Raw genomic sequence first — 69,869 nt, 5'->3', positions numbered from 1 at the left:
CAGGAGTCCCGTAGCCGGCCTAGGTGAACAGCAGGAGTCCAATATCCATATGAATGCAAATCTTAACATAATCATATCATCTCAATGGCTAGCTGGCGTCACCTTTAGACTAAAAATGCCATGCATCATATACTTGGCTCTTAGCATCTCCCCCCTTCTGTTTAAGTAACAAGCAATCTGGCTAGGGACCGTGCCTGTTAGGTTTGTCCAATTCAACATATGGTTCTTACCCGTCATCGGAAAACTGACTTTTAGGCGTCAGCCTCCTGTCTTAGGTTGATACCACTGCAATTAGATCATACCCGTCACTGACTACCGGTCCAGCATATAGCCATACTTGTGGATAGGCCTATGTACCAGTGGGGGGGTGAGGTTCTTTGCCTCACCTCTGTTGGCCCCCAAATTTGGCCCTTGGTGTCGGTGGGGGGGTGAGGTTCTTTACCTCACCTCTGTTGGCCCCCAAAATTAGACCATCACTAGTAGAAGGGAGGAGGATACAGAAATGTCATGACACCAAGTCAATTAACGGCTCCTAGGAAAAATTACATCACTGGTGACACATCAGCAAAGATACGCTAGCACTACCATAATTCGCTGCATCAACAAATAGATCACAAAGCATACAAGTGATACATAGTCCAGGCAAATTTTGTAAGCAGTTCAAAGCAGAGGAATCTATCAATATGTCCATATCCTCCCAAAATAAAGCATACAAGTGATACATAGTCCAGGCAAGTTCTGTAAGCAGTTCAAAGCAGAGGAATCTATCAATATGTCCATATCCTTCCAAAATAAATCGACTCATTGATTGAGCATTACTTGTTGAGTTATAAATCATTGATGTATCAGTTTACACGGTTTGTTGTGATAACTCTCGAAGAAGTTGTAGTTTGGTTTTATCTTTGTCTTCACCGGCACTGGGATGAAAATAGGAATTTTGACAATGATGCTAAAAAAAAAATATGTAACATTTCAACAGGTACTAAGAGAACAATATTTAGAACAATTTACATTATCCTGAACAGAATTATTAAATATAATGAAAAGGAAAGGTGAAAGTAAACAAACAGATCTGTTAACCTTCTATTTGTTCATATATTAAAACAATCCTCAACAGCTGTTTACCCAAATTAAATTAAACTATTAAAATCACGTGAATAATAATAAACAAAAATATTTTGGATCCATGTGCATGAGCGCCCCTCATATGTGATACATGGACATACGCACATACAGACATACAACACAAAACAGAAGTGTGCACACGTAACATATAACACATAAGACAATAGTAAAGGCCTTGTAGCTTTACCTAGGTGAAATCTCCATTGCAATGTTCAAAAACTCCACAGTCAAAATATAAAACTGATCAGAAAAAACATTAACCTAGGTCTGTATGAGCTCAAAAATAAAATAGAACTTTATGATGTGGGAAAAAGCAATAATAAAATAGATATTGAAAAAAACATCCTGGTTAATCACTGTCACAGATGTAAGAATAGCCAAGCTGGAGATCTGGATATCAGCTGTTATGGATTTGAGTGGAATCATCTTTCTTTTGGTCTGTAGGAGCTGTTTTAGTTAGTCTTTCTGGAATCCAAATCGGCTGCTGTTCTTCCTGTGGAAAAACACAAATAGAGCCCCGACTCCAGACTATCACTGGGTCAGGACCTTTCCATTGTCCTGTTAGAATATCTTTCCAAAGTACCTTAGGCTTATGTACATTTTTTGGATACAAATGTCTTTCCGCAGCACTAAGCCCTGATGAATCCAAATTTAAAAAGTTTAGAGTAAAAAGGGTTATTTTAAGTTTATCTTTGGGGGATATATACCCCTTTCCAATTCCCTCCTTTTGTTTCAATAAGTACATTTTAATAGTTTGATGAGCTCTTTCAACTATGCCTTGTCCTTGTGGATTGTATGGAATTCCTGTTATGTGAGTAATGCCAAATGATGAGCAAAATTGTTTAAAAGAGGTGGACGTATAACCAGGACCATTATCGGTTTTTAACTGTTTTGGAACGCCCACAGTGGCAAAATTTTGTAAGCAATGAGCTATAATATCTTTAGTTTTTTCTCCAGCATGAAGGGAGCCCATCAGAAATCCGGAAGAAGTATCAACTGTAACATGTAAATATTTTAATTTTCCAAATTCTGGCAAGTGTGTGACGTCCATCTGCCAAATATGGTTAGGTATCAGTCCTCTAGGATTGACTCCAAGATTAATTTGTGGTAAAAATGTCACACAATTTTGACATTGTTTTATTATATGTCGGGCTTGTTCTTTAGTTATTTTAAAACGCTTTTGTAAAGTATTAGCATTGACATGGAACCTTTTATGAAAATTTATAGCTTCTTCTATTGTGGAGAAAATATGTATGTCATGTGTAGTTTTATCTGCTAACTCATTGCCCAAACTAAGGGCTCCAGGCAATCCTGTATGTGCCCTGATATGTCCTATAAAGAATGGATCTTTTCTGTCCCAGATTAGACTTTGCATAGTAGAAAACAAAGAGAAAACAGTAGAAGAAGGGGAAATCCTACCAGCATCTTCAAGGGATACTATAGCATTAACTACATACTGACTATCAGAAAATAAATTAAATACAGAATTTTTAAACATCATAAAAGCTTGTAATACTGCATTAAGCTCTACCTTTTGAGCTGATTGTTTGGGTACTAAAAATGTAAAAGTTTGATCAGGGGTAACTACTGCTGCTGTACCATTATTTGACCCATCAGTGAATATATTTGGAGCATTCATGATAGGGGTTTTTTTTGTCATCTTTGGAAAAACTACAGGATGTTTAGACCAAAAAGACAACAAAGGATTAGACGGTAAGTGATTATCAAATGAAACATTAGATTTACACATGATTATTGCCCAAGTATTTAACTCATTAGCTAACTCATCAATTTGATCTATAGTATATGGAGTAATAATTTTATTGGGAGAAATCCCAAATACTCCCTTGGCTGCTTTTATTCCTTTGAGTATTAATTGTCCTACAGCCTCAGGATACCTAGTAAGAATAGTATTAGGAGAATAAGATAAATGTATCCACAATAATGGACCTTCTTGCCAGAATACTCCTGTAGGTATATTTTTTGTTGGCAGTACAATAAATAATAAAGGCAAACTTATATCAATTCTATCCAAATGCATATTTTCCATATATGTTTCAATGATTTTTAATGCCTTTCTTGCTTCAGGCGTCAACATGCGGGGTGAATTTGGATCTGATGGACCTTTTAGAATATCAAATAAAGGTCCTAACTCTCCTGTTGGTATGCCTAGATAAGGCCTTATCCAATTTATGTCTCCTAATAACTTTTGAAAGTCGTTAAGTGATTTGAGTTGATCTACTCGTATTTGAATTTTGGGTGGATGGACCATGGTTGAGGATAATAAAACCCCTAAATAATTAATTGGAAGATTTAATTGTACTTTATCTATTGCTATCTCTAGATTATAATTTTTTAATAAATTTGTAAGTGTGGCATAACATTCTAGCAATGTGTTTTTATCTTTATGTGCCAATAACATATCATCCATATAGTGAAATATTTGTAGTTCAGGATTTTGATTTCTAAGTGGCTGGATTGCTTTGTTAACATAAATTTGACACATAGTTGGACTATTAGCCATCCCTTGAGGGAGTACTTTCCATTCATATCTCTGATCAGGACCTTCATGATTTAGTGCAGGGATAGTAAATGCAAAATGTGGACTATCCTCGGGATGAATTGGAATTGAAAAAAAACAATCTTTAATATCTATAGCTAAAACATACCAGGTTTTTGGTAAAGCAGACAATTGGGGAATCCCTGATTGAGCAGGTCCCATAATAACCATCTCATTATTAATGGCTCTTAAATCTTGTAATAATCTCCATTTACCAGATTTCTTTTTAATGACAAAAATGGGAGTATTATGGGGAGATACGGAAGGTTGTATATGTCCCTCCGCTAATTGTTGTTTGACCAGGTCATGGGCTATTTGTATCTTTTCTTTAGTCAGGGGCCACTGAGGAACCCACACTGGTCTTTCTGATTTCCAAGTAATTTTGATTGTCTCAGTGGCCCTTTCTGAAAACCCAATCCATGTCTATTTGTTTTTTGATCTATTTGAATTGGTGCTGTCATACCTTGTTCTTGTTCTCTTAATCTTTCTTCTTTCCTAAAGCCTTGTCTAGCCCTAGTAGTGGGCGCATTAGGATTGATGTTATTTGTTAATGTCAAACCTAATTGATCTAGGACATTTCGTCCCCATAAATTTATAGGAAGATGATCCAATACATAGGGCTGTATAGTTCCTTCACATCCTTCAGGATCCTTCCAATCTAATACCATTGCACTTCTATGGGGATTAGTTGCCACTCCTAGGCTTCGAAGCGTTTGAGTGGCTTGTTGTAATGGCCAGTGTTTTGGCCATTCTTGACGAGATATTATGCTAAGGTCTGCACCTGTATCAAGTAGCCCATTAAAGTCATGTCCTTGAATATTTAGTTTTAGCATTGGGCGAGAATCTAGATTTAAAGACAGCATAGCCCAATCTACACCTGTGGAGCCTAATCCCCTGGAACCTCTTTCTACAGTACGACTGGAAAATTTATCATGTAGGCTGGGTATTATTAATAACTGTGCTATTCTATCTCCTGGTGAAATTACTGATATACCTCTTGGAGAACTAGCTATAATTTTTATTTCACCTTCATAATCGGGATCAATTACCCCAGGACTTATCATAAGTCCTTTTAGTGTTGAAGAACTGCGTCCCAATAATAAGCCTACTGTTCCTTGGGGAAGAGGTCCTTTTACTCCTGTGGGAATGATTTGAACTCCCATCTCTGGAGTTAGTACTGCTCTGGCAGAGGCGCAGATGTCCAACCCTGCGCTCCCTCTAGTTTGTCTGATGAGGGATTTAATGGATAATGCGTCCTGGGCACTACCTTGATGGTGTTGCTGGGTTCCTCCACTGCCCCGTATATTTGTGGTTTTGGGCCCCGGAGCATTGGGCCCTCCAGTCCGTTTTTTGGCAATGGAGCCTGATGTCTTTCTCCACGATATCGTGGGTAAACACTTGGTCCTTGTCTGTTTTTTGATAACGGAATACCTTCTATGGTGGTTTGAGAACGGCATTCATTAGCCCAATGTTTCCCTCTACGGCATCGTGGGCAAATACCCGGTATTCTATTCCTTTGATACCTAGCCTTGTTAAACCCTCCTCCTATGGGGCAACTCCTTTTAAAATGTCCTGTTTGATCACAATTATAGCATGTTTTTGGCCTGGCATCTAAAGCCTGTTGTACTGCTGCTAAGACTTGCCCTTGTTCATTAATGTCTCTACATAATTTAATATATGTGTTTAAATCTTCATGTTTCCATGGTCTGATGACCTCTCTGCAGCAACGATTTGCTTGGTCATAAGCCAGTTGTTTTATAAATGGCATTGCCTGTTCTGTATCTCCAAATACTCTAGATGCTGTCTGAATAAGCCTATCTACAAATTCAGCGTAAGGTTCATTAGCTCCTTGTATTACCTTAGATAATTGTCCTTGTAAATCTCCATGCCCCTGTAAAGTTTTCCATGCCCTAACTGCGTCTGCAGCAATTTGTGCGTATACGCCAGGATCATATTCAATTTGTTGCCGTTGACCCTCATAAGGTCCTTTTCCTAATAACATCTCTAGATTTCTTTGAGGGTAACCGGCTGTTGCATTTCGCCTAGCTGTCTCCATGCAAAATTCCTCATTGGCAACCTTCCATAACAAATATTGTCCTCCATTTAGCACAGATCGACACATGTTAGCCCAATCTGCTGGCGTCATGTCTAAGTTGGTAATGGATTCGACCATGCTCACAGTGAAGGGTGCTTGCGGCCCGTAGGTTGTTACAGCCTCCTTTAATTGCTTCACTGTTTTGAAATCTAAAGCACGGTGAATTCGTTGCCCTCCTGCCTGCTCAAGTACAGGGCATGCTAATCTTTGGGGTCCTGCCTCAGGATTCTGTCCATCAACTACGGGAGTTGAGGGCCGCTCAGCTGTAGATGGAGCTGTTGGTTGAATTACGCCCTCTGGTGACAGAACGGGGTTAGTAGCAGCCTCCTGTTGTAATTCCCCGCCTGATGGTTGTTTTTCCTCTAAGCTTTCTTTCTTCAAATCTTCCTCTGTCTGACTAGCTTGAGAGACCTTCTCTTTCGCTTGACCTAACATGTTTTCTACCATAGTCTGGACCTCTAACAATTTACTTAACAGTCTTTCGGTTTGTTTTTTACTAGTTTCTAATCTACTATAAAGGTAATGCAACCCAATAAGATAGCATAAAACAAAACCGAAACAGAATGAAACAAAAACTGAACAAAGAATAGTTGTATCAATTTTCTCTTTCTCAGGGCCGAATAACTTCAAACCTTGAGCCAACCAATTTTCCCAGTTTGCCTGAGAAAATTCTAGGGATAGGCAGCTTGAAACAAAAACAAGATAAATCAAAACGAGAACACATTGTTTTTTGAAATGGTCACCCATTTTGTTGCCTTCCCTCAGGGGCGAGCAATTTTACTCACCTCCAAGCTTCAGGCGTTCCCCGTGCGGGCCGCCAGTTGCCGCAGTCTGGCTGGGCACAAAATCACGAGCCACTCAAGCAGGAACAAAGTTTATTTTTTGAAACTGCCGCCAATGTCCGGTACGCGCCCGGGAAGATTTTTTCCACCCACGCGGCCTCCTCCCGGACCCGCAGAGAGAGCTCCTCCCCCGGAACTCCCTCCTACTGTACTTCCCCAACCAATGGGAACTCTCCAGGAGTCCCGTAGCCGGCCTAGGTGAACAGCAGGAGTCCAATATCCATATGTATGCAAATCTTAACATAATCATATCATCTCAATGGCTAGCTGGCGTCACCTTTAGACTAAAAATGCCATGCATCATATACTTGGCTCTTAGCAGAAAATGGTTATCACGTACCTTTCCAGGGCTAGAAGAACAAACAGACTAAAGGAGAAGGGTATGGGGCAGTGAAGACAGGAGCCCTGTGAACTCAGGGTTGGGAGAATATGGGGCATGGGGAGCGTGTACCAGGGAGCCCATCCAGGCAAACACCCCACAACTGGAATTCAAGAAAACATTTGACCTGAGTGACCAGAACATGGTGATGTCAACCCCTGTCATGCTAAAATTGTGCCTAGAGAGAGAGCCGCGAGAGAAGAGGTCGGGAGAGAGGATCAATGGTCAGATCAACACCCACCTGGAGAACAGAACAGAACCCCCCCTTGGCAGAAATTCAAAAGAACGAAATAATACAGAGAAGAGCAGAAATTAATAAACTAAAATGACATGTTCTATAAAAAGATGAATGACGTCAACAGCCCTAAAAAAATCTGATCAAAGAAGAAAGGCTCCTGCATGGCCACATGCAGGAGCTGGAGGGGCTCTAGTGGCCCGCAGCTCAAGAGGGCCAAGAGGGCAGGCTGGGAGTGCCCAGAGGCAGTCCTGCGAGACGGGACCAAGAACTCCTAGGGAAGGAGGAGCTGAACAACTTCATGGTTACATAACTGGGAACTGAAACATAATTTGAAACTGTCCCATAAAAAAAGGCATCTCTGTGCAGATGGCTGATGGCTTCATCAGAGAATTCTACCAAACATGCAGGAAGAATCAAGGGAGTTTTGCAGGAACTGTTCCAGAGAACAGGAAAAGACACACGGTCCCTTACCCACAAGCAAGCACCACCTGTACTTACAGTCAATGAGGATGGTGAGAGAAAGACAATTACAGGGCAATGAAAGCAAAGCCAAGACCCTGCCCTAGAACCCTCCACCCAGCCCAGCAGTGTTAGGAAAGATGAAAGGTCACAATTGTGTGCATCTATTGCAGGAGCATCAAACATCTATCTGGGGCTCCAGCATGTCAGCAGAACAAAGGGAGATGTCACAATCATCTTAATGGGTGCAGAAAGCACATTTGACAAAATCCAACGACTGTTTGTGGTTTTAAAAAGAACTCTTGGCAAAGAGCAGTGGAAGGAAGCTTACTCTGCTAAAGGGAGATTAAAAAAAAAAAAACTCAGCAAAATTACATTTAGTGTGAACTAGAACATCAGGAACCAGACCACTGCCATTCAGTTATAGTATATGAGGTCCCGGCAGGAGTATCAAGGAGGAGGAAGGAACGTGACAAGGACCAGCCTCCAAGAAGGCGAACCTCCTTACATAGGAAATCAGCACGATCCAGAGGCTGGAACTGACAGGCATGCTTAGCACGTCACTGGATATAAGGTCATCATACAAAAGCCCATGTCACTTCCACAGGCCAGCACTGAGCAGAAAACAAACTATGTACAAAGATGTCATTACAATAATACCACAAATTCAAATATCCATGACAACTATAATAGAAAATGCACAAGGTCCCTTCACAGACAACTGCAAGGCATTATCCAGGGGATAGAGGGAGGCTCGGAACAGTGGAGAGATGCTCGTGGTCATGATCAGAGCCTTACAAAGACCTGTGGAAGAGCAGAGCTGTTGTCATCCAATCAGATTCCTAGGTACACAGCAAACTGGTTTAGAATGTGTCGTGACCTAAAGGACCAAGAGTAGCCAAGACACTGCCGAAGGGAATGCAGGGCATTGGGGCCAGCGTGCATGTGGAGAGCTCTGCAGCCCTCAAGAAGGTGGTGCTGCTGTAGCCTGTGTGCTGGGGGTGTGGCCTCCTGGCCAGTCAGCTGGAGGTGGACTGTCCCTTCTCCACTGGGCTCTATCCAGTTTCCCAGAGCTGTTTCTCACCAAGGGTGCCGGGTGGGGAGCCCAGTGTCAGAAGTCACAGGTGTCAGAAGTTCCCTTGGGCAGTTTCCCTGCCCCACATGTTGCAAGGGGCAGTTGAGCTGGTGACGCCTGTCCCCTCTGTGCTGATCTCACCTCCACACCCAGGCACACACAGACCTCCTGTGGGGAAGGCAACAGGGACATGGGCCAGGAGCTCAGCAAGGTGGCACACGGGGCGTGTGCTGGTAATATGAACTTCACGGGCGCCCTCACAGTTGTGTGACTTCTGTCAGGTGGATGGGACCCCCCCCCAAGTGGAGGGACTGCAGCAGCTGCTGCCAGAAGCTGGTGCTCAGGCGTCAGGGGCTGGCAAGGCAACAGCCAGCTTCCCCTCAACAGCAACTGCAGGAAGCGCCTGTCACCTGGGAGGGTGGGCTCCACCTGTGCTCCAGCTGCCCCAGCCCTCCTGCAAGGAGGGCCAGCACGAGACAGCTCACGTGCCCAGAGTTCAGCAGCCACACACCGAGGCCTCCTTGCGGGTCTGCTCCCTCCACACACAAATGGCCTTATCACTTACCTCCACCCTGTAAGGGGAGCATGCATGAGCTTTAGGTCACTGCAAGCAAAAAAAGAAAAAAAAAAAAAAAAGGTTAAAAATGGTTCGTTTTTTAAATATTTTTTTAATATTTATTTTTTGGTGTAGATGGACACAACACAATGCATTTTATTTTTATGTCGTGCTGAGGATTGAACCACCGTCCTACCCATGCTAGGTGAGCGCTCTACCACTGAGCCACAATCCCAGCCCCTGTTTTTTAAATATTTAGCTTACTAAAACTTACATGTGTTTGTCACACCTTCTGATAAAGGGTCAATAGAAACTTTTAAGTAATAAAAACATGTCACTAGAGGACACGGTTCTGGGCAAAACGAGATGCCTAGGATGAGCTAAGGGACAGATGTTCAGAGAAGATTTCTAACCTAGAAAAAAAGTGTTTATGGATTTTGTGGATGATAGATGGTGGGTAAAAAACCACTTTGGTATTTAGCTTCTTGGGTACGTTGACAGAAGTGACTAACAGTTTTATTTTAGAGCATCAATATTTATACCCCACAAGAAATTACCTTCTTTGCAATTATTTATATTTTTTATTTTTTAAAAAATTTAGATGTTGACTTCAAAATATACAAGTGATTTGACAGCTTGTCAAGCCCCTCCTGGGAGAGCTAGAGCCAAGACTTCAAAGTCCCCGCCTACCTGCCTTGTCAAGCTGAGCCAACTGCATGCCGCAGCACAGGAGTGAGCCATCATCTGGTGGAGAGAGGGGCAGAAGAACAGGACAAATCCCAACAGCAGCTGAATGTGACAAGCGCCTGGTGCAACATGGAGCCAGATTTCAGAACAAGTGTCCAAGGCTGGGTCCCTGAGTGCCTTGAGGAGGAGGGCGTTCAGGGCAGGCAGGCCCTGGGCAGGGTGGGCAGGGACCCAACAGGCAAATGTCAATGCAGAAGGGAGGGTCTTGCAGGAGGAGTGATGGAGGGGGACAGAGGAGGGAACATTCAGGGAAAAGTAAAAATTGAGAAGCTAGCTGTTGGAAGACAGGAGTGCCACCAAAGCCAGGGCCAGATGGTGCAGCCTGGCTGCTCTGAAGAAGTCCGACGTCCCTGGAGAGACCGCCAGAGGAAGGTGTGCCCTCTAGGCATGTGGTAGGCACACACGCAGGAAGGCCACTCCCACAATGTGTTCATGGAGGACCCATCAGAGGCCACTTGGTGGTTAGAGCAGCCACAGGGCTGACTCATCAGCTCTGGGAAGATGTGGCCCAACCCAGACCTGCTCTGGTCTAAGCACCCAACATGAAGCGAGTACTCTGACGCGTGAGGTACCAGAACACAGGGCGGTACGTGTTGGGGCCAGCGTTGCTGTGAACGCATGGCACGTGCTCAGTGAGCCAACCGGACACCGGCTGCATGAGAGTGAAGGCAAGACAGCCTGAGGGCAGACGCAGCCTGAGGACTACTGATCCTAACTCCTAAACACCCCAGGGGGGCAGTGACAAAGTTTGATTCAGGGGCACCTGAAGTCCTGACAAAACCCACCTCCACCAGCACCAGGCTGTGGTCTTCTCCTTGTGGCCATGCACCCCCAGATCTCCCTGAGGGACACAGGGGGCAGGGGAGATAGAGGCGCCCCACCCACACCCAGACTTTGACAAATGAGCATGCACCTCCAAACCCAGGTTCCAAAGACGGATGCCACCCCAGCCTGGGGCTGGAACAGGTCTGCTGGCTGTGTCTCCCCTCCTCCTGAGGCTAGGGCTAGGGCTAGGGCTGTTGCAGACCCTATGCGGTGCCCAGAGAAAGAGCAGGGCCAGCTGGCCAAGGCCGCTCAACTATGAGATGTCTTTTCTCCAACTGTGGTTTCCTGTGCTCCCCAACCCACCCTGACTACTGATCCTAACTCCTAAACAACCCAGGGGGGCAGTGACAAAGTTTGATTCAGCTGACTTGGTTGGCCCTGGAGCCAGGTCTTGTTTTGTTTTTTGAGATGAGGTCTCACTATGTGGCCCAAACCGACCTCCAATTCTTGGATTTAAGTGATCCTCCTGTCTCCACCTCCAGAGTAGCTGTAAGTACAGGTGCACCCCAGCATGCCATGCTTAGAATCAGGTTTTGAACAGTGGGGCTGCACCCAACTACTTCCAGCCATTTTTCCAGGGTCCTGGGTGACCCTTACACCTGCCAGCAAGGAGGAGCCTGTGGGAACCTGCCCCAAGGACAGAATGTGTCCCTGTCCACACTGCACTCTTAGGCTCTACAGGACCTGTCACAAGGAGTACTATTAAGAACCTCCTAGCCAAGCTCTGGAGTTAGGGCCAGCTGCAGGGGGAGCCCAGCCAGTGTCCTCTCTCCTGAGAGACCTGACCCACAGTCCTGCTCTCTAAGGCATGGGGAGACCCCACCAAGATGACCAGAGTACTGTGCACCCTTTTGTGGAAAGGTGGGAGGCAGGAGTCCTAGCCCTGGGTAAAGCTTGGGGAGTGGGGAGAGGGGCAGGCGGGGAACTGGGTCTCTGCTATGCTGAGGGGCAAACATCCTGGCTGTCGGCCCCACCACAGCAAGACTCATCCTGGTGCTCAGGGAAGCCCAGCGCCCTGTCCTCCAGCCACCTGCGCGGCCACTGAGGAGACTGCTGCAACCTAGCTGGTCCCTAGGGGAGACTGCACAGGAATCAGGCAAAGGTCACCGTCTGTGGTGTTCTCCTGGTGGGCTAGGCCCCTACACCCTGGGCGTGCAGGGGTGGGCACAGACCCGGCCGGCCGCTGCGGATCCAAAGTGGCTCCGCCCCTAACAGTCACAGCGGCGGGCGCGGGCGGCGCGCCGTTCACCCTGGACTCCGACGTCTCTTCGGAGGACGCCTGGGCCCCGCGGAGCCCCCGGGCCGGCGAAGTGACACGGCCCTCGGCACCGCCCCGGCCCCGCCCCAGGCGTCCCCCGCGCCGCCGCCGGGCGACACTGCGGCAGGCGGCGGGCGCGTTGCCATGGCGGCCAGGCGCGCGTAGTCGGTGGTGCCCAGCGCGGCCCAGCGGGCGCAGAGGCGGCGGCCAGCCTCAGAGGGGACCTCCCGGGAGGGGACCCCAGGGGAGCCAGCTGCGGGGCAGGGACCCGCGGGGACGCAAGGGCCAGCGAGGGGCGCCGACGTGGCCGAAGCACCAGCCCGCCGCGCAGGCCGGGCGAGCACGTAGGATGCAGGCCATGGACCCCGCCGCCAGCTTCTATGAGGAGGAAGGCAAGGACCTGGACTTCTACGACTTTGAGCCGCTCCCCACTCTGCCGGAGGACGAGGTGAGCCCTGGACACTGGGGGACCCCACCTGCCCTGGCGCAGAGGTCAGTGGAGGAACGGGGAGGGCCGGGCGGCGTCCGCCCCCGCAGACCCCGCGGGGCAGGTGGTGGCCGCTGGGAGTCCCTGTTCTCATATCTCCCAGCGCTGCTGGCATGCCTCATGGGACAGCAGTGGAAGCTGTCACTGCAGAAGTTGGTGCCCAGCTTGGGGTGGGCTTCTTATAACTGTTGGGTAGACAGTGGGGCACCGTCAGCACCGGTCAGTATAGGGCACTGTGTACCTTTGCAGTCGGCCAGCTTCACGAGCGTGGGTGGAGGGTCATTGCAGGGTGAGAGCGTCCGTCCCTAGGACTGAGCTGTGCTTCCTGCCCTGGACTTGGGAACCTGAGGCAGGCCCACCCTCCCACCGGGCACTCTGCCTGTGGTCTCCACCCCTAAGGGACAGAGAGGTGGGCCCACCTGGCCCCACAGGCTATGTTGGAGTCCCATGCACAAACTCCATGTTTTGAACAAGTATGAAAGCAGCCCCCAGAGGGTGCAGCCACCCCCCCGGGGACGCCCTCTCCTTGCAGAACATGGGGTCTTTGGGAGAGCTTCCAACCTGGACTACTGGCTCTCTGTTGAGGAATACAGCATTCTGCAGCCACTGGGGACAGTGAGATGCTGAAGACCTGCTCCAGCCCTTGTGGGCAAACTGGCCCACTGATGAGTGGAACTTGGTCAGAACGTTCCCGGAGCAGAGGCCCCACGGCTGCAGTCCCCAGAGCCTGTCCCCTCTGCCAGCCCCACACTTCCCCAGGGAGTGAGCTCCAGAGGAAGAAGGAATCCATTGCTGCTGCCTGGCCACCCAGAGGCCACTTGGACAGTGCAGGGGGTTGGCACTGCCCCCACCCTCGATGTGGCCTGGATTTGGTGCAATTAAAGGCCGCAGAGAGGAGAAGCCAGGAAATAAATAAACCTTTATATATCTCCCTGTCTTTGATGGAAAAGAAAGGGTGTCCTCAGCCACAGCCTTCAGAAACTCCCCCAGAGGACACGCTTCAGTGTACCCCTCAGAAGATTCGCCCTCTAGTCGCCATTGGAAGCAGATCTGAGAATGTGGTTCTGCACACAGCACCTTTGTGCACCAGCTGCTGAGCTTGGAGGGTCTGCTCTGTGCCCGGCACTGCAGGCAGCAGCAGGCACCAAACAGGGCAATGCCAGGTCTGAACACAAGCCTTGCACCTCAAGCGTGGTCTGCCCTCCCCTCCCACTGTGCCCTGCTGCCTTCTGTCACAGGAGTGTACCAGCACCCCCTAGACTGCATCAGCTTCCATGTGCACGGTGCGTGGGAGGGTCTCCTCTGTGACACTGCCATTTTAGTGGTGTCCAGTGGGAAGTTCAGGTGGGTCTCTCAGCAGGGGAGGGTGCTGCCTTCTCTCCTATTAGTAGGAGTGGGGTGCCCAGGGCCCAGTCTTGAATCGACGGATGTCCCGTGTCTGAGAGCAGGCCTGGGGTCCAGATGTCATGCCTCCTGCACTGCCTGGCTTGGTTCGCGTGGGAGAAATGTGCTTTGCACCTGTCAGCCTTCGGCACCTGTCCTACAGGGTGAGGAAGAGAGCAGCTGCCATGTCACCTGGAGGCCATCGCTGCAGGAGCCTCCAAAGAGCACAGCTCCCAGGGCAGTGCCAATGAGGACACAACAGACCACATGGGACCAATGAGGTCAAGAAGTGAACCTTATAGACAGCAGGCCCAGGATGGCCCTTCCCCATCATGACCCAGAGAAAGTCCAAATGGCTGGCAAAGTCGAGAGAAAGTTCACTACAGTCAGCGGGATGCAGAATGTGCCCATCCTGAATACTTTTCCATAGCCACCAGATGGCGATGACCAAGGTGGACAATGGTGTGTGTGGGCAGGACCTACTTGCTGGCTATGCCCCCTTACTGCTGTGGGAGCAGGAGTAGGAGCAGCCTGTTGGAAAACAGCGAGACCAGCACCCCGCAGCGCTCAGTGAGTGGACAGCAAGGCCTGGCTAGGTTCTGGAAGTTGTTGCCACCCTGGATCCCAGGACACCTGCAGGCATACTGCAGAGGACCTTCCACCCACAGCGCAGACCTTCTGCCCAAGCACTGCACAAAGCCAGCCTCTGGGAGGAGCCATCCCTCCTGGACTCCCATGGATTCCAGCTGCTCTGGACAGGGGATGTGGGATCAGAGGCAGAACAGCAACATCAGATCTGGGCAGGACTGTGGCTGCAGGACAAGCAGACACATGCCAGGTGGCTTAGGCCCAGGTCAGGGTGCAGACCAGGGCGGGCTAGGAGATGATGATGGCACCTTTAGGTGCCAAGCAGGGCATTTCCTATCCCATGCCTCCCCTGAGGGGACAGAGTGTCTCACCCTTGTCAAACCCAGAAAGTATCTTCTAGAACTTCCTGGGGTGGGGCTAGGCTCAGGACCCAAGGTGGCTGGGGCCACAGCCAGGAGCATCTCCCAGTGTGCCTTCCTGGACTCCATATGACCTGCACCCAAACCCATGGACCCAGAGCAGGAGGCAGCCTGAGACCCAGGGAGAGCTGCCTGGAGGGACAGCCTTGGACAGGGGAGGAAGGACTCCTGGGAGGGCAGGCCAGGGCTGCGGATCCGGTGGGGGTCAGGCCGCCCAGGGGCCTGCCACGTGCCCCTTGCTCTCAGCAGTGAATTTGGTTCGGAGTTAGAAGTCCCACTGGAACGTACCACACCTCAAAAGTCAATTGGTCATCAGAAGTGTATTTGAAACAGGCACAGTGACTTCTGGGTCCCCTGCAATCCAGGCTCAAAGTCTGAGCAGTGGGGGGAGGTCCCCTCAATGCGCAGAAGCCCTGAGCTGGACCCTCTGCACTACCAGAGAAGTGCCCCACCCTCTGGACTGGAGATGAGCTGAAGTACCACCTCTGCCCTGGAGAACAGCCCCTGGGGGTGGGGTGGGAGGTCCCATCCAGCTGTCCTCCAGTCACCCTCCCCCCAGGCATGGAGGTTGGGTTTGGGCCCACAAAACTGCAGGATGATGACTGTTCTTTCCTGCCTAGCAGGGAACAAAATCTGGGTGACCTCCCTCAACCTACCCACAACCCCCTGGGCAGCTCCTTATTGAGGAAGGGTGAGCAGGACCCTCTCACCACCCAAGGAGCTGGGCCTGCACCCAGCAGATGAAGTGCTAGGTTAGATGGCAGGAGCCAGAGGGGCTGCAGTAGGCACCATGATGCCCCCAGCTGTGTGCACCCTTGTGTGTGTGCCGGACAGGGGGTCTATACAGGTGACCTCTTCAGGAGCCCAGGCCAACTGGACGCATCCGAGCATGTCCCCCTCCTTGGAAGTGTCTACTGTGGCCCACTGAGCCTCATGGAACCCACTCTAGGGCCCTGCAGCTGGGCTAAGCATATTTCACTTGGAGCCTGGACCTGCCTGGCAACCAGGCTGAGAGCTGCCCCTTCTAGAGGTGAGTGCAGGCATGTGGCTGGCTCTGTTCATGAGTGGCCGTGGGCTCTGCTGGATGAAGGCTGAGTGGCAGTGAGCGCTGCCCATCTCCCTCCCGGTCTCTCATCCTATCCCCTGGCCCCTTAGCCAAGACTCATCTTAAGTTCCTACATCCTCCCCTGGTTCAGCCACTGCAGGCCTCAGAGGGCGGGTGGCTCCAGGGCCCAGCATCCAGGCCTGGGGTCCCTCTGCGCAGGATAAGGGGAGCCCGCAGGGCCTGGGGTACCATGAGAGCTCCAGGGCGCAGATGACCTTGTGCTGGAAGAGGCCTGAGCCCCACCGGAAGCAGTGGCTCTGCACCCCATGGATTCACTCAAGTCATGCAGGGAACCCCCAGGGCTTCTGCTTTCCCACACTTGGACCCTCGCAGCATGGACAGGTTCTGGGAGATGCAGCTGCCCAGCACTGGCAAGGCTCCTGACTCTCAGGAGCATCTTTCCCCGGGGCCTGAGAAGGAGGTGGTATTGCGGGCCACAAGACAGCCCTGCCTGAAGAGGCTCTCTTCTCTTGGCGGCACAGTCTGTGAGCTGGCGGGCTTGCTGGCCAGTGTGAGCAGGAGGCAGCAGGTGTCGGCAGCCTTGCCGTGGGACTGGGCCTGGCGCAGACTCATGTCGTGGGCGGGCTTTGTCCCTCAAAGTGGCACAGAACCACGGGGCCTGCATGGGCAGCGCCTCACTTAGTGTGTGCTTGTGTGTGTATGTATACGTGTGTGCTTGTGTGCACGTGTGTGCTTGTGCGTGTGCATTTGTGTGCTTGTGTTTGTGATGTGTGTGCATATGTGTGTACATGTGTGCTGTGTGTGTGCTTGTGCGTGTGCACTGCACTGTATACTTGTGTGAGGTGCATTGTGCTTGTGTGTGTCATGTGTGCACATGTGTGCTTGTGTGTGTGCACTGCACTGGGCACTTGTGTGAGGCGCACTGTGAGGTATGTGGGTGTAGGTCCCATGGCAGGGCTGGGTCCTGAGGAGCCCTGGGTGGCTCTGGGAGACCCACATCGGACCTGGATCAGCCAGTGTGTTGGTCATCTTCCTGTCACTGTGATGAAACACTTGCTAAAAACAACTCGCAGGAGGAAAGGTCTTTTGGGATCCATGGGTCCAGAGGTTCAGCCCATGGCTGACGGGCTCCATGCCTCCGGGCCTGAGGTGAGGCGGAGCGTCGTGGTGGAAGGGCATGGAGGAGGAAGGCTGCTCGGCTCATGGCAGTCAGGAAGGACCTGACATCGTCCAAGGCCATGCCCCAGCGACCCACTTCCTCCAGCCAACCCTGCCTGCTAAGGCTTCCAGCACCTCCCAATAGTCCATTCAGATTGCGAATCCACCAAGGGGTTCACCCACTGATGAAGTCAGGGCCTTCAAGGGTCACCACCTCTGAACTCGGTGGCATGGGGACTAAGCCTTCAACACAGGGGCCTTTGGGGACATTCTAGATTCAAACCAGAACAGCCAGGAGCAAGCAGTCAGCATCTCCACACAGAATGAGTTGGAAGGTCTGGGGAAGGGCCACTACAAGCCCCTCCCTGGACTCCAGAGGGAAATGGACGGGCAGACATGCAGAGACGCACGGCAGGGCAGACCCAGGCCCCACCGTGGAGCCCTTGGTCCCCTCACCCCTGGTTATGGGGATCCTGTGCCGGCCACCTGGACACAGGCACACCTTTTAGGACCTGAGCTCCTGGCCACAATCGAAGAACAGCCTGTGTCCTGGTGGAGCTGCGGCCAAGGCTGAAGCTCTGCCTCCTCCCCCATCTGCGTCTCTCCGAGAGTGCCCACACCTTTGCTGGACCAGCGCCGCAGCCCGGCTCCCTCAGAACCTCCCACCACCTCCTGTAGGTGGGGCAGTGCACCAACACGAACACAGGGGGTGGCCGGTGAGGAGCACTGACCAGGACAGAGCCTTGGAGTCCAGGTGTCTGGTGGGTGGGTGTGAGTCAGTGTGGGTGGTGTGGCTGGCATAGTATTTATTGTGTGACTGTATGACTGAGGGTGGGGACGTGTATGTGCAGCTGTGTATATGTAAGCATGTGTGATGTGTGTGGACGTATGTGGGCATATATTACTGCATGAGTGGATGAGTGTGTTTCTGTGCATGTGTGTGCATGCATGTGCCTAGGTGGTAGGTGGGGACATGTGGGCTCATGTGTGCAAGAGTGCGTGTGGCAGCTGTGTGCCTGTGTGAATGTGGTGTTGGTACTGGCCACTGTGTCCAGGGAGCCTACGCAGGATCTGCAGTGGCTCAGCGTGGGGAGGCTGAGCAGGGTCCTCTGTGTGAACTGCCCACAGCTAGTGTCTGGACACATGTTCCCGTCATGCAGGTGTGGCTGAATGTCACGTGACCATATCGCAGGCTGGCTACCTCGTCCACTGGGCGGCTCCCTGGGCACTGGAACATGGCCTGTAGGCATCGACCCGTGGCTCAGCCTGTGCACAGTTCGGTGTGCTGGCCAAGCTGTGAGCCTGCCAAGCCAGGCTGTCCCTGAGCAGGTGGCCGGCTGGGCACAAGCTCACAGGCTCTAACCAGCCTCCCGGGAGCACAGCCTCGTTCCAGCGCGGCATAAGCAGACACCTGCTTCAGGCCACATGCTGGGGTTCGCCAAATGATCACAGTTTCGACTGCCAGAGAACAGTGGGATGAGTCTTTTTAAAAAAAGACCAGGCCAAGAGGGGAGTGTGGTTCAGTGGTGAGGGCTTGGGTGGGACAAGGAAGCACAAGCCCCTAGGTTCCAGCACCACAAATAAACAGGTAGATTTTAAGAGGCTAGAGTGGGGTTGGGGGCTGGGCTGGGGCTCAGCGGCAGTGCACTTACCTGGCACGTGTGAGGCACTGGGTTCAGTTCTCAGCACCACATATAAATACATAAGTAAAATAAAGGTTAAAAAAAAGAGGCTAGAGTGGGATGTGGGGGCCCTGCTACAGGCTCAGCACTCAGGAGCAGCTGCACCCAGGAGCGCAAGACCAGCCTGAGACATCCTGAGACTCCATCCCATAAGTAATGATCATAAATGGAAAAGTCCTGCCTGAAACTCCTTTCCGACCCATGAGAGACTGCTGCGAGCCACCTGCTTCCTGAGAGCCCTGCTCCGTGTTGGGCGTGTGGCCTGCCTGGGGCAGCCCCTCGGTGGGCTCACGGAGGCCTGTCTTGGCAGGAGAACGTGTCTCTGGCTGACATCCTCTCCCTGCGGGACAGCGGCCTCAGCGAGCAGGAGGCCTGGGCTGTGTGCCTGGAGTGCTGCCTGTCCATGCGGAGCGTCGCCCACGCGGCCATCTTCCAGACGCTGTGCATCACGCCCGACACGCTGGCCTTCAATACCAGTGGGAACGTGTGCTTCATGGAGCAGCTCAGCGGTGAGGCCAAGGGCAGGCTGCTGGGTGGGCCCGGCGGGGCAGAGGCACCCTCCTGGGGTGAGCCAACAGCCATGTGGATGGAGTGCAGACCCAGAGACCAGGGTCCTTTGCAGCCCGATGGGATCCTCGGCCCGAGGTACCACAGAGGGTGAAAGGCGGTTGCCCATGGGACTTGGGTGGCTGGCGGGCTCCCGCTGCCCCAGGCTGTCACACATGCCCTCAGAGAGCCCAGTAGGGGCTGTGCCAGCCTGAGCCACCCACCATAGCCCCCAAGGGGCCCTGCTCCAATGGGAGACCCCAGAGCCTCCTCTCCCTACTGGTCTGTGGGGAGTGGCCACAGGACACAGGGGACCTGACCATGAGGCTACCTGTCTCAGGTGGGCGGGCGCCCTGCACTGTTCCCAGGGAGAGCAGAGCTGCTGGGCCACTTCCCAGGTGCTCCTTCAGGAAGAGGGACAGAACCCTTGTCCCCTTCCCCTGTAGCATGGTTAAGGGTCCTCTTTTTAACCACTGCTTCTCCCGATGCCTGGACCATCCTCCAGTGGGGCGGGATGGAGAGGTGGACATGACCCGGGCACCAGTGGCCCTCCTGACTGCTCGGAGGTTCCTGGCTGGGTCTGCTCAGTGGGTCTGTCCGCCTGCTCCTTCACAGGTGATTAGAACAACGCCTTTTCTTTTCCTCTCCAGATGACCCCGAGGGTGCCTTTGTCCCCCCAGAGTTCGACCTGACTGGGAACACCTTTGAGGTACGCGCTTCAGGAGGGCAAGCCACTGAGCCCCGAGCTCCTGCTATCTTTGGGGGTGACCTGGCCACCCTGGCCACTACAGCGGGCTCCAGACTGGCCCCTGAGTGCTCCTGCTGACCCCAGGGGAGCTGCCTTTGGGCCCCATCTTCAACCTTGAGGACAGTGTGTGTTTGGAGGGGTGGCCTTGGGCCATTTGTCCTTACTGTGATTTCCTTTCCTGCTGAGAGCATATCAAGTGGCCTCTGAGGACGTCCCTGCAGGCTGCAGATAGGGAAGGGGAGAGGGGGGCTGGCAGGGAAGTGGCCGAGTGCCTGGGTCCTTCTGTGGGCAGCAGGCAAAGTGTCCTCCCTCGCTGCTGCAGCGTGTGTCCTCCAAGGGCTTCTACCCCATGGCCCAGCAGGTATTCGCTGATGTTTCCCACCAAGAGCTTCAGAGCTTTGTACTTCACACGTAATCTTTTTTTTCAATATTTTTTAGATGTCGATGGACTTTTATTTTATTCATTTATTTATATATGGTGCTGAGACTCGAACCCAGTGCCTCCCACATGCTAGGCAAGCACTGTACCGCTGAGCCACAACCCCAGCCCCTCTTCACACTGAGGCTGTTGTTGTTTTTTATTCAACTACAATTAATAATCAAAATCTGGGCATTTCACGGTGTACCAGGCCACGCACTGCCCAAAGTGCACACCACTGAGTGACGAAGTCAGACTAAGCAGTCCGTCCACTCTTTCCCAGTGTGACACAGGGACCCCTCTCCTCCTTCCGCATCCCAGGCAACTTGCCAGTGCAGTTAGTGGACCGGCTCCCTGCCACGGGAGCAGACTCTGTCCTGTGGCGCCCCAGGTCCATCCCTGCACTAGAACTGGCCTCTAGACCCCCCAGTGCTCAGCAAGCCCTGTGCCACGAGGGCTGTGCCTGCAGAGTGGTGCTGCTCCGGCACTTGATCCCAGGTGGATTCTGGACTCCGCTCTGCAAGTCCCAGGAAGCTCTGCTGGCGTGTGGCGGGAGTGGCTTTAAGTTAGATTCCGGGTCTCCTCTGTGAGCATCTGACAGCTTTTTACCTGCTGTGGTCTTTTTAACATCTTAGCAACAGCTAAAGCTTTTACCTGTCGTGGGTGTGAGATTTTTATTAGATTTGTTCTCAGAAATTCGTTACATTCTGCTTCTCTTCTGAAATGGACGTTGTGTTTTAGTAGCAGTTTCTCCTGCTTGTTGCTAGTCTACAGAAGGACAGGTCGCTTTACCACCCTAACCTTAAACCCACCCATCTGCAAACTCCCGTGTTGTTTCTAGTAGTGGACAGATTCCCTCAGCTCTTCATCTCCCACCTAACCAGCAGGGTCACTCCCTGGGGCTGCCTTCCTTGGGTGCTGAGCCAGGGGTCGAGGCACAGTGCGGGTTCCTCCTGTCTGGGGAAGGATTGCCCCGTCCAACAGTGCGCCCCACCCTCCCCGCAAGACACTGGCCCTGCTGCACTGATCACGTTGATCACCAGTGCCGTTGCCCGCGTCTGTGAGGCGTTCCTTTGCTGTCATCCAGATTGACTTTACCAGCCAGGCGCCGTGGCGCACTCCTGTCATCCCAGAGCCCGGGCAGCTGAGGCAGGAGGATTGCAAGTTCAAAGCCAACCTCAGCAATTAATTCAGCATTGCCCTAAGCAGCTCAGTGAGACCCTGTCTCTAAATAAAATACAAAATAGGGCTGGGGATGTGGCTCTGTGGTCGAGTGCCCCTGAGTTCAATCCTCAGGACAAAAAAAAAAAAAAAGACTTTACCTATTTACTTCCTGGTATTAAATTGCCCTTTCCCACCGAGGAAACTGGCCAGGTGTCCTCTCTCCTACATGCAGTGGAGCTGGACTCGGGAGTGTGCTCTGTGAACCCCCTGCACGCTCCGTGGGTGCTGGTGGTCTTCCCTCTCTGGGCACCGGGGTGGTCCGAGGCCTGTCTGTACAGCCCTGTTTTCCCTGCATGTCTAAGAAGGGGATGATCTGTCCTTGACAGTCCAGCAAAGCTCGCTGTTTCCTGGCAGAAACGTTCATTGTCACAGCCGATTATTAATAGTCACAGGACTAACCTGGTTTGTGCTCTTCCGAGTGGGTTTTCTGGTCAATTTCAGCAGATGACAGTGGGCTCAGGTAGAAGGGTTGGCTGCAAGTGATGCCCTCCTGTAGCCAGGGGTCCTCAGACTGCCACCTGCACCCAGAGCACCAGTCTGCACCTGCACTTCCCCCTCCTGTCGGCCGCACAGCATTGCTTTCTGGTCTGTTCAGGGTCTGTGCTCTCTCTTGGCTGCACACTCTTTTATGTTGATCACTCTGTCTCCCTTTACTTGTTTTGAGTTTGGGGTCTGTTCCTTTTCTAACCTGAGTTGGACCCTGCTCAACCATTTTTAGTTCCTCTCCCCAACATCCGTGTTGACAACACAAGGCTATGAATTTCCCTCAACGAGTGAGTTTTGCCGCATCCTGTGAGCTTTGCCACATAGCGTTTGCTTCTAAGAACTTTATTTCCACCAAGATTCCTTCTTTAGCCCATGAGTCAGTCAGTCTTGTGAAGGGGTTGAGCTTTTCTTACTTTTCATTGAGATATGTATACAGAAAAATGATACCTGAGCACACAGCCCCATGGGTTCTCTCGACTGCATATCCCTATAAGCAGCATCCACACAGCCAGAGCGGGTGTTTGCACACTCGGGACCCACCATCCCTCAGGGGCTCCAGGGCACACAGAGCTAAGAGTAGCTTCTCTGTGCTGTCCTGCTTCCCAGGGTGGACTCAGCAGGGCTGGCCAGGCGACTCCCGTCATGAGCATGGGGTCAGTGGTGGGCATTCAGGCCCAGCAGCCCTCTCTTCCCCCTGAACGCACTAGGCCTTTCTTTCTGCTCCTAACTCCTAACTCGGTGGCACTGTGGCTGCAGAGGGCTGTCTGTGTGCTGTAGTTGTCTGTGGTTTGCTGGGGTTCTCTTTGTTGAGAGGTTCGTGCTCCCTGGGCAGGACGCAGCTTCCTGTGATGTGACCCCAGCCCATGCGTCGGGCTGTGTCTGGGTCTTCTGTCGCACTGGTCTGTTTTAACTTATTGCCCACTCACCCTACTGGCTATCGAGGTGAGTGCACTGAGATCCAGGCTCTGCTGGCGGGCAGACATGGCTCTCTCCATAGAGGGTGCTGAGCTCCCGTGTCTGCAGAGGCACTGAGGCCCCCCCCCGGCCAGAGCCACCCAGCTCACAGGAAGCTCTCCAGGAGGACAGTGGGGGGCAGCAGGGCTCAATGTATTTTTAACCAGGGAGCACCCAGGGAGCTGGTGAGTGGGGAACAGAGGAAGGGCCCCAGGTCCTCACCTCAGAATTGTCGAATGCCAAGGAACTTCTAAGTTCCCAGATAACAATCATGGTTCCATTCTTCTACCCCCAGAGCAGGTGGGTCCTTCCTACCTTGCCTTGTGGAAAGGCCCTTCAGGTGCACCAAGGCCTGTTCCCACGTGGACAGGGGGCCCATCATCCCAGCCAGCCTGAGGTGCCTGGAGATCTCTGATCTGTCCCAGATGAACTTGGCTCTGGGGCCCTCAGCCAGGAGCTGCAGGACCCCTGTATGACCTAAGTGCTGCACGTGGCCTCAGGAGCGCAGGGCTCAGATGCACCTCCACCTGGACAGCCCTCTCCCCGTTCAGGTGCACACCAAGCCAGGAGCAGGTGCCCATGGCCAGCTCACCCTCCAGGCGCCATGCTGCTCTCAGGAGCGTGTGGCAGGGCCAGGTGGACACCACGGAGAGGCACCCTGCCCGGCCTCCTGGGTCTCTGGACTGAGGTACTAGCCCTTTGGGCCTAGGCTGCTGGCTGCACCCAGGCTGAGCCACCCCATCCCTCACCTGTGCCCCTCCTGGTACCCCAGACCCCATTGTCCAGTCACAGCGTGATGGTGCTGATCAATGCAGCTGGGCCCTGCTCCTTCCCTGCTGGCCTGCCCCCAACACACACACACACACACACACACGCCTCCCTGTCGCTCCAGCCTCAAGAACAACCTCCCCCAGCCCATCCTATACTCCAGGCACCATGCAGCTGCCCCTCCTGGGGCCATCTCCCCTCCACCTCTGAGACTGACCCCTGGGCTCTTTGAATCCCCGGACACACCGAACACCTTAGTCCTTGCTCAGGAGACCCCACAAGTTGAGCTTGCTGGGCGCTGGCCCTGTGGGCCTCCTCCAGCCCATGACCCTGAGCACTGTGGGTCCAGGGGTCCAGCCAGGAGACGGGCTGTGTGGCTGGTGTGTCACCCACCCAGGGCCTGTGCTCAGCAAGTGCGGGGCACAGAGAAGCTGTGTGGATCTGAGTGGACACTGGCCAGAGGCCTAGGGGCTTGTGAGACAGACAAGGTGGAAGGTGGTAGAGGGCAGGGCTATGGCCTCCCTCTCTTGCCTACGTCCTCTCTAGCCATTCTCAGACCCTGTGCTCACCACTGCCCCTGTCTTTGTGAAGGACGACACTCAGGATCCCCTGAGGTTCAGAGAGGGTCTGTGGTTTGGCCAAGGCCTCACAGCATGTGAGCAGAGACCAGGCCATTATCCCTCTGCCAGGAGTGGGGTGGCTTACGGTCCTGGTGTGAGCACGAGGAGACAGGACAGACTCAGGACACTGCAGTGACATGGACCCTGTGCAGGGTGCATCTTGGACGGGGCAGAATTACCTTGTCTGTCAATACGTCTGTGGACCTAGACCCCAGAAGAACAGAGAATGTCAGAGGCCAGCTGAAGCAAGACACGTCCCCAAGCAAATGGCACCCTCTTTGGCAATTACCAGCTAGAAATGAAGCTTATATGTCCCATAATAATAGCCACAAAGCCCACAGAAACCAGGGTGCCAACAAGCAGGAAGGACTATGATGCAAGAAAGCAAGCCAGAGGCAGAGAGCCCACACTCGGGCATGGAGTATCACGTGGAGGCCCTGGGTCCCTCCCAGCAGTGGGAAAATGGAGTGTCCAGTCACCTGTTGGTTAAAGAGAAAACTAACAAAAAAGATAGGCCATGGCTCGGCAATAGAGAAATTATTCTGCAAAAAAATTGATCTCCCCCAAATTAATATAAGAAGCCACTGCAGTCACAGCACCATCCCAGCCATTCTGGTGTGTTCTTCAAGTGCCCAAGGTCCAATGGCATCGCGTGGCACAGGGGACAGCAGGCCGCTGTCGGCCCCACCAGGACCTGGGGCCGGCCTTCGGCATGGGTGGTGTCCTGGTGTGGACCACGAGGAGGGCCCACTCTCAGGCGCACAGTTAGGAAAGCCCCCACTTTCTTTTTTCTTTTGTTTTTTATTGGTTGTTCAAAACATTACAAAGCTCTTGACATATCATATTTCATACATTAGATTCAAGTGGGTTATGAACTCCCGTTTTTACCCCGTAGACAGATTGCAGAATCACATCGGTTACACATCCACATTTTTACATGATGCCCTATTAATGACTGTTGTATTCTGCTGCCTTTCCTATCCTCTACTATCCCCTCTCCCCTCCCCTCCCATCTTCTCTCTCTACCCCATCTACTGTAATTCATTTCTCTCCTTGTTTTTTTTTTTCCCATTCCCCTCATAACCTCTTATATGTAATTCTGTATAACAATGAGGGTCTCCTTTCATTTCCATGCAATTTCCCTTTTCTCTACCTTTCCCTCCCACCTCATGTCTCTGTTTAATGTTCATCTTTTCCTCCTGCTCTTCCTCCCTGCTCTGTTCTTAGTTGCTCTCATTATATCAAAGAAGACATTTGGCATTTGTTTTTTAGGGATTGGCTAGCTTCACTTAGCATAATCTGCTCTAGTACCATCCATTTCCCTGTAAATTCCATGATTTTGTCATTTTTTAGTGCTGCGTAATACTCCATGGTATATAAATGCCACATTTTTTTTATCCATTCATCTATTGAAGGGCATCTGGGTTGGTTCCACAGTCTAGCTATTGTGAATTGTGCTGCTATGAACATCGATGTGGCAGTATCCCTGTAGTACGCTCGGAAAGCCCCCACTTTCAAACAAAAAGCAAACCCGCATTTTCCCTGCTGTTGTTGAAGAGTGCCTAGGTGGGTCAGCGTCGGGGGCCTGAGTCTGCACCACAGGGCCACTGTGGCTGGACTGGACAGGGGTGCAGAGGGTGCTGGTGGGGCCTCTGGGACCCTGGAGTGGCGTGGCTGCTGCTGCTTCCTCCAGGAACAGTGGCCTCAGTGGGCAGTGCCCTGCCGGACTGACAGGTGCCCCGGGTCCTGAGCACAGCAGAGGGTGCCCTTGGGCAGAGCCGGAAATAATGGCTCCTTGCTGCCGCAGGCTCACATCTACTCTCTGGGGGCCACACTGAAGGCTGCCCTGGAGTACGTGGCGGAGTCCGAGCTGGAACCCAGGCTGAACCCAGACCTGGAGGCGCTACTGAGCCAGATGCAGGCGGAGGACCCCAGGGACCGGCCTGACCTGGAGGTAAGTCCGCAGTGTCTGCCTGCCGATGCCCACAGCTGATCCCTGCCCAGCCCGCCACACGTCTAATGCTGCACACCCAGGCACACATGCACACACTCACACACACACACACACAGACCCCAGAAGCCTCTTCGGGGTCCCTCAACCAGAATTAGGTGGCACTGCATTGTGCTAACAGAAGGGCACGACTCTTAGTGTGCATGTTTGCAGTGAAGGGTTTGCCTTACAGTCGGCGTGGGAAAACAGAATCCCGTTCTCTGCCACCCAGGACACCTTGCCTTTTCACACAAAAGGTGCATGTGGTGGGCAAGTGGGCAGCCGGGGACAGGCCACCTTGGAGCTTTGTCTCAGGAGGGCAGCCTCTCTGCTGAGAGACCAGCCTCACTGAGCGGCACGCGCATGTCCACAGAGCATCATAGCACTGTGCGAGGAGAAGCTGCAACCCGGGTCCTCCTGCCGCCTGTGCCGGAGCCTCTCAGCCGTCGGGAGGAGGGTGCTCTCCATTGAGTCCTTTGGCGCGTTCCAGGGTAAGCACATGCATCCACACACGTACCTGCCTGCACACATGCACACACATGCACTTGTAGGCATGCAATGTACATTGAATGTGCACACACATTAAGATACAGGCACACTCACACTTGCTCATACCAACACCCCTACAAACACCCACCACATCACATAGTCACATGCATGTGTGCTCAAGGAGAGCTGTGTGCACCCCACAAACACAGCTACGCTCACATGCAGATCCACAAGTCTATTCACACTCTACACAAGCTTGCAAATGCCTCTGCATGTCTGCATCATGTGCCACGGATGCCACACTGGCATGTGCACACTCATCCAGTGACCTGAGCAAGACGTGCAGGGAGAGCTGAGCACTGGGCTCACACTCAGAAGCCACCGAAGCTGGTACTGTCAACCTCTGCCTGCCCCAAACTGCCCTGCAGAAGGAAAGCCCTGGGTCCCACACGCCCCACGCCCACACCACAGGGGTCTGCAGACACCTGCTGCTGTGTCTGGGGCTTCTTTGCACGTGTGGGACTCTGGTGGAGTCTGGGGAGCCTCAGGGACTTGAGAAAGGGGTGTGCAGGGCCCGGTGGCTGGGGGTCCTCCCTGCTGAGAGTGGCCACCTGCATTGCTCCCACAGCAGGGAGGGTTGGTTCTGAGGTGCAGAACCGCCCTGGGAGGGGTGCTACTGAGGTAGGCCGCAGAGTCCCATAGGGCCAGGTGCATGGAGGACTGCCCCGGGATGATGTCCTGTCCTGGTCAGCGTGACCTGTGCACTCGTCATGGAACCAGGAGCAGCTGGGGACGGGAGGCTTGGACAGGCTCGGGCCAGCCAGGGAAGCTCTGCTTGGCAGGGCAAGGGAGGCCCTGGGGTGACCCCAGGAGGTCTCTGGGCTCTGCCCTGAGGGAGGGGTGGGGTCTGGAGCGCAGGACGGGAGTCCCCCACCTGTGAGACCTGTGCTGGGGGCTCGGTCGCCATGGTGACCACCCAGCAGTCACCACCGCTCCGTGGTAACCCCCTCCTGCCAGACGTCGGGGAGAACACTTGGAAGGGAAGGCCTGCCTCGAGAAGCTCGGGCCCCAGGAGGCCTCCCGGGGACTCCAGCGCTGGCCCAGAGGCCCTGCCCACGCCAGAGAGCCTGCCCCAGCCCACCGCACGTGAAGACCCAGAGCAGGAGGCCATCCGGGGCCCCAGACCCCCACCCACCAGGCCACGGCTATCAGCCCCCATGAAGAACGGAGAGAACCCTGGCCGGGAAGGACTGGCCAGCCTCGTCCTGGACAGCAAATGTCCCCTCCACGAGCTGGACACAGATTTCCTCAGGCGGCGCCTGAGGAAAGTGCAGACATTCCCAAGGCTGCTGCCGAAGGGCCCCGAGGCCAGCGCCCTCTGCTTCTCACTGAGCAGCCCCAGGAACCATCTGAGCGTCTCTGAACTCTTCCCCCCGGACCCCAGGGTCTTTCTGGAAGGGAAAAATGGCCTCCCTAGCTTCAAGGCACAGCCCCAAAGCAGACTGTGGTCAGAGCAGCAGCCCAGGCTCCAGCTGGAAGGCGCACCGGGTGCAGGCCTCAGCGCGGACCGGGGGCTGAGGGCCTCAGGACAACAAGAGACCCCACTCCCTGGCCAGGAACCTGCGGAGGACAGCCCCCGACCCTGTCCCACAGAACCCGGAGATGCAGGCCGGGAAGCCCAGACTCCAGGGGACGTCCAGGGGATTCCCGGAGAAGCCGGGCAGCCGGAAAAGGCAGCCACAGAGCAGGTGGGTGGGCGAGGTGGGTGGGTGGGGAAGGCTGGGACCTGGAGCTGCCTGTTTTTGAAGGACGCTGGAATGTGCTGGGGTGGGGGCTGCGGGCACTATCACCCCAGGTGCCGCCTCAAGCCAGAGCCCCTCCCAGGGTCTTTGGAGGTGGGTGTTCATCTCTGAGTGGCCAGGAAGCAGCCTCCAGCCCCGCCAGACCAATGTACCCACCGATCAGCACATCCTGGGGCTGGATTTTTGCAACAGACTGAGGCTGGCCGCTGGGGCTTGGGGGCTGTTTCCCCAGTTCTCATCCCAGGGCCTTCCCTGTCCTGCTCTCATGATGGCTTTAAAGGTTAGAAACCAAAACTGGGCTGAGACTGCTCACCGTCCATCCTGGCACCGGAAGGTGCTGGCAGTAGCTGAGCCTGATCAGCATTCTGGTCAATTCCGGGATTCTGCATCACACCAAGATGGGGCCTGCAAGGCTGGGGCTTCAGACAGGACAGTGTACCCCAGCCAGAGGGGTTCCCCCAAGCAGGACAGGGTCGTCAGACAAGACAGGTCCCCTGGCATGGAACCCTCCTTGTGAGGGACAGAGGGTTCTGCTTGGAACCAACCATTTGGGAGATTTGTGTAGTTTTCAGCATTGCCCTAGACCATCAGAATAGCTTACGTTTTTAGCCCTTCTATTCAGTCAGGGACACCTGAGCTAGTTGGAACTAGCAAGTATATCATTAATTTTTCATATTTGTCAGTTTCTTGTTACTATAACAAAATACCTGAAACCGGCCACTTGATTTAAAAAAAAAAAAAAGGTTTAACTTGGCATACACCTGTAATTCCAGCAACTCAGGAGGCTGAAACAGGAGGATCACAAATTCAAGGCTGACCTGAGAAACTAAGAAAGACCCTGTCTCAAAATAAGATTGAAATAAAGCAGGGATGAGGGAGGGGCACTGGGGATGTAGCCCAAAGCCTGCCTAGCATGCTGGGGGCCCTGTATTCAATCCCCAGTACAAAAAAGGAAGAAGAAGAAGAAAAGGGGCTAATTATTTAGCTCACTGCTCTGGAGGCTCAGGCTGAGGGCCGCATCTGATGGAGGCTTCTTGCTCACGGGGCATCACGTGGAGAGGCAGGGAGTGTGTGTCTCTGGTCTCTCTTCCCCTCTGAAGCCACAGGGTTTGTGGGCTCCCCCATGACAGTGACTCTGCACCTCCCCAGCCCTCTGCCAAACACAGGGCCGGACTCCATCCCACCCTCTCACACCTGGCAGTGGGGACAAAATGCCTGCCGCTGTGGGGCCTCAGACCCACAGCACAGCACAGAGCTCCCGCTGGCTGCTCAGCCTCCTGAGGTCCATGTCCCCAGGCCTGGTGCCCCTCAGGGCAAGGACACTGAGCCAGTGGCACAAACAGGCCCGTCCACTGGGCAGCACCCAGGCTCGAGGACAAGGTGACAGCAACAGCCCCTTTCCACCAGGCTCTGTGGCCCAAGGGAGGAGGGGTGGGCAACTGGTCACATTGTCCTTCCTGTTCCCATGGCGGGGAAGGACACCCCAGGGAAGCACACAGCCATGGCACTGAGCCTGCCTGCTTGGGCCTGGCGCAACCCATGCTCAGCCAGCTCCCACCGCGGCACACGTGGCCCCAGCACCTCCCGGGGCGGGACACCCCACATACAGGGCCTCGTCATGCCCACCTTCCAGACTGCGCGTCACGGCCGGTGGCAGAGTGGCCCGTCAGAGGGCAGCATGCGGAGTGGCTGCGCCAAGGTCTCCGGCCGGGCACAGGGTAGCACTGACCAGCGAGTGCAGCTCCTGCTGAGCCATCAGACAGAGCTGGGGTCAGGCCCCCTGGCCCCCGGTGTGGGGGGCGGCCTGTCAGTCATGCCCACCCCAGTTCCAGCCCCAGCAGGCAGGCCATGGGTCAAGAGAGGCCCACACGGCCATGAGCAAGGAGGAGCTGAGGCACTGAGGCCACATGTGGCTCAGCCTTCAGGGGTACCGGGGGCTGTGCACAGGGTCCCCAAACTTCCGACACCCAGGCTGGCAGTGCTGGCCCCAGCTCACACGTGGAGGAAGCACGGGAATCCAGGAGTTCCTGTGTGAAACACACGGACCTTAAGACCTGCCTGGGCCAGCCGATAGCCCAGACCACTGCACAGCCACCTGCCACCCGCCCCGCGCCCAGCCCCCACCCCTCATCACCCCCACCAGCCACCTGCCCGCCAGTCCATCTGGGCTCTGAGAAGGGCCCCAGCCAGTGTCTGCAGGAGGCACGGGGTCCATCCTCCAGGTCCACATGTCACCGTGCCTTCCTGCCCCCAGGGAGCCACGTCCTCACCCCCCCCATGGACAGTGCAGGGACTGTCACATGGACGTGCACACTGCACCCTGCCCCACCCAGTGTCCAGGTGTGCCCAGAAGCAGCATCGGGATGGCCCGGCCGTGCCCTCGCCACTCCAGCTCTCTCGCGGGCGCTGTGCGTGGAGTGGAGGCGGCTCTCACCTGTCGTCTCGTGGAAGTGCTTCCCCAAGGCGGCCTCACAGGACAACTCTCCCCCCACAGAGCCTGTCCCTGCAAGACCTCCTGTGCCAGCTGGGCCGGCCCTTCCGGGAGTATGAGCTTTGGGCCCTGTGCCTCGCCTGCCTCCGAGCCCTGCAGACCCACAGCCAGCACCCAGGTGACCTGGGGCCCGGGGCAGCTGAAGAAAGGCTGGGGCGGGAGTGTCCACACTGTGACCAGGATGCGGAGCAGTGTCCACGCTCTGAGCTGGGGGAATAATGTCCAAACAGTGACCAGAACGGGGCAGTAGAAGTGTCCACTCTGTGAGCTGGGGGCAGCAGTATCCATACTGTTAGCAAGGACAGAGGACAGTGTCCATGCTGTGACCAGGACTGGGAGCAGTGTCCATGCTGTGAGCTAGGGAAGGGGGCACTGTCCACAGGTGAGCTAGGGTGGGGCAGTGTTTTGCACTGCATGTGGCCTCCCAAGCTGGACGCTGCTGGACCATAGGACAGATGGGTGGTCATCTGTGTTCTCCAAGCTCTTGAGGCCGTGACAAGAAGGGTGTCTAGAAGAGATGGAGGGTTGGGCACGGTGGCCTCTCTTGTCATCCCAGTGACTCGGGAGGCAGAGGCAGGAGGACCCCAAGTTCCAGGCCAGCCTGGGCAGCTTAGCCAGACCCTGTCTGTGTAGAGTAAGAAGAGAAGGGCTGGGTGCAGCCCTGGGGCAGACCACTTGCTCGGTGTGTCTGGGGCCTCGAGATCCAGCCTCCCAGGTCAGCCTCCCCGGTCAGTGCACAGCGTGGACCACAGCCCAGTCCTCTTGGTCCTGCCCTTTTCATCCCCAGCTTGATGAGGGCACTACAGCAGTGTCTGCCTGAGGCCCTTCTGCCTGGGGGTGGAAGAGGTGGCCCAGGACCTCTGTGGCAGGAAGAGGCTCAGGTAGACTCCTGGCGTGCCCTGGGTGACCAGGCCCACAGGAGGCCTCTCCTGACCCGCATTCTGTTGCAGCCTGCCTGTGCCTGGACAACGTGTTGGTGGCCGAGGACGGGGCTGTGCTCTTTGGGCCACCCCCTGACAATGGTAGGCACACGGGCCGGGGGCCCCTGGGGCCGAACCCTCGTGGGCACACCCTAAGCTGTGTTCTCTCCTAGGCTCTTACAACTCGCTCTTCCTGGCTCCCGAGGTGGCAGAGGAAAGGCTGGTGACAGAGAAGGTAATGCCCAGCTCCTCAGGCCACCGTCCGCACCTCGACAGAGCCCACACCCCTCTCCTGTCCGGTGCCCCCTTGGGTGCCTTGGCTTGCCTGGCAGGCAGCTGGGCAGTGCCCAGCACAGGCCTCCTCCAGGGCACAGGCAGAGCCAGGGTGGGGTCCTGGGCAAGGCGAGTGTGTGTGCCGGGCTGCCCCTGGCTCTGGAGGGCCGAGGGCAACGTCAGGAGTACTCAACACTTGAAGTACAGTAAGTACAGCAGTCAGCACCGGGTCCTCCACTCGGGGAGGTGGAGGGCGCTCCAGAGGCTCCCGGAGCTGGACACTCCTCACACCCGAGTCTGCAGGGAGAGGACAGGCAGCTCGAGGGCTCCCCTGAGGAGCTCCCTAAGGGGCAAGGCAGGGCCTCATGTGGAGACTTGGAGCCAAAGAGGCCGAGCTGGGCAAGCCCAGTGGGCAGACGGAGCTGGTCCCCCGCCAGAGGAAGCAGCGGGCGGTCTAGACATGAGCCCCCTCTGCAGCCCACACCACAGAGCGCGTGCCACCACACTGGCCAGCAGAGACAGGAGCAGGCCGTCACCCTCACAGTCAGCGGGGACCACAGCCAGGCAAGGCCAGAGGTCAGGCTCCAACAAGATCGGGGTCCCCACAGGAACACAGGTTTCCAGTGGAGATCCCCCCAAAGAAAGCGCCGGAGGTCCCCACTGGAATGAGATGGTGTGGGCCGGGTGACAGACGCCAGGGGTAACTAAGGGACGTGGGAGCAGCCATCCTAACAGGGCTTCAGTGAGCAGATACCAACAGGCTGGAAAAAAGGACAAAACAGAAACAGGAAGTTACCACAATGAAAGAGAAAACAAAGTGCACGTTTTTAGAACTAAGTAAAAAAAAAAAAAAAAACCGACTGCGTGGGCTGGCGGGCTGGCTCAGTGGTAGAGCACCTGCCAGCATGCTTGAGGCCTGCACTTGGTCCCAGCAGCACGCGCACTCGAGATGGATCAGCAGATGGGCTTGGGACGGAAAGGACACGGGAAAGGACTGGTGCAACCCAAGACAGAACCACAGACGTGACACAGTGTGAATAAGAAAGAGGAGAGAGATTGAGACCTGCACAGAGCCTGAGGATTTTGTGGGAACACGACAAAAGACGTAGCACCATGTCATCAAAATCCTGGAGGAGAATAGCAGGTGGGGCAGAAAAGGTACTCAAAGAAATCATGGATGGAAACTTGCCAACTATGGCGGAATGCATAGACCTACAGATTCAAGAAGCTAATGAAACCCAAACAGAATAGATTCCAAGGCATCCACAGCACAATCAACCCCTGCATGCTGCAGACCAAAAGAGAAAAGAGAAGGAACCACACCTGCTGTGCAGGGCAGCCAACTCGAGGGCACCTGCCACATGCCCACAGGCTCCAGGCCTGAGTGCAGAGGGCCCCGTGGCCAGCACAGGCTCTTCAGAAAGGGAGGACAGGGCAAGATAGCCTCCGGTGAACGGCAGCTGAGGACTCGTGGCCAGCAGATCCACTCTGCAAGAATGGCTAATGGAAATCTTTAAGCAGAAAGGAAAATGGAAGGAGGAGGAGGAAGGCAGGAAATGCTAAGAAGAACACATGTGGCCACCCCAGTCACCCCAGCCACCAGGGGACTGAGGCAGGAGCGTTGCCAGTTCAAGGGCAGCCTGGCAACTTTTTAAAAAAAGGTTGGGGGATGTGACTCATGGTAAAGCAGCCTGGATTCAATCTCCAGTAACTCAAAAAGACAAGAAATACCACGGATAAAATGGAATTTGATGGAAGAGAAGAGAGAAGACAGGAGTTACCAGCACCAGAGAGGACAGAGGGGCATCCCGAAGGCCTGCAGACGTGGAAAGCTCAGCCTGGGAGGGCCACCCACAGCCTCACCCACTCCGGAGGCGCAGACAGAATGCCCAGTTCTGCAACAGCAAACCACCACCACCCAGGATGAAGCAGGTCACCCGAACAGCCCATTAAGTATCGAGGACATCGAGTTTATAATTTTAAAATTCACCAGAACATATCTCTAGGCCAGATGGTTTCACTAGAAAATGATGCCAAGTGTTTAAAGAATAATTAACACCAGTTCTACACAATTTTTTTCAAGAAAGCAGAAGAGAAAAATGTTTCCCAATTCATTTTATGGAGTTACTATCACCCCGATCCCAAATTAGACAAGAGTACCCCCCCCAAAAAAAATCAGTATCTCTCACGAGAATGAAGGCACATGCAAATGTAATGCAGCAATATAAACAGCAGTCATACGCCTCGGCAGAGGGGTTCTATTCCAAGGATCCAAGACTGCTTCAATACTTGAAAATCAGTGCAGACAAGCTTATTAACACTACAGAACAAAAACCCACAATCGTGATGATTGATGCAGAAAAAGCATCAGACAGGGTCTAACGCCCATTCATAAGCTTACAAAAAAGAAGAAAAAACTCTAGAAAACATAGAAATGGAAGAAACATCTTCAAGTTGATAAAAAGCATCTACCAAGAAAATAAATAAATAAATGCAATAAGCAATCCGCGGCTAGTGTCATAGTACTCGGTAGCCAAAGACTAAACGTTTTCCCCTAGATGAGAACAAGGCACCACCCTGAGCTCTCGGGAAAGCATCTCAGGTGTGGGCTGCGGGCCCCTCATCAGACCAAGCGGCTCCTGTGCACAGGGAGCAGGCACCTGTCGAAGGGCCTGCTGCTAACTGCAGGCCTGCACAGCTGGGCAGGTGTCCAGAGTACCATGTGGGCAGCTGCCTCCTCGCACTGCCCACCAGCTACCTGTGAAGACGGAGGGGGCGTCCCAGTGGAGCTCTTCACACTCCCATGTTCAAAGCCCAGACCCGAAAGGGGGTGTTAGCCATGCAGCCCCCAGGCCATGCCCCGGGGCTCCCCTAGGGGCTGGCTAGGGTGGACCCCCAGGCTCCAGGCTGGTCCTGGCTCCAAAGGACTATGCCTTAGTGCCCCTTAGGACACCAGGTCTGCCAGGCCTGGTGGGGCCCAATGGCCCAGCTGCCACGGTCCTCTTCTTTCCGCCCTGCAGGCTTCTGTGTACTGCGTGGCCGCCGTTCTATGGACCGCAGCCAAGTTCAGCATGCCCCGTGAGCAGAAGCTGGCCTTGCCACGCAGACTCAAGACCCTCCTACTGGACATGGCAAGGCGCCACGCCCCTGAGCGGCCATCTGTGGCTGAGGCCATTAAGGTAACCACAGGGGTCGTGCCCTGCTCACAGTCCCGGGGCCTTCAGGCCACCGGGCAGGGAAGGGAGTGAGTCTCATTCCTTGGCCAAATCCATGTGGGCAGTCAGAGTGGGGCTGCCCACAGCCCTGGACCTCCACCTACTGTCCCTCCTGCTATGCAGGCTACCAGCTGCGGTTGTCCTGTATGTGCAGGGACTGGTCCTGGCCAGACCCACAAGGCTCTGTAGTGAGACCCTCTCCTAGTCTGGTGCCTCTCGTCTCCGGCCCACAGAGGTAGCAGAGCCAGGGCAGCCCCTGGCACCTGCCCCGAGTGTCAGCAGGGAGACATGGAGCTCCTGTTCGGTTTCTGTTCACAGCTGCACACGGGGAGGGCAGACCCCAGAGGTGGAGTCTCACTGAGGTCTTCCTGGCTCTCGCCCACCCCGCTGCAGCATCAGGGCACACGGCTGGTGTGGTAGGGCTGAGGCCCGAGCCACCCACTGGCCGGCCCAGCCTTCTCCCTGCCCTCAGGTGTGTGGCAGCTACCTCCTCCAGCGAGGCATGGACAGCAGCAAGATCCTCGCCCACCTGCGGATGTCCACCTGCAAGGTGAGACAGCACTCCATGCTCAGGTGACCTCGCAGCGGGCACCCCAGGGGCACTGGACTCCCCAGTAGGCAGCGAGTTTGGCTTGGCCAGCGTCTCCCATCCCATAATGCTTCCAGTCTCACCGATGGGAGCACAAGGGAGGCCTCCGTGCGGGCCCCTGCTCTGAGTCTCAGGGGCAGAGGCCCTCCGTGCTGGGCTTCTCCATCCCTCAGAAAGTTCCTGGAACTGGAAGCATGGGCAGGTGTCCACACTGCACCCCCAGTGATCCCTGATGAGTTTTCTATGGCCCTCTGCGCAGGTCCACCAGGAGGAAGAGACCATCAGCCTCCAAGACGCCTTCTCTGTGGTTGAACTGAAGCCCCGAGCAGCACCTGCTCCTCAGCCCAGCCCAGGTGGGTCTGCCAGCTCCCGGGAGTCCAGCCCCCTGGAAGTCCCGCCCCGGGGGGTACCTGGCTCCCAGACCGGGACGGCGAGCACAGAGGGCAGCCTACCAGGCCTTCCTGCCCACTCTCCACTGCAGACTCCCTCTGCTGCCCAGAACTGGGCCAGCCCACCCCCCCCTGCACGCTCCCAGCCCAGTCCTCACCCGGCCCAGCTCGGTGCTACCAGCTCCCTCCCAGCAGCTCCTCCACCCCTGGCTGCGGCCAGCCCTCCAGTCTGTCGCCTGGCCTCAGTCCTCCCCAGGCGTGGACACTCCACCTTCCAGGCCCTCTGGCCAAGCCTGACAGAGGTGGCTCTGGGGAGGCATACAAAGGGCACAGTACCCAGTCTTGGGGCACAGTGAGCTGGGGGCCCCTAGGTGCAGAGTCACTCTAGAGCATCTGCCAGCCCCCTAACCACCCTTCTCCCCACCGGCTACCTCAACCACCCATGGCCCCAGGCTTTCTGCCAATCAGCAGTGACACCAGGCTGGTGGCTGTGCCAGGGCCTGTGCCTCACCCGCCCTCCAGCGAAGGAGCCAGAGAGCTGCCTGAGGCCTTCAGCTCTGAAGCCACGCACTTTAAACCCATCGTCCTCATGCAAGACTCAGGTGTGGCCAGGTGAGCATGCCCACCCTGGCTGGTGGTACACAGCACGTGGGTGGCCCTCCTGAGCACTCTTCCTCTCCCCACAGGGACCAGCTTGCTGTGTCCTCAGGGCCAGCCAACCAGGCTGAGGAGAGGAGCATCCAGCTGGACACAGAGGGCAAGGGGAAGCAGGGAGCCCAGAATTTCTCGGGGGCCACCAGCCTGGAAACACCTTGCCACTCAGAGTCTGGTCCAGGGCCACAGGGAGCAGCCCCAGAGCCTGTTGGGGACCAGGAGAGCTCCTGCCAGTCAGGCCCTGACCCAACCAACCAGCCAGAGGAGGCCCCATCAGCAGTGCCTGGGTCTCCGGGCCCTGCCCTGCCCCAGAAGGCGCTGGCACTGCCCCCCAACCAAGGGCCTGATGGGCAGGCCCTGGCTGGAGTCATTCAGCCCCCAGGGCCCTCCTCAGCCAACCACAGCCCATGTCATCCATGCAAGCCACCCAGGAGCAAGGCCACAGAGCCAGAGGGTCCCCAGCCGTCGGCTCAGAGCCCCGCCCTGGCTGCACTGAGTCCAGACAGCCCCAGGGGCCCAGACAGACACCCCGAGAGGCCCCGGACAGCAGACCGCAAGATCTCTCCGTCCAGTGTGGATGCCTCATCCCCCTCCAAGAGGACGGCCTGCCCCTCACTGCAGGAAGCTATGCGCCTTATCCGCGAGGAGTTTGCCTTTGATGGCTACCTGGACAACGGGCTGGAGGCTCTGATCATGGGTAGGGGCCACAGGCCAAGAGCAGCCCCAGGACCAGGCAGAGGAGGCAGACACTGCCCCAGGGGGAGGCTTGAAGGGCAGTCTGGAGCCCCAGTCATCAGCCCTACCAAGGGCCACCAGGGGCCAGGGACAGCACCTGGCAGCCTCGGGTGGGAGGCAGGTCTGGGGAGCCCACCCTGTGTCCCCCCACCTACACCCAGCCCTCTGCACCTCGAGACCACCTCCTCCAGGTGACTGGAGCAAGAGAACAAGAAATGCCCAAGGTACCCTGTTGTCCACACAACCAGGGGAATACATTCACGCCTTGAAAGACCTCACCTTCGCCACCTTCTGTGGAGCCATATCTGAGAAGTTCTGTGACCTCTACTGGGATGAGCGGCTGCTGAAGAATCTCTTCAAGGTGGTCAACCAGCCAGCCTCACCCTCCGAAAGGTGGGTGTGCAGGCCAAGACCACCTTCCAGGCCCCGCCCCCCAGGGTGACTGCACACATGGCCACTGGCCACGGGGTGCTTGCCTGGGAACTCTGCTACCTGGGGGGCAGGCCCACCCTAGCTCGTGGTTCTAGAAGGTGTTCTGACCTGTCCCTGAGTCCTGTCCAGCAAGCTTTGTGGGGCCAACGCCCCAGGAGGTGCAGGCTAGAGGTGAGAGGTCCCACCCTCCCCCAGCGTGTGCAGGTGAGGCTCCCCGCTGGGGGCCAGCTGCATCGGCCCAAGACCATCCCAGAGGGCAGGGGTCTTGACCAGTTGTTCTGATTATCAGCACTTCCCAGGAACCGGGGTCTCAGCCTGAGGGCTCGTCAGGCAGCTGTTCAACCTTCGGCAAAAGGCCCTCGCTCCACGGACTGGGTAAGAGATACCCCTGCAGCGCGGGGAACAGGTGCGCACTCTGCCAGCCAGTGCTGGCCCTTCGGGAGCAGGAAGGGCTTTGGGTGCCCAGGACACCCAGGATCCTGGGGCTGAGGGCTGTGAGTTAGGGGCCTTCCTCCTCCCTTTGCCAGCCACCAGCACCCACTGGGGCCTTTGCATCCCCCTAGAAACACTGGCCGTTTAAACACTCTGAGCTGGTTTCCCAGATCATCAGCCCAGGTTCCAGGTCAGCTGAAACCTAACGTTCCTAACCTACTGAGGGAGCAGACGGGGGGGTGCTGACCACACCTGGCTGCAACAGGGCCTCCACAGTGGCCTCATCCCCATTTAAGCAAACCAGGGAGCAGATGACAGGCCAGGCATGAGGTCCACCTGCTCTTGATGGCCAGGGTCCCAGGAAGCCACCAGCACAGACAGAAGCTTCAGAGTCGACAGAACCAAGGGCCTGAGGGTTGTAGGGAAGGGACAGAGTGGGGTTTGAGTCTGAATGTTCCAGAGAGGATGGGCTGCAGGGACAGAGGGGCCTGGTCCCACAAGAAGTCTGGAAACAATGCAGATGCCTACAGGAGGCCTGTGGGAGGGCCCCTCACCTGGAACTTCACCGGAAGTCTGGCTTCCTCAGCCTCCAGCCCTGTCCCAGGATTGCATGGCTGGGACCTCCCCCAAGGGCATCCAGCCGCCCCCACGCGGCATGAGCAATGTTCCCCACACTCCCTGGGTGGCAAGTCCCCTTTCATTGGGACACATGACCTGAACCTCCTTCCTGACCCTCATCTCTTTCTCTCAAGGCAAAGAGAAGGTGGTGGCAGCCCGGGCCAGCGGGGGCCCCTGCTCGCCCACCACGCAATCGGACAGAGACTCGGACATCCTCTCACAAGGAAACTTTGAGGTGGGATTCCGGCCTCAGAAGTCGATAAAAGCTGCTGGAGAAGGGCAGCCTGAGGTGAACGGGCAGCAAGTCCCTGGCCCGGAGCCTGCCAGCAGGGCCTCAGACATGGACACGGTGGCCCGGCTGGCCAGGCCCAAGGAGCGTGGCCCTGCTGGGTCTCTGGGCCCAGCAGAGTTCCGTAGCTGCAGCCCTGGCTGGTCCAGCGCCTTCTACGAGGCCGACTGCTTCGGGGCCGATGTCCACAACTACGTGAAGGGTCTGGGCATGCGGAAGGCCAGCGGGCACCCAGAGCCTGAAGCCGAGAGCCCTGTGAGTCCAGGGCATCTGCCCACTGGGGGTGGGATCACTGTAGGCAGAGGGCCTTGCTCAGGCAGAGCTTTGGGTCACCCTGAGGGTTGATGATGACATACATCCTGTACCCCGTGGCCCACTCCGGGGTCCTGTGGGGACGGTGCTCTGCTCGTTGGCACACGCTGTGCACATTCTGGAGGCAGGCAATAGCTTTCCTCTCCTGTTACGGAGCGTGTGGAACCGGTTCACCCATCCTGGCCACTAGGGTAAGGCTTGGGTCACCTCCCACTGGGTGGGCGGTGCAGCCTCTTCCTCCTTATCTGGTCCCTTGCCTTGAGCAGCACCGTTCGGAGATGACAGCAAGCACCAGAGCGTCTTGTCCGCAGCAAGTCCTGGCTGGACCCGGGGTCAGTGTGGTCTGGCATGGGCTTATCTGTGGGCAGCACCATCCAGGTCAGGGGCACCCCAGGCTCTTTGTTCCGGGTCAGGGCACAAGCAGGCTGTGGCTTGAGCAGCTGGGCCTGGCCAGCGCCATGTTCAGGAGACCTCTGGATGGACGGCTGCTGTCCCTGCTCCTGGGGCCCCACAGTGACCAGGAGCCCCCAGCAGGGCCACAGCCGCACAGGTCCAGGCCCATGGGGTCTGACAAGAGGAAACCCCTCAGCAGATGGGCTCCTGGCACCCCCTGCCCACTTCGTTCACACCTCTGGCCCAGCCCATGGCACAGGGCAGTATCTCTCAGCCCTGCACGTGTGCCTTGGGACCCCACAAGCTGGGGCGCTCTGCACAGACATCCACGGACTAGCAGGGCCCAGATACCGGGCCTTGCAGGGGAGCCCATAGCACCCCTCACCTCTCATACCAGGGACTCAGCGTCACGAGGCTCAGCCCTGAACAGGACCAAGGTGCCTGGCACCTCCCGGGCCCCAGAATGTCCCTGAGCCTCGCTCCTTCAACTCTGTGGGGCCTCCTCCTGCTTCCCGTCTTCCTGCCCCTCCTGGAGCACTGCCCCCCACCCCCAGCCCCACTGTCCAGGCGGCAGAAAGTGCCTGTCATCCATCGGCACAAGAAACAGACCAGGAGGGGTAAGGCACTAGCACAGGTGGCAAGAGACCAGGCTCAGCACCCTCAGGACATGCACCAGACCAGAGGTCAGGCCTCCACCAGTGGCGACCTGAGTAGCACTGCCCTGCAGCTGGGTGCTGGGAGCCCTGACTGGGCTGCTCCAACGCTCAGACCATGAAAGAGCCCAGGTACAGGGGTGTATATTGCGAGGCTGTTCCAGAAGGGGCCATGGGCTCTACCCCCAGAAAAGACCTTGAGAACACGCGAAGGCCAGCTCCTGCTGACTTGGCTGTGATCCCACAGCTGGGTCCAGGTTCCTTAAGCACTGACCCGTCCTCAGCCAGTTGAGGGCACAGGTGGCCAGGCCTGATGTCACTGCTGTGGCTCCTGCTCAGGATGGCTATACAGGGGTTCCTCTGAGGAGGGTGGCTGCCCTTAGGGCACAGGGGACAAGGAGTGGCCTCCTCCCCTGGGGGAATGTCGGATGAGTTTCCTGTGCCCTGGTCTGCGTGGTGGGTGGCTTAGGTGAGACATCACAGCGCTTGTGCCTGTGAGAAACCACTGTCTGCCTCAAGCAAGGAGAGCATCACAGTTTGTGGGCAGACTTCACATTGCGACCCAAAGAGCAAGAGCCTGCACAGGCAGCCCCTTCACTGGGGAGGGGAGGGTGGCATTGACCACCCACAGCATGAACAAACAGCCCCTGAGCACCCGCCGGCCACAGGCGGGAATGCATGCTGCAGTGTCTGCAGCTGCGGTTGCGCACCCAACACCCCGTGTCCCAGCCTGGGCACCGGGTTTTGCTTCTGCTGTGGAAATGGACTTTGCTTTCTGTGTTTTGGGGTTGGCAGTGGCTTCAGTTCATCCCTGTTTTCTTCCATTTTTTGTAATTTCCGGGTTTTCTAACCTCTGATTGTTGCTTTCTTTGTCTTCCCTGGGGTCCATTAGCCATTTGGCCAATTAAATCCAGTAGCCATTGTGCCTAAACTGCACCTCAGATCACACACACTTACTTCTGTAATAAACCAGTGCTCTTCTGATTTCCTAAGCGCTCTTGGTCAGGATAGGGGCAAAGCCTGCCTCACCGTCCCTGCAACTGGGCCTGACCAACCACCTGGGCCTCGGGCCACGCTGTTCTGTGCATCAGCCACGGTGTGGACCTCATAGGGAGGCCAGCTCTTGTGACTTCCCCTCCAGGTTGTGTGAAGATTACGTCATGTAGATCTATCTAAAATCTGCACCTGTCTGCAGGGCCGCGCGGAGCCAAGTGCTGCTCACGTTGGGAGCGGCCTCCATGGCCGCACGTCTGCACAGTCTGTGTTCTAGCAGGCGGCAGGCACGTGCTGCCTCACAGGGAACCACCTCCAGGTCCCCAAGTCCTTGGCACCCACAAACCCTCCCCAAGGATTTGTCAACATCAGCACCTCCACGGCAGACAGAACCCGGTACAGGGTGACCTCCAGGGACAGACAGGAGCCGCACAGCCCTGGGGCCATGGCCCCCCTCCTCAGAGGCCAGGATCACAGCTGTGAAGACCTCTGGCCTGGCTCCAGCCAGCAGACAGCTGGATACAGCCTGTGCACACAGCTCGGGAGGCTGCAGTTACCAGCCTCGACCTATGAGGTGTCCTGGTCTTCCCCAGGACAGGATGTTCTGGGTCTGCACTGTGTACAGGGAGCCACCACATGCAGTTTCTAAGCACTTGAGTGCTACTCGTGTGGCTAAGGAACTGGCACTTCAGTTTTATTTCATGTCAATAATCTAGATAGCCTCATGTGGCTCCAAGTGGGAGGCCCAGGCTTTGGGCACGCAGCCATGGCACAGGCTGGGACCCGTCCTACTCCCCACCACAAAAGAGAGCTGGTTCAGACCGCCATTGAGGGGAGGCGGACTGGAAGCCTGGCTGTGGGATGTCAGACCCAGGCTCTCCTCCACCCCTGGGAAGGTGATGCTCAGCAGCTCTGGGGCAGTGCCAGCAGAGGCCCTTGCATGGGGTCCTCACGTGGTCCACACCAGTGTTCTCCAGTGCATTTCCATGGAGACAGACCCTGCCCGGAGTGTGCCTCGGCCAAGCTGTGGCAGGGCCGGAGGTCTTGGCACCACCTGGCTTGACGGCAAGACTCAGGTTCTGCTGGGTCTGGGCCCTCTACAGCTGCCTGGGCCTGGCCACATTGACCATCGTGGCGCTGCCCACTGGCCCACACCCCATTCCCTATGGGGACAGCCCAGGCTCAGTCCTAGCTGAGGGCCCAAACTCACCCCAGCCCAGCCCAGCCCATCCAGCTGGGCCCAAGGCCCCTGGGTGCAATTAGGGAGGCCATGTCTCAGGCCATGGGACAGAGGGGACATAGTACCTGGAGGGGGGCTGCCTGCCAGGCTACAGAGGTGTCCTGGGGGAGTAAGGCATCCTCCTCCTGAATGTCAAATGAACCCTCGAAACATCTTATCCAGCCAGGCACAATGGCACACTCCTGTAATCCCAGCAGCTCAGGAGGCTGAGGCCGGAGGATCACTAGTTCAAAGTCAGCCCTAGCAACTTAGCAAGGCCCTAAGCAACTTAGTGAGACCCTGTCTCAAAACAAAAATTAAAATGGCCGTGGATGTGGCTCAGTGGTTAAGTGCCCCTGGGTTCAATCCCTGGTACAAAAAAACCCCACCTCATCCCAGGAATAGCTCAGACCCACCTGGTATAGGGTGCCTCGAGCAAAGCCCAGGGCAGGGGGGTCTGGCCCCAGTCCTGCTGCCCTCATGGAGGTGGACTGATGCCTGCAAGGACTGATCACCCTGACTCAGGTGAACCCTGCTGTCTTCTGGGCAGGAACCTGGATTCCAGACAGGTTCAGGAGAAACGCTCATAGGCACACATGTTCATCTGGAGAGGCCACTAAGGGCAGGGGCGAGCCCTGCTGCCCTGGCCTGGAGGAAGAGGGGAACAAGATCTCAGGAGGAGTGGACATGTCCCAAACAGGGCCCCTGGTGGGGGGAGGGGCAGACCAGAGCTCGTGGATGAGGTGCCCCTTGGGGTGATGGTCACTGTAAGGTGACACACCACTGGCTGCCCGGTTTCAGGGCTCCGTGGAGGCACCTCCTCCCGTCCCTTTCTCCTCAGTTGACAGGACAGCTTTATCAGCCCTCCAGGCATGTCCCCCTGGCCTTGGCCTCATGTGACGGCCAGGGTGGCTCCGGCTACCGTGGCCCCGGGCTGGCAGTTGGGCTGACACTGTGTGCTTCCTCTTAGGAGCTGGAGCAGCAGCTCCTGATAGAGAAGAGAAACTACCGGAAGACCTGGAAGTTCTACCAGAAGCTCTTGCAGAAGGAAAAGCGCAACAAAGGTAAGCCCAACCCGACAGCCAGGCCAGCCCGGGGCCTGGGGGCCACCAGTGCCAACCGCTCTGCCCCGCAGGCTCCGAGGTGAAAACCATGTTGTCCAAGCTGCGAGGGCAGCTGGAGGAGATGAAGGCCAAGGTGCAGTTCCTCAGCCTGGTCAAGAAGTACCTGCAGGCAAGGCCCTTCCCCTGCGCGGCACATGGCACCCAGGTTCCCTCCCGGGGCACAGAGGCAGGGTGAGCGCGCTGCCAGCCGTGACGGTGACTCGGCCCTCCTCCAGGTCATGTACGCAGAGCGCTGGGGCCTGGAGCCCTGCGCCCTGCCAGTGATCGTGAACATCGCGGCAGCCCCCTGCGACACACTGGACTTCAGCCCCCTGGACGCGTCCTCCTCCCTCATCTTCTACAACGTCAACAAGCCCCCGCGTGGGGGCCGGCAGCAGAAGGCCCGCATCCTGCAGGCTGGCACGCCACTGGGGCTCATGGCCTACCTCTACTCCAGGTGCGCACAGGTGCCCGGGGAGCTGCCTGCCGATCCTTGGGCACGAGGTTGAGAGCAGTAGCGGGAAGAGCTTATTCAGGAAAAGGAAACAGGCCCCAGAAGAGGCAGGGAAAGCCCCATCTAAGCTGGGTTGTTCTTTCATTCAGGAAAATGTTTGCTCATTTGACCTGTGTTCACTGTCACTGCTGTGCCAGGTAGCCTCAGCCGTTTCTGCAGATGCCCCGGCCTCGGGTCTCAGGGTGTACCCAGGAGGTTGTCCTGGGAGAGTGGAGAACAGGCTGCATGATGAGCACGCCGTTGGGCTTCCAACACGAATGCTCACGGGAGCCCGGTACGGCCCGGAGGGGTTGACACGCCCTCTGCCATAACCCCTGGAGCAAGGCATGGGTTGGGCTCAGCACTCAGTGTGCCTTGCTGCACCCCAGCCTCTGGTGTGAGCTCTGTTTTGCTGTCAGATGCCCTGAGTGACCACCAGGAAGCAAGGGAAGAGCCCTGGAACCCACTCCCTCTGCCAGGGCTGCAGAGCCATCTGTGGCTAGGTGCCCACCTCTCCCACACACCAGCCCCATGCCCTCTGGCCTGGCAGGGTCACCAGGTTCCCAGGCACCAGGCCTCCCACAGGCTCTCTTCCCCCGATGGCACGACCCACACTAGACGTGGATCACCTGGGCTTTCCCAGATGACAGGGCTCCTCCCAGGCTCTACACCATTGCATCCTCTGGGTCAGGGGCTGTGGCAACCCCAGACCTGATCATTGTGTATCAGCAGGGCCCAGAGAGGACAGTCAAGGAACAGGATTCCCTCTAGAGACCCAGGCCTCCTGGCACAGCTGCCTCCTTCCCACCAGCCCTGTCTCCCAGGAGCACTCACCCAGTCATGCTGGGGCCTCCTGCCTGCTGGGACTCCAGGCTGACCCTCAACTCAGCCTCCCCTTGCCTGCAGGAGGGTGCAGTCATGCCCACCATGGGGCCTGCTGCCAGCTTCAGGGGTGTGCTGTGCTCCAAGTGTGTATAGAGCGATGTGCGTTCATGGGCGTGTGCTGTGTCTGTGATGTATGGTGTGGTGCATGTGATGTGTGATGTGTACAGTGTCGTGTGGTATGTGGGGCCTTATGTGGTATTGTGGTACATGTGTGCATGTGGATGATGTGTTGGGTAACATGGGTACTGTGTGGTTGTGCATGAGTTATGTGCAAGCTTGCACACACACAGTGCACACTGGGGTGCTGTGTGGTGTAGTCGTGATGTGTGGCATGCATGCTTGGTGTACACGCAAGGCTGTGGTGCGTGTGGGAGCTCAGCACTGTAGTGGGCGGGGCCCTGGTGGTGGTGAATGCTCACGAGGCACGAGGGCCTCTGCCCAGCTCTGAGAAGCATCACCTTTGCAGGGCCAGCTGAGCCGGCGGCTGTCTAGTCCCCCCCTGGGCTGTGGCCATGAGGGTCCTCGTCCCCTAGGGGTCCCCTATGGTGGACACAATGTCTCAGCCCTGGACTCCTCCCTGGACCTGGGCAGCACCCTGTCAGCCCTCCCCCGCCCCCAGCCCACCTGTGGGGCTCCAGTCAGTGTCCCCAGCTGGGACACCCAGTGAGGACACTGTGAGCATGGTGCTCCGTCCAGGTGCGGCTCCCTGAGCACCCGAGTGCAGCCCTCGGAGGCGGCCTGCGGAGTTGGGACGGGGGCCTGGTGCTGTACATCAGGAAGGCTGGGGACTTCAGGGATGCAGGACCCCAGGGGCATCTGAGCTGCCTAGAGCTCCCCCATCCACACCCAGGAGCACACAGCTCACACAGAGGTTCTCCTTCTCAGAGCCCACAGCCACACAGCCACACTCCCTCACACACTCACGCTCGCCCCAGGACCCCCCCCCCATCGTCAGCACAGGTGAATCCAGGTCAGGGAGAGACCCCTGAGGCCCAGGCTCCAGGCTGTGGCTCTCTCCCCAGCGATGCCTTCCTGGAGGGCTACGTCCAGCAGTTCCTGTACACCTTCCGGTACTTCTGCACACCACAGGACTTCCTGCACTTCCTCCTGGACCGCATCAGCAGCACCCTGTCCAGGTACCACCAATTGGGACAGGCTGGGGAGAGGGCCCTGTAAAGGGCAAGGTGGCCCCAGGTGACCCCAAGAGGGACGAGGCACAGGAGAGCCTCACCAGGGAAGGCCAAGGCTGGGACGCAGAGCAGCAGGGTGCAGGGCAGTGGCCAGCGCATCTGGGTGCCCTGGGAGGCAGCCCGGTTGGCGAGGGCTGGCCCCTTCCTGCTGGCCCAGGGGAGAGCCAAGCCCACCCCCAGCAGAGGACAGCCAAGCGGGGGTAGAGGCCTGCTTGCCTCAGCCTCCCTCTCCAGGGCAGCAGGGCCAGTGACAGGGGCTGGAGAGGGGCAGAGGGCTATGGGGAAAGCTCTGGCCTGGTCTCTGGCCTGGCAGGTCATCACCCCATACACCCCGCATGCCCCTCACCCACACAAGCTGGGTGCCCCACCACAGGCATCCTGTCTCCCTCCAGGGCCCACGAGGACCCCACCTCGACCTTCACCAAGATCTACAGGCGGAGCCTCTGCGTGCTGCAGGCCTGGGTGGAGGACTGCTACACCGTGGACTTCACCAGGAATGCAGGGCTGCTGGGGCGGCTGGAGGACTTCATCTCCTCTAAGGTGGCCACTGCACCTCTGGCCAGCCAGCACTCCAGGCTGCACAGAGGGAGGCGCTGCCCTGACCCCAGCCCTGCCATGCTTCTGCTTAGATCCTGCCCCTGGACGGTTCTGCTGAGCACCTGCTGGGCCTCCTAGAAGTGGGCACTGACCGGCGGGCTGATGGTTCCCCTCGCAGCACAGACCTAGAGGATCCCAAGGAGGCTGAGGAGGACACCAGACCCTTCAATGCCCTCTGCAAGAGGTTCTCAGAGGATGGCATCTCCCGGAAGGTGGGGGCATTTCCCAGGGAAGGGCTTCACTGTATGGGCAGACGATGTTCCCTGAGACCCACCTGGAGGACATGGTGTGCAGGTGCTCACATGCACATGCATAGACATCCAGAGAATGCATGCATGTGCACACACGATCTGGAAGACAGTGTGCACATACAGGAACACACTTGCATACACAGATCTGCACGTGCATGCATGTGTGTATATGTGCGCACTGTGCTCATGGACCTGCACTCACGTGTGTGTACACATGTGCACACACATGCTCTCCATGCACATTCCTCTTTGGGGCTGGTCCCTTGCCCTGGGCAAGGGCAGTGGAGGGGCCCACCACACACTCCCATGAGGTGGGTCCTACTGTGCCTAGCCAACGCCTCTCTGACCTTTGGGTGGGAGGCCTGGGTGGAAGAACCCAGGACAGTGGTCTTTGTTCTAAGAGTGAATGGGAGGGATTTGCTCTCTGACTCTGGCTGAGCCAGTCTGAAGAGCCCTGGGCAGGACCCTGCCTGTCCTCACCCAGCGCCCCACCCCCACCTGGCCTGCCTGACCTAGAGGGGACCTGGCTTGCCCACAGAGCTTCTCCTGGAGACTGCCCCGGGGCAACGGGCTGACCCTGCCACACCACAGGGAGCGCCAGTACACCATTGCGTCTGCCTTGCCCAAGCCCTGCTTCTTCGAGGACTTCTACGGCCCCTACACCAAGGCTAGCGGGAAGGGGTCCTACTTCCTGACAGAGTACAGCACGCACCAGCTCTTCACTCAGCTGACGCTGCTGCAACAGGTGCGTGGGGGCTGCGGGCACCAGGAGGGGGCAGAGGACCCATACTGGGCTGGCCACAGGCAGCAAGGGGCAAACCAGGGACAATCTGGCATCATGGGCCTCAGCAGACACTTCCTGAGCAACAGATGGGACAGTCGAAGAGGGACCTGGCTGCCAGGAACGCAGGTCCCAAGGAGCAGCTTCCAAGAGTGGGGAGGCTGGAGTCAGGGTCAGAACTGGTCTCCAGCCAAGCTGGGCCCTCCTCTCCAGCTGCTCAGGGCACACAGATGGCACACAGGTCACCACATACTGGCCACCACACTCTGGACCTGGGTCAGCACAGCTCCTCATGCCCTTGCCCAATTCCTCTCTCTGCTCCCGGCCTGGGTCCAGAGCCCAGGAGCCCCTCCACGACCCCCTGCTGTCCTAGGGTACCATACCGTAAGGCAGGTGACAGAAATGCCAAGAAATCCTACCATTATCAGGGTTGGCCATGTCACCGGCCCCAAGGACTGAGCACGGGAGCTTGTTGGTCAAGTTCATGGCACACTGGCCCATTGCACAGGTCACCCTATACTCCAAGAGACGACACCAAATATCCAGCCCTCCTTGGGACACTGCCGTGGTTTCAAGGCCCTTGGGGACAGTGGCCTGACCATCTGCTTCTATGTCCCGGCAGGAACTGTTTCAAAAGTGCCACCCCGTCCACTTCCTGAACTCACGGGCCCTGGGTGTCATGGACACAAGTGGAACCATCCCCAAGTGAGTGGTCATGGAGTCCCAGGCCCAGAGGTCTGCTGGAGGGTTCGGGGGCCTCCCCCAAGTGCCTCCTGGCTGCTCCTGGCTGCAGAGAGGCTCCGCACGCCCCGGGGCCGGGCGGGGCCACCAGCCCCATCCCCAGGTGAAGTGCTCCGTGTTCTCCCCAGAGCCAGCTCTTCCGAGTCTCTGTCTGCCCAAACCTGCAGCCTGTTTCTGCCCAGTTACGTCCAGGACAAGTACCTGCTACAGCTTTTAAGAAACGCAGACGACGTCAGCACCTGGGTGGCTGCTGAGATCGTGACCAGCCACACCTCCAAGGTAGGCACCTCCTGGCTGAGGTCAGAGAGAGGCGTGGACCCACGGGCGTCGGGCCCACAGCCGGCCCCTTCTCCAGGGGCAGGGAGCCCACACTTCCTGTCCCTCACAGCAACACTCCACCCAAGTCAAAGGGGCCAGACGGGCATGGCCGTCACATTACCAGGCCGACCCTTCCTCCTCTGCAGAAGCTCCAGCTGTGGGCTACAGGACACCAGGACATGTGGACCCTGCCCAGAAACACCGGTCACGCTAGTGCTCACACTCACATCCCTCTCACACATGGTCCTTTACACACAGACCCGCAGACACATACAGCCCCTGCGACAGGGCCCTCTTACACACACTCACACACAGCCCCTCCAACAGGGACCTTCTGACACACACGGCCCCACCAACAGGACCCTCTTACACACATTCTCTCTCACACACTCACACATGGCCCCTCCAACAGGGCCCTCTTACACACTCACATGGTCCCTGTGACAGGGCCGTCTTACACACATTCCCTCTCACACTCACACACATTCCCTCTCACACACTTAAACACTCACACGGCCTGATAGGGCACTCTTACACACTTTCCCTCTCACATACATACACAGCCCCTCCGGCAAGGCCCTCTCACATTCCCACTCTCACACTCACAGCCCCTGTGACAGGGCCCTCTTATACACATTCCCTGTTACACACCCACACACATTCCCTCCTACACACTCAAACGCTCACACGGCCTGACTTACACACTATCCTTCACACACACCCTCCAACAGGGCCCTCTCACACACACAGTCCCCGGTCCTGCACACACCCTCCCACAGGGCTCCGTTAGAGCAAGCCCTTGGCCAGGCGGCCCTCACACCTGTGCCTGTCCTGCCCCGGGGCAGGGTTGTGACTACCCCGCCCTGCCCAGAGCTCCTCTAAGGCAGCCATAAACTCCTTGCCTGCAGCCCATGCTCCGCTGCAGACCTCAGCCCTTTTGGAATGTCCTTAGCTCAGTGTTCTGGCCAGGCCAGGGTCCAGCTCCAGCTGCTGTGGCCAAATCCAAGGTTCCAAAGTCCCACAGGCCTTGGGTCTGCCCAACGGCTTCTCAGCCCAACCTGACCACCTGCTCTCAGGGGGCTCCTGGCAGCCCAGCAGGGACCACCCTCCACCCAGGAAGAGCCCAGTGTCCAGCCTCGGGCCCGAGGGGTCTGCACCTTCATGCAGCAAGCTCCCCACTGCAAGGGCCTCCAGTTCCCTGGATGGAGGTCCACAGGACCTGGCTTTCTGTGAGCTGGGGTTAGCTAGGTTCTTCTCCTGTGAGGTGGCCACACCGGCAGGCAGAGGACAGGCATCAGGGTACGAGGGCTCCTGTGCAATGTGGCCCTATCTCCTACAGCAAGAGGACAGTGACTTCAGGTCACAGTGAGCACGCACCACCAGGGCCGCAGCTCCCTTGAAGCAGATCTGGACCCAGACACAGGCCCCCGGCATGCTCGCCAGCATGGCTCTGGCGTGGGCTGGGTGCACCACAGGAAATTCAGAGTTGGGATGGTGTCGACCAGGGCTGCCCTGGAGCCCAGAGGTCCAGGCCCTGCTGGACTCCAAAGCAGCCTCCACTGTGGGCTCTTCCTCTCCGCAGTCTCTCAGAGCCACGGTCCCTGTGGAGCAACTGAGGCTCACGTGTCAGTCAGTAGAGGGAGGCTGTTTATGAAGGGGTTCAAATGCCTGGCACCTGCATCAGCTGGACTCTTGTGGCCTTGACATCACAGTGGCAGAGGTGGAGGGGTGCTGGTGAGGTGAATGAGAAATGGCCAGACAGGATCCAGGGAGCAGAGGGCCCAGGCTGGGGCTTTGCCACTGCCACTCAAGGCAGCCAGAGGGGCCCCCCCGAGAGTGCCTTGAACCTTCTGCGACGGGTCCCTCAACCCCAACCTCCTGAAGGGCCACCCTGGGGATCAAGCCTCCAACTCAGGCTCCCTGAGGCAAACCACCCAACCCCAGCAGCCCACAGGAACAGAGTTCCCAGGCCTGGGCTTCACAGGCTGTCCCCGCCGCCGCACACTCATCAGCCACACAACCCACTGTCTTCACCAGCACAAGGAACAGGGCCTGGCTGATCAGTGTCCTCTGATCCACAACGTCACAAACATCACATGACATTGGTTGTCAGGCTCTTCCAATGGGGCCTAGGTGGCTGGGATTCATAGGACCAGAGAAACAATGGTGACAATCACCTTGCAGACCTCAGCATTCAGGCCCCTCTCAAGCCGAGCTGCCGGGAAGGTGGAGGATGGCCCCCTGCTAGCCAGAGAGGTGGCTTGTCACCTGCTGCACTCAGCCCAAGGTGGCAGGAAGAGCTGTTCATCTGGGTAAACAACGCCCAGCTCGCAAGACACGGGTGGGCAGAGGGAAATCTGCACGCAACAGGACAGTGACTCCCAGCATGGGAGGGCAAAAGCCACCCATGACGCCACATCAGCAAAACTCTTGAGCATCATCCTCCACCCCAGAACCAGAACCAGAACCACAGAGCTGCAGGAAGGAGCAGAACACCTGGGAAGGAGCAAAACCACCAGGAGGAGCAGAACCACCAGGAAGGAGCAGAACCACCAGGAGGAGCAGAACCACCAGGAGGAGCAGAACCACCAGGAGGAGCAGAACCACCAGGAGGAGCAGAACCACCAGGAGGAGGAGAACCACCAGGAGGAACAGAACCACCAGGAGGAGGAGAACCACCAGGAGGAGGAGAACCACCAGGAGGAGCAGAACCACCAGGAGGAGGAGAACCACCAGGAGGAGCAGAACCACCAGGAGGGAGCAGAACCACCAGGAGGGAGCAGAACCACCAGGAGGAGGAGAACCACCAGGAGGAGGAGAACCACCAGGAGGAGGAGAACCACCAGGAGGAGGAGAACCACCAGGAAGGAGCAGAACCACCAGGAGGAGCAGAACCACCAGGAGGAGCAGAACCACCAGGAGGAGGAGAACCACCAGGAGGAGGAGAACCACCAGGAGGAGGAGAACCACCAGGAGGAGGAGAACCACCAGGAGGAGCAGAACCACCAGGAGGAGGAGAACCACCAGGAGGAGGAGAACCACCAGGAGGAGCAGAACCACCAGGAGGAGGAGAACCACCAGGAGGAGGAGAACCACCAGGAGGAGCAGAACCACCAGGAGGAGGAGAACCACCAGGAGGAGGAGAACCACCAGGAGGAGCAGAACCACCAGGAGGAGCAGAACCACCAGGAGGAGGAGAACCACCAGGAGGAGGAGAACCACCAGGAGGAGGAGAACCACCAGGAGGAGCAGAACCACCAGGAGGAGGAGAACCACCAGGAGGAGGAGAACCACCAGGAGGAGGAGAACCACCAGGAAGGAGCAGAACCACCAGGAGGAGCAGAACCACCAGGAGGAGCAGAACCACCAGGAAGGAGCAGAACCACCAGGAAGGAGCAGAACCACCAGGAGGAGGAGAACCACCAGGAGGAGGAGAACCACCAGGAAGGAGCAGAACCACCAGGAAGGAGGAGAACCACCAGGAGGAGCAGAACCACCAGGAGGAGCACAACCACCGGGAGGAGCAGAACCACCGGGAGGAGCAGAACCACCAGGAGGAGGAGAACCACCAGGAGGAGCAGAACCACCAGGAAGGAGCAGAACCACCAGGAAGGAGGAGAACCACCAGGAGGAGCAGAACCACCAGGAGGAGCACAACCACCGGGAGGAGGAGAACCACCAGGAGGAGCAGAACCACCAGGAGGGGGAGAACCACCAGGAAGAGCAGAACCACCAGGAGGAGGAGAACCACCAGGAGGAGGAGAACCACCAGGAGGAGGAGAACCACCAGGAGGAGGAGAACCACCAGGAGGAGCAGAACCACCAGGAGGAGGAGAACCACCAGGAGGAGCAGAACCACCAGAGAAGGAGCAGAACCACCAGGAAGGAGGAGAACCACCAGGAGGAGCAGAACCACCAGGAGGAGCAGAACCACCAGAGAAGGAGCAGAACCAGCAGGAGGAGCAGAACCACCAGGAGGAGGAGAACCACCAGAGAAGGAGCAGAACCACCAGGAGGAGCAGAACCAGCAGGAGGAGGAGAACCACCAGGAGGAGGAGAACCACCAGGAGGAGGAGAACCACCAGGAGGAGCAGAACCACCAGGAAGGAGCAGAACCAGCAGGAGGAGCAGAACCACCAGGAGGAGCAGAACCACCAGGAGGAGCAGAACCACCAGAGAAGGAGCAGAACCACCAGGAGGAGCAGAACCACCAGGAGGAGGAGAACCACCAGGAGGAGGAGAACCACCAGGAGGAGGAGAACCACCAGGAGGAGGAGAACCACCGGGAGGAGGAGAACCACCGGGAGGAGGAGAACCACCGGGAGGAGCAGAACCACCGGGAGGAGCAGAACCACCGGGAGGAGGAGAACCACCAGGAAGGAGCAGAACCACCAGAGAAGGAGGAGAACCACCAGGAGGAGCAGAACCACCAGGAAGGAGCAGAACCCCCTGAAAGGAACAATTCTCTGAGACAGGACACAGACACAGTGTCCCCAGGGAAGTGTTTCCCGCAAAATTGCCAGGGTCTCTCTCTCCAGTGTGCTCAGCACAGTCTGAAGTCTACATGGTTTTGACATCTCTGCATTCCACTTATTGTGGTGCCAGTGGTATAACTCAGAACAAAGCTGAGTTTTACACTTGCAAACTCATGTTCCCAGAACATTGTTAAAATACAGAAATTGACGGAAAGCATAATGGAGTCAACGTTAGCTCTTGTTGATATACAGTCCCCTCTGAGCCCCTCCCAGCCAGGGAGGCTGCTGGCCACCAGCGGCACTCTACCTAATGCTTGGGGTAGGGGTGGAAAGGCAAGAGAAGAGACGGTGTGAAACTTCTCACCTTAATGAACTCTGTCTTTTTCTTAGATGAATAGTGGTAGGTTTGAAAGCAAAATAGGATTTTTATTTTAGTGGAGTGGGCTGAGGATGTAGCTCAGTGGAGAATCCCTGCCTGGCAGGCCCGCGACCCTGGTCCCACTAGCCCAGGGCTGAATGTCCACAGATGGGGGCCAGATGAGGACACACATCCAGAAACACCATCTAACCTTGAGAGGGAGGGAGTTGTGGCACACCCCGAGGGGGCAGAGCTGAGGACCGCACACGAGACAGACCCAGACAGAAAGGAAGTGCCTGCAGGCTCCATCATGAGCATGGGCAGCACCTGAGGGCCCAGCCCCAGACACAAGGCTTGCCAGGGCCGCCAGGGGCCGGGGAGGAAGAGGCTTCTTTAACAGAGCATCTGGCTGGGTGGGATGCTGGGGGAGGACCCCTGAGGACAGCCCAGGGAACATTACAACTCTCTGTGTTCTATTGTGGTTTTCCTGTGCTGAAGATTGAACCCAGGGAGACTTCACCACTGAGCTACATCCCCAGCCCTTTTTTATTTTGAAACAAGGTCTCACTAAATTGCCCATACTGGCCTCAAACTGCCGATCCTCTGGCTTCAGTCTCCTGAGTCCCTAGGATTACAGACTGTACCGCCACAGCCATAACTATGCGTTTTTACAATTAAAAACCAGACCGGGGATGTGGCTCAGTGGTAGAGTGATGGCCTGCAGGTGTGAGGCCCTGGGGTTTTGGGGTTTGATCCTCAACACTGAGGGGAAAAGAATTAAAAACAAAAAAAGTGATAGAATGATTTTTAACTGAAAATGATATACCTTGTATCTATGAAGAATAAAATTGAGATGTTAACTTACAAATTATGAGCAAGTGACAGTCTTTGAAGACTCTTTAAGAGGCTCAAGCTGATAGCCAGAGGCTAGTCACCAAGGACCTGTGGGGCAAGGCTAACCCTTACCCCACAGGACCACAGCAGAACTGGTCACCAAGGACTTCCTGAAGTAGGGCTGACCCTCGCCAGGCAGGACCGAAGCAGACCTGGTCACACCTGGTACAAGGTGTCCAGCACACGTCCTGTTCCCACCTGAAGGGTGCCCATCTTGGCCACAAGGGCCGGGCAGATTCTCCAGGTCTTCAAGTGGCTGGAAGTGGGTCCATGAATGCAGCCACGTGGTGTGTGGTGAGAAGGTGTGAGAAGCCACCCACTGCTGGAGGCAAGAGATGGGCAGGGGACAGGACTAAAAGAGGCAGGGGACAGAGGGAGGGGATAGAAGGAGGGGGCGGAGGGAGGGAATGGAGGCAGGGGATGGAGGGACCACAGCAGACTGCAGAGAACCCTGGTGGGAACTGGCTGGTCAAGCGAAGCCCACCCCACTGCCAGCGGAGCCCCCACAGCCACCACCACTATAGACCTGTGAACCCCACCCACCTTCTTCTTGTACAAATGACCCAGCCATACCACTCTGTGCCTTGAACCTTGGTCAACCTGCTCACAACGTCTGCTTCTCTCTGTTGGGCCTGGCTCGGCAGTGCTGGGGGTGGAGTCCAGCGCCTGTGCGTGCTGGGCAAGCCTCTGCACTGAGCTGCCCACCCCCCCGCCGCTGCTCCCAGACACTGAACTTGTTGCTTCCTTGTTTCAGCTGCAGGTGAACGTGCTGTCCAAGTTCCTACTGGTGGCCAAGTCTTGCTATGAGCAGAGGAACTTCGCCACAGCTATGCAGATCCTGGGTGGGCTAGAGAACCTGGCTGTGAGGCAGTCTCCTGTGCGTGCACCTGGGCCATGGCCATGGGTGGGTGGAAGGCACACGGCCAGCAGGGGTCTCACCTGCGCTTCCATTGCAGGCCTGGAGAATGCTGCCTGCCAAGATCGCAGAGGTCCTGGAGGAGCTGAAAGCCGTGGAGGTACTGACCACACAGCTTCCAACCTCAGGCCTTACTCCACACCCTGCAGGGCACCCACCCACACAGCCCATGTCAGGACCCCAGACACAGCCTGGTCACCTAGGCAAAGGGGCCCCACCTGCCAGGTCACATGGCCTGGCTGGGCTGCCTTCCTGGCACAGGGCACCAACCCAGGTTGGAAGTGGGACCTGAGCACGGCTGACTGAGAGACCTGCTCTAGGCACCCAGGGGGCCCCGGAGGATAATAACTAGAAAACACTGTTGAAGTGACCTGGACTTTTCCAAAGTGAGGCAGCCAGAGCCTCAACTGTCAGCCTATGGCAGACACCCCCGAGCATCCACGTGGGCGGGCTGGTGTGTCCTCACTGCAAACACAATCAGGGGGCTGCACTACCTGCCAGCATGGGTCTCATTTGGGAAGGTCGGGCTCCTGGCTCTTGTAGGAGCCCAGCAGAGAATAAGGAATTTGCCGTTAGAGCAGCTCAGAGCTCTCTGGCTGTCGGCATTCTGTGCCCAGTGCATAAGAGTCCAGGCTTACAACCCTCAGTCCAGGAACCCCAGGTTCATGTTGAACTAAATGTGCAGTCAGAGTGCTGTGCAGCACCCCCCCACACAGCCAGTACACAGGCTGCCCTGACTTCCTGCTGACACCCCTGGCTGGGCCACCAGGTGTTCCTGAAGAGCGACAGCCTGTGTCTGATGGAAGGTCGGCGCTTTCGAGCCCAGCCCACCCTGCCCTCAGCCCGCCTCCTGGCCATGCACATTCAGCAGCTGGAGACAGGGGGCTTCACCATGACCAATGGAGCCCACAGGTGGAGCAAGCTCAGGTAAGGGGGCTCAGCATGACCAACAGAGCCCACAGGTGAGCTGACTAGGTGGGAGAGTTTCACCATGACCAACAGTGCCCACAGGTGAGCAGGCTCAGTTGGGGGCTTCACCATGACCAATGGAGCCCACAGGTGAGCAGGCACAGGTGAAGGCTTCACCATGACCAATGGAGCCCACAGGTGAGCAGTCTCAGGTGCACCCCTCCTCCAGTTCCTCCTGCTCTCTGGCTGTCGGCATTCTGTGCCCAGAGCATAAGAGTCCAGGCTTACAGATGGAGCTCAGAGGCCAGGGCATTTACCCTGTCTCAGCCCTTGCCCTGCCCCAGGGCCTCAGCACTTCTCAAAAAACAGTGTGATTCCGGTACTGCCGGTATCCACGGTCCCTAAATGCCCCACGTTCTCGAGTGACCTCCTGATGGAACCCAGGCACCCTACCATCACCTCCCTGGCTTCTGCAGCACGGAGCCTCCCAGTACGTGAACGCCCCAGCCTGGGCGTCCCTTCTCTAGGCCTCCCGGAGGCACCAGTCAGTTCTCCAGCCATTCCCGGGCCCGCTGTTTCCCTGACCAGCATCCTTGCCACACTGCCATCCACATGCTGCCTGGGAGGCATGGACCAGAGAGTAGCTATAAAGCCCACTGCTATGACCCTCCAGCAGCCCACACACCCAGGCCTCATAGGAGCCTGGCTCTCATTCTGCCTCAGGAGGTGCTGGCCAGGTGGCCTGTCCTCAGAGACCCAGGACCTGTCCCAGGTACCCCTCCAGGTGCCATAGCTTGCAGACACACCCAGGCCCCAGTCTCAGCCTCACCTTCTCAGCTCGCATCTTCACCCCTGCTCTGCGTCAGCCACGTGGCAGTCAGAGTACCTGGTCAGGCTGCAGCCTGGCTGGACAGACAAGGCCCAGAGGACCCAGTGCAGAGTGGCTCCCTATTCAGACAGTCACCAACTTAAAAAAAAAAAAAAATGTAAAATGCATCCCAAATGTAAGTTTATCATAAGAGACCAGAAAGCCTGCCTCCGTACACAGAACTAATGACACAGGGCAGTGCCACCATTTAGAAGGGACTCGGGCCGAGGCTTGGTGACCTCTCTTGATTCTGTGTGGATGTGTGTAGACACATGGGCCTCTGATGGACAAAAGCCACATAACTCCTGCTGGACACACTGATTCTCCATCCAGACTCAGGCGGAGTGCCTGTCTGCGGGGCCTGCGACCCCCCAGACAGGCGAAAGGGCCTGAGTCCTCGGCTGATAACCAGTGGTGTGCTGGCCACTGGCGTCACTGCAGCACAGAGTAGAGGCACCACACAAGGACACATCTGCACGCATGGTCCCCCGGTGAGCCGTGACCACTGGCACTGGGTTTCATTCGTGCTGGGACATTCAGTTCTGCAGCCTGATAGAGGGTCAGTAAACGCTGTGGAACCAAGAGTGGGCGAGGCCACGTGGGACCTGAGCCAAGGCCTTGTGAACAGAGGCCGGAAACCTGCCCTTTGGTGTCTATGCTTTGAGAGCGCTGGGTTCGAGCCTTTCCTAAGAACACGCCAGGATTCACAGGGACGCGACTCCCTGTGGCTTGTGCAGACTGACTGTGGCTTTTCCTTCCCCACCACAGGAACATAGCCAAGGTGGTGAGCCAGGTGCACGCATTCCAGGAGAACCCCTACACGTTCAGCCCCGACCCCAAGCTGCAGTCTCACCTCAAGCAGAGGATCGCCCGCTTCAGCGGGGCCGACATCGCCATCCTGGCAGCAGACAGCAGGGCCAAGCTGCACCAGGTCCCGGGCGAGAAGCACTCTCGGAAGATCCAGGACAAGCTGCGGAGAATGAAGGCCACGTTCCAGTAGCTCAGGACCTGGCCGGTGGGGGTCCAAGCGGGACCAGCTGGGGGAGGCAGCTGCATTCCCAGAACCCCGCAGAACCTGGACTTCCACCAGGTCCGGATCCGAAGGTGGAGCTCAGAGGAGCTTGCCCAAGGCCCTGCCGCAGGGCGCACAGAGCTCCAGCCTGACCCAGCAGCAGAGGCGGCAGCTCCAGGACACTGCACAGGGTGGGCATAGCATTTACTAGCCCATTTCTGCTGCAACTTGAAATGAAACTAGAATAAGTAGACTTCCTTCAGTTTCGTACTTACAATCTCTCCATAAACAAATGTCTCTCTATTCTTTGGTGACTCCTGCCCAAAACAACCCAAAACCCATCCATCCCTGACCCCACAGATTCCAGACCCAGCTGCTCACTGAACAGTGTTGCCACACCTGTCCAGAAGCAAAGGACCAAAACTGATCCCTGCACCAGCAGCTCCCAGGCTTCTGACTGGGCCCTGCTGGGATCATGCTCCCACCACCCACCCACCTGGCCTTCCACGGGCCCCCCCACTGTGCCAGCATGTGGGGGAAGGAGTTCTATCCCAGCCAGCCATCCTGCTGTGGCAGCTGCTCCTCCCCCATGCCTGGTGCCCCAGCTGGGAACAGCTACCCTAAGGGACATGCCCAGGCGAAGGCTTCAGCCCTGGAACAGGGTGTGAGGCACTAACAGCAGCTCCAGAGCAGGGAGGCCACCTGAGCTGAAGGCGCCTATGCACACCTCACAGCCGGTGCGGCAGGGCTACCCATGCCTTTAGCTGCCAAGCATGTGCACTCCTGACCACCGCGTCCCTCTGCTTGGCACCAGCACTAGTGCTTTGTCAGACACGGACATGAGGCTTGCTGCCCAGTGGTACCAAGCCCTTCCCTGAGTTTGTGGTCTAGACAGTCTGTATTGAGCACTGGCTCAGCGAGTGGAGAGCCCCTCTAGCCGGGGGACCTGGGAACCTGTGGAGTGCAGTGGGTCAGGGAGACTCACCTGCTAGACACATGGGCCATCCCAGGAGCCTCCTGCTGTGAGACCCAAGACTGTGTTTTAGAGGAGGTGGCCCCAGTGAGCCACTAGTGACGTTTCAGGGGCAGCTGCGTGCTGTACTGTCAATGCTGAGGTTCTCCCCACATGAACCCACTGGGACCAAGCCCTGCTTCCGCGTGTGTGAGGGTGCAGGGACGTGCCCTTGTGACTCACTGTGAGGACCCTGGTGTCCTGCTGATGAGCGCCGTCTTCAGATTTTGTCTGTGCCCAGCGCAGCAGCAGCCCAACTGTCTCTGGGGAAGCAGCGGGCTTCCGGCTTCGGCACTGTTTGCATGGCACCCTGATGTCTCGCGGTACAGATTCCTGAATAAAGTCATTTCTACCAAGCCATTGCCGTGTGGCTCATTCCAAAGCCATACCCCACCGAGGGTAAGGCGAGGTATGCGCAGTAGCAGATGTGCCTGGCCCAGGCCTGGAACCAAACTGCCAGGCCACAGCACCGTCACATGGTCACACTTGCACACTCAGTGACACCCAGAGGGCCCGGGTCGGCAGACTTACCCTAACTCAGGTGCTACCAGAAGCCAAGTGCCTTAAATTCCCAGGAATGTGAAAGCAAACCTACCTCCTGCGGCAGGAGCGAAGCTGAGTGAGGACTGTGGACCCTGGGAAACAGGTCCACATCTCGGGCCGTTCTGCCATGTGCCCTGCTCACCCCGGCCAGTTCCCCCGGCAGCCCAAACATGGCCCACAGCCCACAGGTGAGACAGTGGATCCCTTGCTCACCCAGCAAGGCCTCACCAGGACTTCGGCCCTGGCTCAGAATGGGGTGAGGTAGGGCACTGTTGTGGGGGCTCTCATGCCCACGTGATCGGTTAGGACTGGTGACACCCCAAAGGAGGAGCTTAAGGCTCTTCTGAGTTTCGAGTGTGAACTCTGGGTGTTTTTATGGAAGTACTGAGGCTCTGAGGAAGTTCCTGTAATGAACAATGCTGCTATCTGCCTGGCTATCTGCCAAAAAGACAATGGGACAGTAATGTGGCAGCTATTCCAGGTGAGTGGTCCAGGCCTCACCCACCCTACGTCACTGAAGCCCTAGCCCTGTGTGCCACCCCTTCCCCTCCTGCAAGGCTGGAAGACACTGCTCAGGAAGGTCTCCCATCAGGGCAGCAAGTCTGTGAACTTAGACCCTGGAGAACCCAGGGCCAGTACAGCCTGCAGGAGTGTGCCTCTCCTAGCCGACTGGAGCCTGCCCTGCACACGGCAGCAGAGGACACCACCAACACACAGGAGGTTCAACGACCCTGAGGCCACCATGCCAGTGGCAAGCCCAAGAAGCCACATGGTGGCCTACACAGACAGACATGCCCCAGGGGCCCCGTCTAGGAGCCACCAGGCACCAGCACAGGGCACCTGGAGAAGGCCTGAGAACCTCAAAAATAGCAAGCTGTAGCCCAGAAATACTGTCCCCGGGTGGGAGATATAGCTCAGTTGGTAGAATGCTTGCCTAGCACACATAAAGCCCTGAGTTCAATTCCCAGCACTACAAACAAACAATAAGAAATTATCAAAGAAAGAAAAAGTAGTACTGCCCCAGACAAACCAGGTTCATGTGGCCAGCCAGAGGCTGCCCTCACCTGCCTCAGGCATAAGAGATACAGGCAAGCAGTCCCTGGTGCTGGGAGCCATTAGCCAAGTAGGTATGACAATTTCCTTGCCAGCGTACCCCATGTTGCAGTGACATTGAATGTAGGTGACCTTGCTCAAGGACCAAGGCGGATTAGGGCGTTCCCGGTTTAGGTTCCAGGTTTAAGATTTAAGATTATTCCTGCTGGGAATAGGGCGTATCCTGCTGCCTGAGTTCCCCTTGAGTTCTCACGGGATTCAGACAGTATATTTTGGAGATAGAAGCCCAGTGGAGGGGGATTTGGGCAGAGAACGTGGATTTCCCCAGAACGTGTTTGTAGACGGCTGGTGTGAGTTCGGGAATAAAGAGTTGCTGTTTGAATCTACAAGCTGTGTGGTGGCTCGTGATTGTGTGCCCAGCCAGACTGCGGCACCCTGGTCCTCACCCAAGCCCCTGACCAGAGTCACCAGCTAATGAAAAGGTGGCTCATTACATCACACCACAGATGACCAAATGTCATGCAGGACGTAGAGCTAGTCAGCTCCCTTCTTAGAGACTTGGTCTCCTGTCTGAGGGTTCTCACAGTCAGGGACACCAGGGAAGCACCTCATGGCTGCAGAGGCAGCATGACTCTCGTGGAGGTACTGGGCTTGAGCCACCCTCTGCCTGCCACTCCTCACCTCGCTCAGTGCCCCCCCCTCCCTAGACCCCGACTGCCTCACAGAGAAGCACACTTGGGGTCCCCAGCTTAGGACAGATCATGCTCCCACACAGCAGCTTTCCAAGGAATGTTTAGGGAAGTGAGCATCCACCCCACTGATCCCCAATCCTACTCCCCCACAGGACAAGATACGGGCTGCCTTGTGGTCCATAAACGTCCTTGTGCAGGTTCTAGGGAGACGTCTGGTTTCGGCTTCTCTAGATAAATACCATGGGCGCGCCTGATGGATCCTCGGGAGAGAATACTTTAGTTTTACAAGAATCCACCAGACTGTCCCAAAAGTAGCTATTGTATGTAAACCAGGCTGAGGCAGGAGGATCCTCAGAAACTTAGCAAACTGTTTGGATGACCTTAGCCTGAGCCTAAGCTACTCCATTTTAAAAACTCCAGTTTAACCTGCAGTCTCATTAGGCACACCCACAGATTCCTCCAGCATGACCTCAAACAAGTTACTTCCCCTCACCCCTGGGAGGCTGTCCTCGCCTAATAAGAGGGAAGGGGAGAAGATCAGGGTGGAGACCACCAGACCAGATGTTTCTACCCCAGGGTAAATGATGTCACTCAGAAATCCAGTGGTAGCTGATAAGGATTGAAAGGGGGGTCAAAAGCCCCCAAATTTAGTATAAAAGACAGGAATTCAGCCAGCCAAAACAAGGATGCACTCGAGCTGGAGACCCTGATGAGCACCTGACACCCCATCAATTGTCATCTTTCCTGATCCTCTGCGTGATCATCACTGCTCTCAAACTCTACCGCCTCCTCTGGACCTTGGTGAGAGCTGCAACTTCTCCCTATGACCCCCTCCTCAACCGGTCATCCACTCCACGCCAGGAAAGGCCTGCCTTGGTTCCGGACCTGATCACCCCTGATCACCGTGGTCTGAGTGAGTGTGCATCTGCTGGACTTAAAGCCTAAGGCTTAAGACTTTTGAACTTAGCATGCAGAGGAAATGTCTGTTGTTAGCTTATCATGATTAAGTAGGTTTTGCAGTGCTTAGAATTAATCTAGAATTGTTTGCTGTGGATTGATTATGTCTATTGCAGTACCTAGCATTAAGGATTGTCGTTTTCTTGATTAAGAACCTATAGAGTGAAACTGTAGTGAGTGATTTGAGTGAATAAACCATTGAAAGGGGCAGAAGTGCGTGGACATTCTTTATTTCTCCCCTCGACTGCATATGCTGCAATTTTGCAGCCTCCCAACACAAACCCTATCTCAAAATAAAAAACAAAAAGGGCTAAGGACCTAACTAAGTGGTACAGTCTCTCATATCAAAAAAAAAAAAAATGGTAGCTGCGGTTCTGCATCCCCACCAACTCTGGTGAGAGCACCCATTCTTCCTCACCATCACTGGGTGTGATCAGTGTCTGGCTTGGGTGGGGGGGGTCGGTTTGCTAGGTCTCTAATGACAAATGATGGTATCTTCTCACCATTTGCCATTGGGGACCTGGAGATTATTTTTTAGTTCCAATGTACACAGTCTTCCCATCTGCAAAGAATGAGTATCTTATTGCTTGTTTTCCAGTTTTATAAATCTGATTTCTTTTTCTTGTCTTACTGCACTGGCTAGAACTTCTAGAATAAGGTTGGATGAAAGTGATGTTGGGCATTCTTGTCTTGGTTCTAGTCTCAAAGAGGAAATGCCCAGTACTTTATGTTACCTATATTGACAGCTACAAATACACTTTACCAGGCCAAAGATGGTCCCTTTCTGTAGCGTGTGTGAATGACTTTAGGCCCAAGAGCGGGCTGATGCTCTATCAGATCAAGCTCTATCTACCTTAGGGAAGCAGCCTGGCTTCAAGGTGAACACCCCATTGATGCCTGGATTAGTACAATGAACAGGCCTGATGTGCATTTGCCAAAACACACAACTACACTGGGGAGAGGGGTGGGAGTAGTAGAGTCAGGATAAGCACTATTTGGAAAAAACACTGAGGTCGGAAAAGAAGGCGCGACCATTTTTGTGGCTGGAAGTGTTCCACCGCTGGATATGGGCGGTGATTAAAGGGCATGGCACATGCGTAAAAATAAAATGACCCCTGAGACCTTACATGTATTTCGGTATTATACTGTACCTCAATACATGGCTTTAAAAACAAGATCACTAAGATCCCTAGTGTTTTTGCAATTTCTTACACGTCGGACAGAGGCTGAGCTCTGCTCTGTGAACTTTTCGGCCTAGGCGTCCATAAGTAAAGTCAAGTAAACCAAGACGCACGGAGGGCCTGATGGGCGGGGCAGCCGGGGGCGGGGCGCCCAGCGGTGGGAGGGTCGCGTAGACCCGGCACCAACGCGGAGGGCGGCGCAGGGTCCTCAGAGCGCGTGTGGGCGGCTCGGGCGCCTCTACGGTAAGGCCCCGACCCCCGAACCGCGCGCCCCGGCCCGGCTCCGGGATGCTGCTCCGTCCCCGGCGGCCGCCACCGCTCGCGCCTCCGGGGCCGCCGTCGCCAGACAGTCCCGACGCTGACCTGCGGCCGACCGGGGACGGCCCCGGGACCCCACCTGTGGGTCCCACCACGCTAGGCGCGCTGGCGGAGCCCGAGTCGCCCCAGTCGCCCGTGTCCCCGGGATCGGCACAGCGCACGCCCTGGAGCGCCCGGGAGACTGAGCTGCTGCTGGGCACGCTGCTGCAGCCGGCCGTGTGGCGCTCGCTGCTGCTGGACCGCCGCCAGGCGCTGCCCACCTATCGCCGCGTGTCCGCCGCGCTGGCCCGCCAGCAGGTGCGGCGCACGCCAGCGCAGTGCCGCCGGCGGTACAAGTTCCTCAAGGACAAGCTCCGCGACGCACAGGGCCAGCCGCCCGGGCCCTTCGACGCACAGATCCGCGAGCTCATGGGGCTGCTGGGCGACAACGGGCGCAGGCGGGTCCGCCGCCGCCCCTCTGGACCCGGACGCCCCCAGCGCGGCCGCCGCCCGGCCGCCGCTGCGCCCGCCCCAGACGACCCAGGTATGTGCGGGAGGAAAGGCTGGGGGAGGGGGAGGAAGCGACGCGCCGGGGTCCCTGACCCACCACGCGCTCCGCTCCTCAGGCGCCTCGCCGCAGCCGGCCGCCCGGGATCCAGACGTGGACGCCGTCTGCGCGCTCAGGTTCAGCCCGTCCGTGCCGAAGTCTGCGGACGCCTGCCGCGCACCGGGCTCCCCACCGGCCCCCGCCCAGACGGCTCTCCGCACACTCTCCCCCGAACGCGGCCACGCGCGGGGCTCCCCACCGCCGCCGGACCCCGCCCCCGAGGACCCGGACGAGCCGCCTGGCAGCCACGAGGACCGCGCGCCCCCACAGGCTGCGCCCCCGTCGCTGAACGCCGCGCTGCTGCAGACCCTGACGCACCTGGGCGACATTGTGGCTGTCCTGGGACCGTTGCGCGACCAGCTGCTGACCCTGAACCAGCACGTGGAGCAGCTGCGTGGCTCCTTCGACCAGACGGTGTCCCTGGCCGTGGGTTTCATCTTGGGCAGTGCAGCCGCAGAGCGGGGCGTCCTGAGGGACCCGCGAGAGTGAGGCCCGGCCGGGCCAGCCTCCCTCTTCAGGGAGAGCCCCCGTCTGCCTAGACCCCTTCCTACAGCCCTTACGCCCACCCAAACCTAGGTGCGTTCAATAAAAAGATTGTTTTTGACCTGATCCTGTGAATGAGTGGTTAGGGGCTGCAAAGGTCAGGGCAAGGTTAAAATGCCTTGGGGTCCAGGGAGGGGCTCCAGCTTGCTCCTGATGTTTTGCTGACACTCTGGGGAGTGCTGGGACCTTGAGCACTTGTGGGACCGCAGTCTCCTCGGGGAGGACACCGGGTATCTTGTTACGGGTCCCCGTTACCACCCAGCGCTCTCAAGTCCACACCGGACCTTGCCCACCAGAATCTCCGGTGGCAGGGACCAGCGACGAGAATCGGCCCTCTGCGGAAGGGCTGAAAGGCCGGAGGGGGAGGGGTAAGAAGGTGACCGCGCCGGGTCCGCCGAGCGCTGAGTGGGTGGAGCGTCCCGAAGTCCTGCCTTAGCCTGGGCCAGTCTGGAGCCTCTGGGCTGCGCTCAGTCGGACGCTCCTCACAAAGACGATCTTAGAGCGCAGCTCCTGTGAAGGCCCTTATCTTGTCCCTGGGGAGGTGGCTGGGCTGGGGTCTAAACTTTTGGGTAGCAGAGGTTCGAAGTAAAACTACCCAGAAGTTTTTTCGCAACTGCAGTTCCTGAGCCCTCCTTGCACTGGAGAGTCAGGGTGGGGGAGGGCGGGTGGCCAGAGGCAAGGATGTAGCCTGAGGCCCTTCACTAGCATGACAATGTGTGCTTAAGCGAGACAATGGCCCCATTTTACAAGTATGGGAGCCCATCCGGGCCACACAGCTGAGGGGTTTGCCCAGTGGGTAGCAGGGCCACAGCCCCTCCCCCACATCCTCTGGGGAGACACCAAATAGGTCCTGGAACTCTGTGAGAACCAGTCCGGAGCTGACTTGGATGTCACCTCATCTAAGACATGTGCCATGTGCCCCCATTCTGTTTTGAGAGTTGCAAGCCCCCAAAGCCTTTTGGATGAGCCAAGCTTGCAAACAACCCGTACAAGTGCATACCCCCTGGGAAGTCAGAGACACCACTGGAGACACTACAGGCCCCCTGCCTGGGGGCCTCAGACTTGGCAGAATCCTGTCTCAAAAGTTAAGACAAGACTGGGATAGAAAATAACTTTTTAACAAAGCATGGGATACAGCTCTGGTGGAGTGCCCTGGGCTCAATCCCCAGTATCCAAGGGTAGAAAAAGAAAAAGATTTCTGTATTTCCCAGCAAATACACCCACATTCTAAGGATGGATCCTCTGCCACCCTCAGCCTGTAAGAGATCAGTTTCTCTGAGCTGAGGTCCTTGAGGACCAGAGAGATGCCCCCTGCCTCCCTGCTGCTTATAGTGAATGGACACTCCTGCACTGGCCCTCTTCTCATCTGGGGAGGAGCGTGTTTTGGCTGTGTGCTCTAGGGGCAGAGGGAGTTGAAAGGGCCAAGCTTGTGGCTCCCCTAAGTTCCTTGGCTAGTTTCCTTAGACTTTAAACCTGCCTATGTTGCCCAAAGCGCTGCGTCTTCACCCTGCCTACTGGAGAGGACCATCTCAAACTCATCTTGTGCCAGGCATCCTGATCTGCCCTGGTGAGTGGTGGGGCATCCCCAGCCTCAGCCCACGACTGGCTCTAAAAGGGTCCCCAAGGGCCACTCCTCAGGTTAGTGCCCTTGTGGCTTGCCAGTGCCCCCTTGGCCAGCAGATCCAAACCTGTTTTAATAATATGTGACCTCTGAATCACCTCCTGACCTTGTCGAGGTGTGGTTCAGCCAGGTACACAGCCACCTCGTGCAGCAGTACCGTATCAGAACATCTTCCTGACCAAGTATTCCCCACCCACCACATTTCTTCTGTGCTGGCTCTTTTCCTCCAGGCCTACCCATTCGGTGGTGTGCACTGGGAGTCCCTTCCTTCCACCTCGCCGCTGTGAGAAATGAACACGGGTGCACACGTCTCCTAGAGACCCTGATTTTAGTTCTTCCCAGGGTGCTGGGAGGTGGCATTACTGGCTCATACAGGAATCCTGTTTGGGAGGACGTACTCCACAGGAGCTGCTTCTTTTTAGGTTCATACCAGCTGTGCTCGAGGGCTCCTGGTTGTCTTCATCCACAACACTCTTACTTGCTGGGTGTTTTATTATTATTACCACTACTATTATTATTATGCTCCCAGTGCACATGAGGTTTGCCCTTTCATCTTATTTATGAATTTTGTGTCACGAAGGACCCAGGTGGCACAGATCTGTGATTTATGAACTGCACCCACCCCCATTGCACAGTAGTATTCAGGGCTTGGGGTACTGAGGCACCCCCAGCCCCCCATTTTAAAAATTTAATTAGAGCATTATACGTATACATTGGGTTCATTTTGATGAAATCATACATGCGTGGTATTTGATTTCAGTCCCTGCTGCCCCCTTCCCTGTCTCCTCCCTCCCCCTAGTCTCCTTCCTCTGTGCTGCTGATCTTCCTTTTCCTCGTTTGTTCATTTATTTTGATGGGTGCTTTCCACACATATATAAAGGTGAAATTCCCCATGGTATATTTCTGTGTGCACATGACATGATTTTGCTAAATGTATCCTGCATTTCCTCCCCTTTCCCATCCCTTCACTGCCCTCCAGTCTTCTACTCCACTGATCTTCCCTGTCTTTGTGATATCTTACCATCCCTCCTTTCTTACCTTTCTTTGTGCTAGCTTCCACATATGAGGAAAACACAGCCTTGACTTTCTGAGTCTGGCTCATTTCACTTAGCATGGTGTTCTCCAGTTCCGTCCATTTACTGGCAAATGCCATAACTCCTTCATTATGGCTGAGTAAAACTCCACTGTGTAAATATTCCACATCGTCTTATTCTATTCAACTATTGACAGGCAACTGGACCAGCTCTACAACTGGGCTATTGTGAATCATGCCCAGCCTCTTTTTAAAAAATTATTTTAATTTTGCAGGACTGAGATTGAGCCCAGTCTACCTCTGAACTGCATCCCGTTCATGGCTTTCACAGCACACGGAATGGAGAGAAAACCTTTCCCGACAGTGGTGCCTGCCACCCAGCTGTCAGTCATGTCCTTCATTCATATTCCACCCTGACCTGGTGCTGAGCCCAGTGGATTTGCTTTCCTGCTCAGAATTCCTCCGCTGTGGCAGATGGAGTGTCTGCTCCCACCCAGGATGACCTCCTCTTCCGTGCTTCCCACCTACCAACCAAGTAAATCTTTTCATTTTCAGGTTAACTGGCAGCCAGACTATCACCTTGTATGGGGACAGGCTCCTCCTGAGAGATGTTCCTGAGAGAAGTTCTGGGGAACCTGTTAAACTCCCTGCTGAGCTCAATAACCCCCTCCAGGTCAGCTGTGGCCCGCCCTCTTCCCTGGAACCTTAGCCACAGTGCCTGGCCCCTGTCACTGTCACCCAGCAGCTCCAGGACTGTTGGGGCCCTAACGTGCTGTCCAGCCACAGCTTCTGCTCAGAGCAGGAGTGAGCTTGCATCTAGCCCCCGCCTCTCCTGGGGCCCTGGTCTTGGCCTTGATTTCCTACTCAGAATCCCTTAATGCTGCCCCGGGGTGGGGGTGGGGGTGCAAATATTCATGGTTTGTGCCACCTGAGCTCCTGTGAGTT

General features: G+C 56.5%; 2 protein-coding genes across 2 annotated transcripts; both read left to right on the top strand.

The window, feature by feature from the left end:
* The first annotated feature begins 12,508 nt into the window (after window positions 1-12,508).
* Window positions 12,509-59,373, top strand: Kndc1 (kinase non-catalytic C-lobe domain containing 1). The gene is made up of 30 exons (XM_027924941.2): window positions 12,509-12,607; window positions 19,253-19,451; window positions 20,139-20,197; window positions 26,514-26,660; window positions 27,070-27,187; window positions 28,203-28,933; window positions 31,482-31,596; window positions 32,429-32,500; window positions 32,572-32,633; window positions 35,692-35,850; window positions 36,359-36,436; window positions 36,735-36,828; window positions 37,317-37,476; window positions 37,551-38,215; window positions 38,502-38,646; window positions 38,975-39,060; window positions 39,870-40,279; window positions 44,565-44,658; window positions 44,730-44,827; window positions 44,934-45,154; window positions 47,098-47,211; window positions 47,658-47,805; window positions 47,895-48,074; window positions 48,652-48,858; window positions 49,517-49,599; window positions 49,764-49,914; window positions 56,435-56,557; window positions 56,637-56,696; window positions 57,366-57,523; window positions 59,142-59,373. Exons 1-30 carry the CDS (start codon window positions 12,509-12,511, stop codon window positions 59,371-59,373), a joined length of 5,268 nt encoding a protein of 1,755 aa, XP_027780742.2.
* Window positions 59,374-65,111: 5,738 nt separating this feature from the next.
* Utf1 (undifferentiated embryonic cell transcription factor 1) lies at window positions 65,112-66,216 on the top strand. Its single transcript, XM_027925069.1, has 2 exons — window positions 65,112-65,664; window positions 65,747-66,216. Exons 1-2 carry the CDS (start codon window positions 65,112-65,114, stop codon window positions 66,214-66,216), a joined length of 1,023 nt encoding a protein of 340 aa, XP_027780870.1.
* Window positions 66,217-69,869: the final 3,653 nt, after the last annotated feature.

Source organism: Marmota flaviventris, chromosome 4 (assembly GCF_047511675.1).
Source record: "Marmota flaviventris isolate mMarFla1 chromosome 4, mMarFla1.hap1, whole genome shotgun sequence".
NCBI lineage: Eukaryota > Metazoa > Chordata > Mammalia > Rodentia > Sciuridae > Marmota > Marmota flaviventris.
Note: the sequence above shows the minus strand (reverse complement) of the source record. Positions and strands in the feature narration are given on the sequence as shown.

Excerpts from the sequence above, each read along its gene's own strand:
- Kndc1 (XM_027924941.2), top strand. The coding sequence starts at position 12,509 with ATGCAGGCCATGGACCCCGCCGCCAGCTTCTATGAGGAGGAAGGCAAG. Across the intron at positions 20,198-26,513 it reads TGACTGGGAACACCTTTGAG|GCTCACATCTACTCTCTGGG; the intron begins GTACGCGCTTCA and ends TTGCTGCCGCAG. Across the intron at positions 48,075-48,651 it reads AGGATGGCATCTCCCGGAAG|AGCTTCTCCTGGAGACTGCC; the intron begins GTGGGGGCATTT and ends GCTTGCCCACAG.
- Utf1 (XM_027925069.1), top strand. The coding sequence starts at position 65,112 with ATGCTGCTCCGTCCCCGGCGGCCGCCACCGCTCGCGCCTCCGGGGCCG. Across the intron at positions 65,665-65,746 it reads GCCCGCCCCAGACGACCCAG|GCGCCTCGCCGCAGCCGGCC; the intron begins GTATGTGCGGGA and ends TCCGCTCCTCAG.